Raw genomic sequence first — 67,258 nt, 5'->3', positions numbered from 1 at the left:
TGCAATGTGCAGTGATGAATTAGAGACACCTATCAATTTATGATCATGGATTTGGAGCTTAGTGGGTGAAAGCTAAAATTGAAATTATTTTAAGTCTAGAACCCAATTATTTATTAGACCATTTTGTAGATTGGTGAGAATGCTGATAGGTGATAGAATGATAAAGAAATGGTGGAGAGGAGTGTAGATTTGTTGACAAAGATTATAGGGTTATAGGATGAGTTAGTGGACTTTTTGCGCATGCAGGAGGGAGTTGGAAGAGGTTTATTTGGATACTGCGTCTTGCACTCCTACACACAACTGCATATTTGTCAACAAGTTCTTTAGTCACTTCAAATAAGTGGAATGTAGTAAGTGCACCAGGGCTTTTTCTCTTCTTCTTTCTTCTTCTTCTCCTCCTCCTTCCTTTTCTTCTTTTGTTTTGATAGTGAACTATCATTCCCTGCATTATTTCGACACCCAGCTTGGTCAACAAAGAAGAAAAGAAAATTTCTTAGAATCAGATAAATTCATCTAAGTCTTAATTATGTTATGTTTGGTTCTCGAATTTTTTTTTTTTTTTTTTTTTTTTTTTTGTGTTTGGTTTTTAAAATATGAAAAATTACATATAATTAAAATTAGTAAAGAGATTTACATATTTTAAAATTATTTATTTTTCATGTAAATGAGGAAAAATAAGAGTTACAGTTTTGATATATTTCTTATTTTTTATTTTTAAAATGAGAATTATCTATAAAAATTTCCTTATATTTTGAATATTTTTTTTTGGGAAATTTAAAAATTGAGATAGTAAAATTTTTGGATATCTCAATTTATTTAAATAATTTTAAAAATCATTAAATTTTTAAGAACTTTTGTATCTCATGTAAAAAATAGTAATATTTTTTTATTTTATTTTAAAAATAAATGACAAGAAGTATAATTAGATAGATATTAGGGGTGCAACTTAGGTAGAATCCAGACCCAACTTGTAGGCTTGGACAATCATTTTCAATACTCGGGTTGGACTTGGGTTAGGTTTTTTCAATCTGAACTTAATCTAGGTTGGACTTGGGTCAAGGTTCAGACAACCTGTCTAACTTGAACTTGATTTAATGTTTTTATAATATTTATAATGCATATTATCTTATATTGTAATATTTATTTTCTTTTTATATTTTCTTGAAATGTTGTTCAATATACTACTTAATTTTTCATATAAATACATAGAATTTTTTTTTAATTATTATAGATGAAAGTCAATTCGATTAACCTGAGCTTAACTTGCCTAACTCTAGTCTAACTTGAATAACCCAAATTCAACTCAAACTTAGAGAAATGAAGTTGACTTAAACTTGAGTGGAGTGCCTCAAGTTGGGGTGAGTTTGAGTTAATTATTTCTTAATTTGAGTTGAGTTCAAGTTGGCTACCAATCCGATTAACTTGTCTAAGTTGCAGTTGTGCGTTAAATTAAATAATTTTCAAGTAACATATAAGAATAATTATTTGATTTTTGATATATTTTTTATTTTTCCTTTAATTTTTTTGAAAAAAAACGAACATAGCCTTCATTCCTAAAACCGGAAGTTTGGGAAAAATTAGTCCCTTTCTACTATATATATATATATATATATATATATATATATATATATATATATATATATATATATTGTCAAATAGAATAGAAGTAATAAAGCCACATATGTCCCTTTCCACAATAGGTTTTTTCTGGGTGTCACATTTTGCTTTCTTAACGCTCCATTAAAGAAACATTATTGATAATATTTTTTTTAAAAAAATAAGTTATTTCATTACTTTTTTTTTTGAAAAAAATATATTTTAATATTATTAACATTTTGAAGGTTTTTAAAAACAAGTCTAAAAGCGCTATTGACAATGATGTTTTTAGAATTTCTTACCAAGAAGATGAATTTTCATTACTGTTTTTAATTTTTTTTAAAAAAATTGTGTAGATTAATGTTTTCACAAATAGGTCCAAAAATGTTATTATTATTCGTATCTTCACAATTAAAACTTTCTAAAAATATTCTTCAAAACATTAATGTCAATGCCATCTTTGAGTGTTTTTGGCTTATTTACAAGACTCTAAGCTAGAGATATTCCATCCTTTTTAAGATAGATATCAAAAAACAATTTTCTGAAATAAATCTTAAAAATAATCTTGTTTCATGACTCAAATATGAAAATAATAGTTGAATATTTATTTATAAGATAAAAAAAAACACAAATGAAATTTGTCCCGATCATAATTTTTAAAATTTATTTTTAAGTTAAAAAATAAAAAACGGTTTTTAAAAACAAATTTTAGAAAACATGATCAAGTAAATCCATATTTTTCTTTTATTTTAAAAAATTAATGAAAATAACTCCTATTTGATCTCTAATAATTGTTTCCAAAAAACAACAGATAAACAATATTAAAAAAAAATTTAAATAGTTTTTTGTCTTTAAAAATAGAAAATTGTTTTAAAATCACATGATCAAATATATTCTTACCTTCTCAAAATAAATTCTAAACAAATTATTTTGTACTAAAAATATGTCAAATATGCTTTCAAAGTTAAAAAATAATTACCAAATTTAAATTCCCTTCCCAAACCAAGTCTAAGGGGGCAATATAGTAGGGAGGAACCTAGTTTCCAAGAGCCAAAAATTGAAAGGGGGAGAAAACTAGGGATAGTGGAGGAATTTGAGGTAAATCCTAAAATAAAAAAATAAAGGTGCCTCTCCTTAATGTCATCAAACCAGCCTTTTAAGTGAAGGAATTGGACATAAATCACACATCTCTCTTATGTCGGTAGAACCTCAGGACATCAAAAAATAGTCATATTAGATTTTGTCTTACATGCAAATATGTCAGACCTTGGTGTACTACAATTTATTATTATAATAATAAAAAGTTTAATAGCTAAAGATTTAATACTATTATTCTAATAAAAAATTTAATAATTATGCTTATTCTTATTTCCAAATATATGAAAATATCAAAATTAATTAATTGAATGTTTGAAAGAATTTGTTTGCAATTTGGCTCAAGGTTGTCGCATGAAGATATTTACATTTGAAAATTTTGACATTTTCAATTGTGACAATATTAATAATAATAATATAATTATTCTAGAATGTTATATATATTATAAAGTGATGATAACTTTTTACTTAATTATTTTAATTTTAATTATATTATAGAATTTTTTTAAATATTAATTTTCACATTCCATGTCATTAACTATTATCAAATATGAAAATTTTTATTTATTTAATATTTATTATAAAGATGTATGAATAATTGATGTTAAAACCAAAACCTCAAACTTAAATTTAAAATTATTTTTTAATATTTATTTTTTTAAATAAAATTAAGTATTTGATAAATTTTTTAATTTATTTTCTAATATTAAATAAGTCTCTTTAAAAGAATTTTTAATAAAAAAAAAACCATAGATATAAATAGATTTTGAGCTAGAATCCTTCTCTTGGGGTCAAGAAATTTGTAATTTAAAGCACTTGTGGCTCAAGTTTAAGATGAAATGTTTTGGTAAAAGCTATTATAATAGTACTTTGAAGTTAAAGGTCTTTTAGATATTAAATAGGGGTAAATTTGAGTTGTACTATTATAAATAGGGTATTTAAAGTAAAAAGAAAAAAAGAGAAAAAAAAGAAGTCAATGTCATGGGACGGTGATTAATTATGGATGACAATGAGATAGGTTTGGGACCGAGTATCCCCATCCCAATCCCATCCTAATTATTTATATTCATTTTCATCCTTGTTTAAAAAAAAAAAAAATTAGGGGCAAGGATAGGAATTCCCATATTCGTTCCATTTGAATTTTTTTTATATTTTTAATTTTTAATTTTAATTATAAATAAAAAATATTATAAATATGTATAATTTATTTTTATAAACAGTAATATTCTATTTATGTTTAAAATTTTGGAAATGAAAAAAACAATTCAACTAAAATAATTTTTTATTTCAAATTATATATAATTAAGAAGGGAAAGAACATGATAAAGTCATATCCAAACCCGTCCTGAAGTCATCTAGGGTTTTTAAAAACTTCCAAAACTTACTCCAAACAAGATGATTGATAAAATGTGTGAGGGGAGAGTAGAGTAAAGTGAAACCGGTAGTTTTCTAATTTAAAACAAGTAAAAAAAAAATGAAAGAAAAATTAAAAGAGCAATTATTTATTTATTTATTTTGCCTTTCTGGAAAGGATGAGGGAGCTTTTTATAGTTTATTTTTATTTTTTGGGGTAAAGGGTAATTCTTATCTTAATTAGGACAAAATGATATGAAAACTTGTTATATTAATAGATATTCTAAAAATATGATAATATTGAATAAGCTTGATATCCTTCAAATCCAAAGTATTCAATAATGGAAGAATATTCCTCCATCAAGTTGTACCAAATTTGAATTGGATCCTTTGAACTTTACAACATCACTCTTAACCTACTTAATCTAATTAACATTGTCATATCTATAAGACTTATGAACTCTTTTCTATGAGAAGAAAGAAGTTACCATTTCTCTTTAATTCCACCTCACATCTATCATACATCCAAATACCTTGTACATATATTGGGAGATAGACTCCACATTGGTGTCTAGAGATAGCTTGAGGTTGTGAGTGGAGACAACATAAGATAATGATTATGAGAGAGGGTATGAATACAACCCCACATCATAAGCCAAAGTTAGGAAGCTCCTAATGTCATGTAAGTAAATAATTGTCCTAATTATATGCCATGAAGATCCAAGACATATATCATTATACAATGGTCATACCATAATGGCACCTACAACATATAGCACATTATGAATGGGCATGTAGAAATTTCCAAGATGAAATATCAATAGGGTCAAGGACAAAGTTGGATAAAATTGTTGTCTAATGCTTGCCCAAATGATGTAAAGATATTTTTAATTGAAAAAATTACCTCACGTGACCATGAATTAGACTCACTATCTTTCTCAAAAGTTGGGAAGGAGGGAATAGTTTGATAATAAATAAGTTAAAAAGAGAGATTGGGATAAAAATAAAGGGGGGCAAAGTGGAGGAAAAGGGAGGGGAGAAATGGTGGGGGAGAGGAGTCAACAAATGTACTTGAGAGAATCAATGCTCCCAAATTCCTCACTATTCCACCCACTTGCCTTGTTGGTTGCTTCCTCTGGTTCACTATCACTAGTATTCCTTCTATTATTTTCCCTACCCCTCCCTTGTGTGTTTTCTACTTTCACATTTCTTCCTTTCCCTCCCAAGCATCTTTCTAACACACACCCCTCTCTTTGATTCCTCATTTATTGTTTCACCATAGACCATGGGGACATTGCATCATCCTTAATATATATGGGGATCTTTGATCCTAAGTTCCCATTTTGTAAAAATGATTCCCACTTTTTTAAAACAAGAAAAATAACTTTTTATTTTTAACAAAAGCATCCTCCGTCAGATTTGTTTTCGTGTCGTTCTTAGATTAAACACTTTTTATAAAATAATATAAAGGGTATTTTGGTCAATTTAAGATTATATTTATAATTTCAAACACACGAATATTTTAATATTTATCACAAATATTTCTTAAAAAAATTATTATTATTATTATCCGTGATATTCAAGATTATTAAAAAAATATTTTATTCTTCAAACTTAATTCTCATATTTGTTTGCTTATGAATTCAAATTTCAAACTTGATTAAATATGACGATTTAATGATTTATTTATTTTTTTTCGATTTTAGAAGTGTTTTATGAACATCTTTAAAATGTTGGGAATGTTGGGATATGAAATGGGAATGAAAATTTCATTTGATTGATTGCTCGTTGTTATGTTTGAATTACTTAACTCGTTATTGTGAAATTTTGATTCTTATATTCCAAATTATATTATGATATTTTATTGAACCCAATTGGAAGTTTATAAATGATTTTTAATAAAGTTATGTACAAAATCTTTTAGGAAAAGATTTCAAAATTTGATTTGATTTTTATATATAGAAGTTGAAATTTTCTATTTTTCCATAATATTTTAAAGAAAATCTTCATAAAGTGCTATCACCCCACTAGATAAGTTTTTAGTGATAGCATTTCTAATTTGATGCAAAATAAAAAACATTTGTGACATATATTAGAAGGGGGGAATCCAAGACCTTATATTCAACATGTCTACCATCACTTGAGAAAAGGAAAATTACTAATAAATAGATTTCTAAGGGGGAGTCATAGAAGAGGAAATTTTTTTCTTTTAACTCAATGACTTAGTTTTAGAAAATACAGCAAAGGTGATGGGACATTACTCCAAAAAAAGGGGTCTCTTCTAACATGCCATTAAAAGTAGCTGCTGCTTTCTAAATTGTGATTTTGCCCTATAAACCCCCCATTGTCTTAAATGAATAATGGTTGGACATGGGCTTCAACCTTCTCAAGCTTCATTGCCTTTATTTAGAAAAATTTCATCTCACAAAAAAAAAAAAAAAAAAATGGAATCCTCCTGATTCTCACTCCCTACCCCTAAAGAAATAATTTTAATTTTATAATTTTTTTAATTATAAAATAAAAATGCATTCATGTTTAAAAGTTTTCATTTCTACAGATTCAAACAAATTATGAATTTGGACTCATACTCAATTGATGGCAGAAATTTTGGAACCTATTTTTTGAATTAGACACTTTATAATATTTATATATATGAAATGTTAATTAGTGTAATCAGCTATATATTCATATACCTCACAAATTTTGCCATAGGCTTTTTCCTTTGGGGGGTATAATTCTTAGGAAAATTGTGGTGAGTTAGAATGGCCATCTCTATGATATCTTTCAATTCTCCTTGCTGGAGGGCCTTAATTATGATTTTTTTTTTTCAATAATATATGAAATAATTTACTCATTAATTTTCATACCATTTAATTTCAGAAATTATCACAAATTTGAATTACTTAAGAATTTTCATACCATTAATTAGCTCTCAATTCTCCTAGTTCCACATCCTTAATTTTTATTATTTTTCAATATTTTTTTTTGAATTAATAATTTATGAACAACTTAATAAAATATAGCACAAATTATTATTATTATTTGATTGGATTTGGGTATTTAATTGTAATATCTCTTTGATTGTTTTGTGATGTGGGTGTTAATGGTGAGAGCTAATGGAGAGCATCCAAAATCTTGAGAAGATAAAGGGGTATTACAGAAATAGAGGAAAGAGAAGGGCAGTGGCAAATTAAAGCCAAGCTCCCTATCTGTATTCAATAAATTCTCTGCAATTTTCCTTCATTTTCTGTGTGGGTGAAAGAAACCAAGAAACTGCCAGAAAACACACCTCTCTACACACATGTCTCTGCGTGTGTGTGTGTATATATAAGTGAAGTGTCAAGACCTATAGAGGGAGAATAGTAAAACAGTGTAAGGAGTCACACAGAGACCCCCATTAACTTGAAACAGCAGCCACTGTGAAGCTTTTGCTTTTTAATGCTCTCTTTCTCTCTCTCTCCACAACCCCCCAAAAAAGTCTCTCTTTCACTTTCTCTCTCCTCTCTCTTTATCTTTTCTGAAACTCGTGCTCTTTCTCTCTCTATCAACACTATGGTGTGGAGATGAAATGGCTGTGATGAGGATGGGTCACAGTAAGAGCATTGCCAATAATACGGGTACAGCCAGTGGCAGCGGAATGAACCCAATTTTTCACGATTTTCTGGGTATGAGCTGTGCTTCTGATTCGCCTGTTGTTTTTGCTCCCAAGACTGTGGGGCATGGGGGCGATGCCAGGCGCTCGGAAGCGTCGCCGTCGGCCTCTGCTTCCGCCGGAGCTTCTTCCGGCGGTGGCCGTGGACCCATCTCCACCACCTCTGATCTGGGTTCGGGTGAGTTCTCTTCAAATCCCCTCATTTTGGTTCGCAATTTATTGTTGCTGGTAGTTGAAATAAAGCTAGTGTTTTTTCTAGCTTTTGAGAAGAAAATGCGTTTTTTTTGGGCTTTCAAAAGACCGAAAGTTGCTTTGAAAACGCTTGACAAACGAAGACTATTGAGTCTAGTTTAATGGGTTCTTTTGATTTTCACTTGGTGATGTAGAAACTCTCTCTCGAGACCTACTTGTGATGTAGTAATCTTTCTTCTTTTTCTCCATAGATTAATGGGTAGTTTCGATATCTGAGAATGTAGAAACTCTCTCTCTCCGTGTCTCTCTTAGTGGGGTGGGTATCTTGGTTATGGAGTAGTTTCAGTGAGGTCATTAATGGGTTTGGTAGCTTTGTGGCTCTCTGTCTCTCTGTTTGTCTGTCTGTCTGTCTTTCTCTCTCACCCCATCAAGTTTATTTATTTTTTCTTTTCACATATGTATGTTAAACTTGCAATCACTTTTCTATTCTATGTTTTCAGGTTTCTTTTATTTCCACCCTAGTTTTGTTTTTGAGTATTTCTCTGATGGGCTTTTCAAATCCATTCCATGCTTTTATTCACCTGATGCTGCTGCTTCCTAGGGAGCTAAACATACTCAGAACTTGCTTTATTCACTTGATGCTGCTGCTTATATTTTGGGCATTTATTTCTGATAACACTAATCCTTTGTTGCCTATCTCATCTGGTACTTAAATAGTCGGGCATGACCAACTCTGAAGCTTGCTGGTTGTAATTGTATTCGCATTGTTGAAACTGCCAGTCTTTGAGAGTGCTTTTGTTTTCTGGTGGATCCTAATTGGGGTTGTTTATTTACATGGGTATGTCAAATTTCTGATAGAATTTTGCAAATGCGTTTAGGTAGTGTCATTGCTTGATTTTGCTGCCTCATGGAACTGACAAAGTTGGATATGGATATATTTATACTGTGGACCTTATTATTGTTTTTCCTTTTTAAGGAATTAACAAAGTTGAATGTATACATATTATGGGTTTTATGATTTCCTTTTAAATCTTCTTGCTATGGACCAAGAAATTTGACTCATCATATCTTTTTCCTCTCTAACCCCCTCTGTGTTTTGATTGTGATATGTGTATTTTCTTTTGGGTTTTGGTCTGTCAATAGATTGAGATGAATACTGTTAAAAGCTTAATTTGTTAGTGTGTTCCTGGAACTGCCTAATTTCAATTGTCTCTCTTATTAAAATTGAAGTTTGATTCTGTTCTCATAAATTTTGGTAGAAAGACAGGCTGGAGATCATTTTGATGGAGTTCCATTTTATGGGCCAAAGAGTGATATTTCTGGGCCTGAGATAAGCAACCGGCTTGCGGGTAGTAAGCGAAGTAATTCTGATTCTTTTATGGGGTCATCAAGAGATGGGGTCCCTCAAATCGGACCAGAATCTCTTGAGAGCTCACACTTGATGAAGGTGTGCATTAACATTATTGTTCATGGTTTTCCTATAATTCAATTCTTGATTGGCAGAAGGAAACCCATATATGGTGATAGACTAATGGTTATTCATATTTTCTGACAGTGCTATTCATGTTTAAATTCAGATGGGTGTTAGTCATTCATATTCTCATATTTCTAGTCATGCTTCAAATTCAGATACTTCGGAATGGAACTGGAGGAGATCGACCTAGGAGGTCCAGTGATGAGGAGCTATTCTTGGGTCTGCAGTCACTGAGGCCAACTTCTGCCTCCCTCATATTACAGCCACCCACTGGTAGTAGAACTGATGTCAATCTTTCCAAATGGGATCGATCTGTTACCATGAATGTGAACCCCACAGTGCAGTACCCTCTGCGTGCAGGTCAATTTGCTCCTTTCTTGCATCAAGTACCTCCAAACAGATTTAAGGATGCTAATTCTGGCAATGCTGGTCCTTCAAATTTATCCCAACCAGCTGCTGATGAAGGTTCTAGAACTGGAATTAAAGGATCTGGAATCCTGAGTTCCATTACTGCCAATGCCAGTGGCAGTGTCTCTGAGAGAAACCCATCTGGGTTGCTGCCAAGTGGCAACAGACCAAAGTCTAGGACTCATATTTTGGAGCCAGAGTCTTCTACTGCTCCAAGGTGAATGCCATAATTCGGTTTGTTTTCTTCTGTGTTTTTCCGTTCCAATTGTTATGCTATGGAAAGAAAGAACATTGATGCCTTACATTGTAATCTGTGTTGGTGGCAGTCGACTTGGATCGACATCTTCTAGTCGGCAGATGACTATATTTTATGGTGGTCAAGCTCATGTTTTTGATGATGTCCACCCAAACAAGGTTTGCTTTCTGGCTCTTTGTGACTGATAGATGGCATCTCTGTGTATCATTGCTTCCTGCTGCATATTTAACACAATTGAACTGGTGTATGTATGTGAATAACATAAAGGAGGGAATTGAATGATTTATACCAATTTGTTCGATTCACTTGCTTAATATCTTAAGTTCCAGTTATATGTGGAACTGCAGAAGCAATTCATTTTAGACTGGTACCCAGATTTCTAGGCTTACTTGTACCCTTATTTGGCTCTAATGTAATCCTAATGCTGACTTCTACATTTGATTATATCCATTAGGAGGAATGCAGTACTTTTTTTGAGAATATATCCTACATTTGGATTCCTGTTGTAAGAGTAACATTTATCATTATGTTAGATAACCGTCATGTTCCCAATCTTACAAGGTTTCAGTGTTGGACAATTAACAAAATCAAAGAGTGTCTATATGTGAATTTACTAATCTCAAAAGATCTTTGAATCCCAAATACTTGGGAGTTGAGATCAGCCAAATGATCTCTTTTTTGCCAATAGGACTATTGAAATTCTTTCTACTAAACCCTGGAAGCCTATTTGTTAGATTACTAAGTGGCTATCTACATAACTATTGGTCATTTTTGTTTTAGTAATGACATCATGAAAGAGTGTCTATAGCTCATTTCATGCCTCATATCTGTAGGTTCATGCAATTGGATGAGTACCCTTAACATTACCTCCTTTTTTGCCAATGATTTTATTTAATATAAGTCAAAGTTATAAGCCATTAAGAAAGAGCATTGCAAGACTGTTACATGAGATGATGGTCTTAGCTAGTCATTCTTGTTTCTTGTGTGGGAGATCAACAATGGAAGGGGTGTGTGTGTTTAATTTTTAATTTTATTAAAATAAATTAAGTAGTTAGTGACAAGTTTTTGGGAGAAGAATATTCTACATATGGTATTTCATTGAACTAAAAAGGCATTTGATAGGTTCCTTGGTGAGATGATATCCTTTGTTTTAGAAGAAAAAACGAATTAGCTAAATAGATTTAGTTGATTGGCCCTATTTTAGGAAGTGTACAGTGGAAGAGTAGCTCAAGACTAGTAGTAGAAAGAAGTGATTTCCAGTCATGATATCCTTATATCAGAAGTTAGCATTAAGACACCATCTCTTTGCACTGTTCATGGGTGGATTTACAAACCATAGTCAATGAGACTGCTGTAGGGACTAGTTAAGGACATTTAAGTATAGCAATACTAGGAATGAAGATCAAGGAATACTGAAAGTCGAAAGCCAATAAAAACTGGTTGCTTAGTTATGTCAAATCGCTCATCCACAAGGAAGAGTGGAGGGGTGTTATGGATGTCGTGGGCCTTTTGGCCACATATATGAGAGAAAGGAACAGTTAAAGTGACCCGCGCATATTGCCAAAATTTGCTGGTGGTCAATATTATTGCATGGTCCTTGGACTTCATGTGTAAAGGCAGTTTCAATTGACTTACTGAAAGAGTAAGCAAGCATTTTAATTAATTTCTAATATCCCCACCCTCAACGAGAGCCCAACCAATCAATGAAACCAACTAACGTCGAATGACCATCTTTTATGAACAATTTTGTCTCCAACCAATCAATTAACTTCTAATGTTGTTTGCTAGTTGTCAAGTGCCAGCAACACCATCCAACACCCTGACAAGGCTATTATGGATGGTGTTAGATCCACCATGTCAGTCGATGACAATGATTCCGAAAAGTTGTCAAAAACATTTTAAAACTCTTAACCTCTTTCCCTTTGCCATCCTTACTTTTGTTGAGCCATGACAGATATGATAAGTTCCCAATAAGTTACCTGATCTCCATCTAACTATCTTTATAATGGTCTCAGCATCATCCCATCTAGGTAATCTAGTTGTCACTCATGCCTGGGTGCTCTCTTTGAATGAGGCTTGATGTTGCACCATTCTGCAAGGTAAAAGTTTTTATTAGAGCTTATAAACAGTGCTTTAAATAATTCACTTCATCATCATTAACAATTGTACAAGTGATGGTATTCCCACCACTGTATATCATATGGTATCTTTCTGGGATTCACAACTGCTATTTGTTGATAGCATGCCAATGAAGGTAGATAGTATCATGCTGCGTGATAACTAGACAACAAAAGGGATGATAGAATTCAAAACACTGTCAATCTGTCATACCTTAATATTTTCAAAAATCTATAATGATTGTGGTTGCATATGATGGCGATGACATGCTTAAATGCTTACCTTAGTATTTGCCATGTTTTGCATTCAAGGGGAAAGTTTGAGATTATCACATCTTGTTCAATTCATTGGACCAGTCCTATATACATTGTAAAATTTTGCTCATCTCTAGTTCAAGATTTTCAAAAAAAAAAAAAAAAAAAAGAAAGAAAAAAAAAAAAGAGAGCTTGGCCTCCTAGCAGAGTGGTTTTGAGTTCTACTGTCTTATAAGTTTTTGGTTTTGAAGGTTCCTCTCTTTCTTCAAAGTGATATTTGAGATATCTATATGAATTAATATATGTGTATCTTCTCTGATCAATTCTGTAGCAATTTCACAGAAGTATGTTTTAGCTTTGAAGAACTAATAAACAAGACACATGATGTATATAGTGATGGATTTTAATTATTCATTCTACATAAAGAAAGTATATTCTACTCTGATTTGTCTTTGTCTATGGAGAGAGAAATTGTGTGGATATTTTATACATGCTTCTTTGATTTTACGTAGTTAGTGAAACTGATTACAAATAAATCATAGATGGCATATCATAACCACTGTTGGCCTTGTGGGGTCTTGACTTTTAGGTTCTTTGTACAACTGATTACACATACATTATATATGGCTCACCATAAGCGCTGTTTGCATCATGGGCTGTTTCAGGCTTACACATACATTATATATGTTTCACCGCAACCACTGTTTGCCTCATGGGTTGTTTCAGGCAGATGTAATAATGGCCTTAGCCGGATCAAACGGAGGATCCTGGTCCACGACTTACTCTCCAAAATCTACTGTGAAACCAGTTGGTGAAAGCACACCCAATGGAGAGAATGAAACTGGTATGGCTGGCAACTCCATGTTCCCGAGGGAATTTCGAGGAAGGTTGTCTCTCACTGGCAATCCTAGCCAAGGGTATGGCTCTGGTGACCGAATCTTGACGCTGACAGGTAATGCCCTAAGCTTATCATCAAGTATGTAGCTTGATCATTCCCATTTAGTTGCATTCTTCTTGAGTGGGTATTTGACCCAAGTATCAAGATGAGAAATGAAATCATTCAATTTTAGTTTACATTAATGAGTTTATTTTTGTTTCCATGTCACTGGTAATAGATCTTATCTGCTTCCATACATTACCCTTCCCAAATACAATTTTCTTTTTCAGGATTTTAGAATGGCCTTTTTTTTCCCCCTAAATAATCATTTTAGCAAGTATGGTAATGACATAAATTTGTAAAGCATCTATATGCTCAAATGCCATGGATAGCAAATCATTTCATTTTCATGTGTCTACTGAATCCTCCTCTTGAATATTTTACTGATAACAATTGTGGGATATGGTTGATAGGGGCCCCTCAAGGTGTCAATATACCTAAAGATACAAGAAATCCAGTGAAAGCAGCCGAACCCAGTACTGAAGAAAAAAGAAGAGAGGTATGATGTGGAAGAGTCTGGATTAGCCTTATTTAACTCAGTTCTATTGATAGCCTTTTGAGGCAAGAAAAGAGTTTGTTTTCTCTTATTTTTGTTCATTTCCCCGTCTCTGGTATCCTTTAGGCCTCTTTTTCTCTTGGGGTTTTCCTTGTTTTGTTTATATAGACCTGATTAGGCAGTCCGAGGCACAAGCGGAGACAATGCTATGAACTTCACATCTGCTTATGATTAGTATTTGTCATTTTTTTGTCTCTTTAAATTTGAATATTCTTTCTTTTTGTTGAACTTGTGTTTCATTGCAAAATAGAGGCCAATTAAACTGTGACCATCAACTTGTGTGTGAGAAAGACAGCATATCTGAACAATCCAAGCGTTTTCGAGGTGCTCTTGTGATATGGCACTGCTCAAAGGTCACAAGGAGTCATCATCTCAGTGAGATCTCATACTGTGCTTAAGGAATGGAAATCCCATTCTGAAATCTAAATGGTTTCGTTTCAATGGTGGGGGATGACTATAAGCTCTTGTCTGAATGATTGAGCAAATGCATTTCTATGCATACAGTTTGAAACATTATGGAATGAGATTGATTTGTTGATGACTAATCTGAATTGCTTTCCAGTGGGGTATGTTAAGTAAGTAAATGTGTGTGGTATTTAAGGTTGGGTTGAGATGGGCCAGGGTTGCCCTCCTGCCCCCCACCCGAGTCTTAGAATTGATATGGTTGCTTTGTAGTCCAAAATCTACTACATCTTGTCCATGTAGGTTGAATGAATACAAGACATATCACATTTTCATGTTACCACTTTTGAGGTTATATTTTATCCTCGGATCATATATCTCTTATCCTCAACTTATGTCCAATCCTCTTAATCTTTATTATCATCCAACCATATTTCTCTTAATCATTTTTTTTGCTTGTTAAATTAGATGTCTTATGCTTAATAAAACTATCTTATTCCATACCACAGACAAAAATGGAGGTTCTCTTTTTGTCTTTTTTTTTTCTTCTCTATCTAGAACTGAAATATGAACCGATTAGGTCTAGTTGATAACTAACCCGAACTCAATTCAAATTAAAAGCTTGTTTGGCGACGATTCTAAGAAATGTTTCTACCTTTTTTAATATTTAAAAATAACTTTTTTGATAAAAACTTTTAATTGTAAGAAATATTAAAAATGCTTCTTAGAATCATTGTCAAATAGATTTAAAAATAATAAATTTTGATCTCTAATATAAGGTATTCAACTTATTCTCATTTTTCTAAGCTTCGATTAATTAGATTAAACTTAAAGTTTGTTTGATAATATTTTTTTAAAATACTTTAGTTTAAAAAGCATTTTGAAGAAAAATCAAGTGTTTGACAAATCACTTATAAGGTTGAAAAATTATCTATGCTCACTCTTTTAGTAAAAATACTATCAAACCCACTTTTAATCAATTAGGTTATATGATTTAAAATTCATCTATAATTTTTTTTTTTAAAATTTTTATACCAACATTTAAATGGTAAATGAGACGAAGTTTAAAGAAAATAGATAAAAAATAAAAATAAATTCATATATATTAAAAAAAAATTGAAAAAAGAATTATAATATAATTATAATATGATATTTTCATAAAAAATCTAAAAAATTAAAAATAAGTATTATTATATACGATATTATAAATTATAAATATTATAAAAATATTAAATCAGATTTGAGTGGTTTGAGTCGTTGTCTATGTTTAATTTAAATTCAATCAAAATGGAATTTAGATTAAAAAAATTAACTCATAATTAGATTGTTGAGTTCCCCAATAAGTGGAGTTAGGTTTGAGTTGAAACGATCAACTCCTCCAAATCACACCCCTACTTTCTATCAAAGGTATCAATTTCTTTTGCAACACAAATTAAGGATTAAGATTGCAGGTTGAAAATGGTATGGGACCAATCACTTAAAATTTTCCTTACATGGTACAAAATAATCAAAGCTTTCCCATGGTCATGATTATAGCCATAAATTAATGAATAGATCCTCATCAACACAAAATGTGGAATCTAACAAATGATAAAAGTTTCAGAACCCATAATTATTAAAGAAGCCATTAGCCTATGCTTTTGTGTTTCATCATCTTCAATTCTAAGTCCATGCTTCACTTTTTGGCACTCTTTGGCCCTCTTTTCTCTTCTCCTTGCAACAATATACTCAGAAAGATACCACCCAGATTCCAGAAATGTCTTTGCCTTTGACTATTCTTAAGAGCAATTTAGTGATTTACCACAACTTGACCTCAGGATATGGAAAATACGGCCACCCTATTAATGTATTTTTTGGACCCTTGCAAACCTCCAAAAAATTAAAAGTCAAATTGAAACACAGGTAATGAGATTGGCCACAACTTGGGTCTCACCAAAAATTTCCCACTTTCCATGCCCTCCACTCCCTTGCAAGTCCTGATATTGTTTGTACATGTGGAAATGATTTTTAGGGCCACCGGTCAAGAGTTGGTAATTGGTAGGAAGAGGCAGCATAAAATTTTAGTCATCCAGCTAAACTCACCCGTTTCAAGTACTTTATGTGGACCAACCAATGTGTCATTGCCGAGAAGGAAACTATTTGATCAAAACATTATGTGGGGATGATATGAAGTATGAACTGCCTGTATGGTTCAATGTCACACTAGTCATATTCATGTTGGGGCTTAATTAACCAAGAGCTTAATCCATCCCACACAACATATCCATCTCGGGACCCTACTAATGTCGAGGTTTATACAGATGATTAATCATCTTCGATGTTACATACTCATTCCAAGATCATTTTTTTTGATGGGAAATAACATTGTTGCATGCCTAACAACAATTGGAGCCTATCACTCACTCATTATATAAAAAAGTTCCATTGATAAGAGATGTAAATCCATTGGATGAGTCCTTTTCTTTGTGGTGATGGAGATTAGTTATTAACTAACAAAAGCTTGGGAGTATTATAGAGGATTTGAACCTAAGGAAGTCAATTCTAAGTGGAAGTTGATATTGCAATTTACCTTTTAAGTTAAGTATTTTTCTGTCAATTCAAAATTAAATTGATGTTATTGGATGATATATATGTTAATGTCTCAAAGAAATATCACTAAGACTCTATTTGATAACTCTTTTCGAAAACAGTTATGAAAAATAATTTTTGAGGATGATTATTGAAAATCTTTTTCTAATGTTTTATAAAATAAATTTTTGTTTGGAAACCTAAAATACTTTTAAAATGTTTTCTATATTTTAAAAATAACTATTATATGCAGTGTTTTATTTTCATCATTCTTCGTATTTATATAATTATTTAAAAAAAAAAGCCTAAAAAAATAAGTAAAAACAATTGCAAAGAACTAAAAAATATTCTTTGAAAATACTAGGCTTTCTGTTTATATATATATAATTTTTTATTATAGGAAATAAAAAAATTGTTTCTAAAAACACCATGTTTTATGTTTTTGGGTTATTAAATGTGTTTGTTTTTCTGTTTTTTTTTTTAATTCTAGAGAACATAGAAAGTACTATTTTGGAAAATAATTATCAAACTGGACAAAAGTTTCCATTCTTCTTGATCCAGATGTTGCACTTGGAAGTCGAAAGTATGAAACAGCCTATGTCCCAGCAGGTGGATGGAGGTGGCTTCCTTTTTCCATATTTAATTTTTGATCATCACTTGAGGACAAAGCATGTCTATTTGTCCACAAAAGCAGAAAAAAACAAGGCATGAGACATGAGAACTCTTTTATTAATTCTAAGATGCCTCACAACACTTGATTTGTGTGTGTGGTCTTTGTTTCTTCCTCTGTCTCCTTCTCCACTCCAAAAATCACTACCAAACATCGCTTGTTCCAAGTGCCAACCGAAACCACCCCCAACCCCACACCCTTCTTCTTTAACATATCAATAATAAGCCCCTCTATTAATTTCTTCCCAAGCCACAGCATCAATGTTTTTCATTGGCACACAAAATCTTTAGCAAACCCAACCCCTTTTCTTCCTCCCACTATGGCTTCTACTCTTTCCCAAGTCTTTAGGGACAACCCTCTCCCCCTCAACCATATCATCCCCCTGGACTTCACCTCCGTTCATTCTCTACCTGAATCTCACGTGTGGCCTGCTTTTGATGGTTTCCCATTTGGGACCACTTACCCTGGCGAAAAGTTCTCCATACCCATCATCGACCTTATGGACCCCAATGCTGCTCAGCTTGTTGGCCATGCATGTGAGAAATGGGGAGCCTTTCAACTTACTAGCCATGGCCTCCCATCTATACTTACCGATGATGTTGAGTCTCAGACTCGACGGCTCTTCGCTCTCCCTGCTCATGAGAAGATGAAGGCCTTACGCCTCCCCAGTGGAGGCACCGGCTACGGCCAAGCTCGGATATCACCGTTCTATCCCAAGTTCATGTGGCATGAAGGCTTCACGATCATGGGGTCTGCAGTTGATCATGCTAGAAAGCTTTGGCCTGATGACTACAAAGGGTTTTGGTAATTCCATGCACTTCCATGCACGTATCTATGTGTATACAAAGAAATTAACCTAATCCAACTGATCATTCATTTGCAAGCTAACTAGCTCTTAGTCTCTTACCTAGATTAATATTTATGAATATTTGATTAATTAGGAATTAATTACTAAATATTTCATAAAAGTATTCGAGGTCATTGAGCTGAAAATTTGAAGCTCACGCGAGAAAGTTCTAGTTGAATTAAGTACAAATCTTCAATTAATTATAGTTTCATTCTTGTTTTTCCAACAGCGATGTCATGGAAGATTATCAGAAGAAGATGAAGGAACTTGCAGAGAGTCTCTTACATATATTTCTAGAATCATTGGACATCTCCAAGGAAGAGTACCGGTCGACTACAATTCAGCGTGGCCGCGAGGCCTGCAATACTGCACTGCAGCTGAATTCATATCCTCCATGCCCGGACCCTAACCGAGCCATGGGGCTAGCCCCACATACAGACTCATTGCTATTCACTATCGTCCACCAAAGCCACACAAGCGGCCTCCAAATCTTGAGAGATGGAGTTGGGTGGATAACAGTGTTTCCTCTTGAAGGTGCACTTGTAGTCAATGTTGGAGATCTCCTCCATATTCTCTCTAATGGTCGGTACCCCAGTGTTCTTCACCGCGCAGTGGTGAACCAGGCGGAGCATCGGATATCCCTCGCATACTTCTATGGCCCTCCAGCTGATTCCCTGATTTCACCTCTCTGTAATCTTGTGAGTTCCGGCCAGCAAGTAGTGGCTCCTCGTTATAGATCAGTGTCTGTTAAGGAGTACGTTGATTTAAAGGAAAAGCACAAGGAGAAGGCACTCTCTTTGTTAAGATTATGAGTAGAGGAAGAAGAAGAAGAAGATGATGATGATGTAAAAGGAGGGGGTGGAGGTGGAGATTTGAAAAAAAAAAAAAATCAATAAAATCACATGAAATTAATATTTTTCTTTTCTTCCTTGGAGATGCTACTGTGGGACTCGAGTTAAAGAAAAGAAAAGAGGGGGGTTAAAGGAAGGGGAAATGGAGGAAGGATATCTAGCTCAGAACCTGATCAAAACAGTGGTTTAGATTTAGAAAACAGCAGTAATGGACGAAACATATGAAAGATGGGGGGTCCCCAGGGATTCTCCAATCATCCATCTTTCTTTCTGAAAAATTGTCAGCTTATTTCACATGGATGGAATCCATGGTTGCGTACTTGCCTGCAATTACCTCACAATAAGTCCAAACGCAACCCCTCCTCACATCACCGCCAATGCATTTCGTCCTACATTTCAGTCTTCGACATCTCCCTCAGAATAAAGGACCATCATATTTTCACTATAGGAAAAAGTTTCCCCCAAAAAAAACAAAGATATTTCTTACTTCTACTTCCTCTGCTGAATCATGTTGTTGATTCTCACAGATTTGATGCAGAACATGTGATAAATGGAGGTGTTTTCTTCCCTTTTTGGATGTTTGTTATCCAAAAACCCATCTTTTTTTATCATATTTTCTGATAATTATAGGGATGAAACTTTGTCCATGTGCCGTGACCAAGATTCTTTCCTCCCAAACACCCAAACCCACCAAATCCTGTCTTTGTAAAAGAGCTACATTACATGTGCATCGTCCTTCATCAACCACGTTACCCCCCATTGATAAGTATGAACATTGCTTGCTAAGGACATGAATTGATTGAATACTATGTTTGATTATCGGGAAACTTTAAAATCATGAAAAGAAAAAAAGTAAAATTAAATGCCATCAACTTTTCCATCCATAATAAAACAAAATAGACATTTTATAAATTTTTCGATAATTAAACATAGCTGAAATCAAATCCGTTGACAAAAAAAAATTACAATAAAACAAAAATTAGAGAAGATATTTTATCTTAATCTTAGCCCACGAACCAGGAAAAGTATAAGAGGTTTGGTGGCACGGGGAATTTCAACTTTTTTTTCCAACTTTGTCGTATCATCCAAGTCATCATCATCCCTTGACTAACCTGAACCCACAAATGGACTATTTTAATAAATCCAGCTAATTTTGAATTCGTCGAAACAAAGCTAGGCGAGTAGACCATAGGGTGCGAATAAACCAAGATCAAGTGCTAGTAACTCTAAGATTAATATGTATAGATAAGAATTGGGTGTGGGACAGTGTAAGCATATGTTTTTGCAGATTCAAACAAAATGTCAGTGGGCTTTCTTTGTTTGGTTATGATGAAAAGAAAAGAGAAATTGTGAAGGACGGCCATTTGGGCATTCAAGAAGAAGACAAACTAAATCATTTTTAGTCTGTTCCCTATATGTATCAAGCAAAATCTTGCTCCAAATAAGAAGACAAAAGATGAGGTCAAGTCATCGTGTCAAATTATTCTTATACATCTCGAATGCAAGAAAATAACCAAGCCAAAATTCTTCAGACTTGTACTGACAATAGGAATTCATCAATTTTTTCTTTAAGGGAATAGTATCGGGGATTGTGAAGTCTAAATTAGTCTTATATAGATAAGGAATCCGCGACTCTAGATATTATTTATTTATTGAATGCCGAGTTTATTTTTATTATATTTTTATCATCTTATGATTTAGGATTTTACTTTTAGAGAGAGAATGATCAGAATGCAATTGCACTTAAGAGGTGATCAAGAGCTAGACTATTGGACCCTTGAGTATTGGTATGCTCTATAATCGGAAGAATCATATTAATCATTGAACCACATTAAAATATCTTGTTTCTTTATTCATGCCGGTGGTGTGATTAGGTTAACAAATAACACATTCAATGTCCGATTAAAAAGAATTTTAAAGTTTTTCATTCATTATTATGTTTAAATTATAATTAAAAAATATAATAAAAAAAATATTCTTGTATAAATCAAAATCCACTACAAAAAGAATTTTAATTTTTCTATTCTCTATTGGACATGGAACTAGGATTTGTTAAAGAATTAAGCAGAGTCTCAAATCAAAAGTGCATGAAGTTTCCTAGGCAGTTCAGCTAGTCAAGTTGCTGAGTCAGGCCATCAAGTTGTTAGTAGTCCTAACTAATTCGATGTAAGAAATCCCATGTGTTTGGAGCAAGTAGTGTTAATTATTGACCATGAGTTATGACCATAAAGAATAGTAATGAATGAGCTCTGGTTATTGCTTTGAATTTGCCCGACACATCATTTTCTAAGTTCTTTTCTCACTTTTTCCTTTCTCCTAAACGCTACATTTCATTTGGATTGACGTCCGTTTTCATTTCTATTCCCATGCCAACACGTCTGTTTGAAACTTGTGGATTTGAAAATGGTAATCAGTGATCCAGAATTCTACAAAACTTAAATTCCACCATTTGGATCAATTCAGCAGCGAAGATAATTACTATGAAACTTCCTACATCGTTCCAACTTGGACAAATTTTCTGCATATGGATACAAAACTTGGAATAACTGGAAAGTAATGTGCCTTTAATTCAAAACCACAGAATCAAGATAAAAAAGGCAGAGTGGGGATGGTGGTAGACTAATGTAACCGAGTGTTACAACTTACAACTTCAGGACAATAGGTGGACTCACCCGGCGTGCAATTTAAGATTAAAACTGCAAGTGAATGGTGGGTTCAGTTTAAGGTGGTGTTTGGTTTTTTACTTAATTCTAAATAGAACTTTAATACTTAATAGTATTAAATATTAGGTTGTTTGTTTTTATAGTATTTTATTTCTATTAAGCATTAAAAAGTAAAGAAAAATTAATATGTTATTTTTTTATTTAAAAAAAGTTACATATTTTGACTTTTTCTATTTAATAAAAAATTTATAATAAGTCATGAAAAAGTAGAAAAACAAACAACTTAAATTCTGAAAACAAATTGCTTTCAGCAGAAAACCAAAAAAACAAACACCACCTGTGAATGTCAATGGCGCTTCAACACAACTTCACATTCGAGGGAGTGTGTTTCTACATGGAAGTTTGCCTCTGAAGTCTCTCGTTCTTTGTGCATTCCTCCTGGAAAATTGAAGAAACCAATTAGGGAATTTCAGTGACAAGCCAACCAAAAAACCTGCAACAAGCAACAGGATAGAATAACGGTGATGATGACAATGATAAATTGGCCATTGTCATAACTTTCTGCACTGGACCTAATGCAGTATCCATATCAGCCAGAAGACTAGGTATTGGATCATTTCAACAGTCCAAAAACGGGGGTAATAACTTGTATCGTGTGAGAATCAGGTTTAACTTCTCTTAACTCAGTGCCACCACCCTTGCAATCCCCATGGGAAGATGAAGGATGAAGTAAAATATAGGTGTTCTGTTTTTCCTTTTTGCTATTTTATGTTGCTGTTAGCGACACAAATTAGTCGTAACATCATTGTTATGTACTTACCTGGAAAGCTTTCAAAAGAGAATAGCAGCGCCTTTGCTCTGCAATTGCTGCAGAATGCCTCTCCTTGAGAGCATCACATACCTTCTGCTCTGCTTGAAGCCCAAGTTGCACCTTTTCCAGTTTCTGTGAAATGGATGCAGCCATAAACACTCTCAAAAAATTTATACATCATAAACAAACAAAGCAACAAGTTAAAGGAAGACCCAAGAACTCTACAATACTTTGAAATGAAATATAACACATCACAATTCTAGAACTAAAAACTCGGCCTTCTCCCAACTATTTGGGTCCAGCTAAAATTATAATTTTTTTTTTCCTTTTTTTTTGTTTGGTTAAAAGAGAAATAAGAACAATGGAAGGCTTTCCTAGGAATTATACTAATCTGGCTTGCTAATGATAGAGGACAAGGCCTGATTAACGATGATTGGTAAATAGGGTCACCAGGCGACAGTCAAGGCGCTAAACAAGTTGATTGTCCAGCCTTGCAAATTCACTAGCTTTTTGACACCTTCAGTCAAATTTTTGTTAACTTATGTCACAAATGCAAAGAGTTGGAGCCCACCACTTAATGTGTACTAAGAGCTCATTTGGGCCAAAAAGCATGAAATAGGATGATTAGTGATGAGTGCTTCACAAGAAAGTTGAAATCGCATAAGGTTTCTATCATCCAATCAATTGTTTTGTCACTATTTCTGCATTTTACTTTCTATTGTTGCAATCATCTGGGACTTGGGCCCTGAACTTGGGCCCCAACTAACAATACTCTTCTCTGTTGAGAATTTTCTTTTTTCAACATCTCATCCCTGAATTGCCCTTACATGTGCAATGTAGGTAGAACCATGTGGTTACAAATATTTGATCCTCTTAAGTGATACAACAAGAAGCAAGATCAAAATCAACAAATTCACAGGAAATAGAAAATGTTGATAGAAGATAAAGCTTGGGAAAGTTAAAAAATGAGCCAGCACCACACGCAACCATTAGCAAATATTGCAATTGTCAATTTGCAAAATTCTCCTTTATGACAATTGCCAGATTTTCAAGGCCTGAGTGGTTTTTTTCCTTTGCATCTTGAACAGAAAGCAAAAGGATGATTGTATGACATTTTTTAATAATTATGAAAATTTGACAATTACCTGTTGAGCTCCCTTAACAATTCCTTCCATGGAATTAATAAGCTTCAGGCGACCAGCAGTGCTAGTAATAGCATCTTGAAACTATAAAAGTTTACATGTAAAATGAGAAAGATGATGAGAAAGATTAGTAATATCAGCAATAGCAGTCAGAACATGCCCACCTGTGAATTTATTGAGTTTAATAAGGATGTTTCCTTTAACATCAATTCTTTTATCTCTACAAGAGCATTATAAGTAGCATAGAATTTACGAGTTTGTTGAAGCTTTTCCTGTTGCAGAGAGCAGATACACAGTTTGGTCATAGTTACAGGTAATATGAGGTTAATTCATATAAAGAAGCAGGGTTAGCAAAAAGTATGAACAAATAAAGGCCACTAACGGCATAAAGCACTTCCATACCTGGATATGAACATAGAGTTCTGAAAACCGCCGTTCATACCTGCAGAGGGTTAATTGAGAATTTAATTTAGATTTATGAAGCATCTGAAAAAAAAAATTATAGGTTTATGAAGCAAACAGATAAGAGATCCAGTTCCTGGGTTTCTGAATCAAAATGTATTATAACATGAATAAATAGAAGTCTGGAGACCTTTTTAAAGCCAAACATTTGTCTGCCATATGAAATTATGGTGTCTCACATGATAAAGAAAGTAAACAAGCTAAGCACAAGATACAACAATTGTGATATCCCACATCAAATAGGGGAAAAAGTTCTTGGCGCTATACATGCATGAACTTTCTTAATTGTGTAGAGAAGTTTTAATGTTGTGAAGGCCTCTTTGAGTTCAAAACGAACAATATCTACATGATTAAGAGTGGGTTGTTACAAATGGTATCAAAATTGATTCCCAACCCCGATGTAGGAGTTATTGTGATATCCTACATCAGATAAGGGAAAAAGTTTCTAACGTTATATGTATAAACTCTTCTTAATTGTATAGATGTGTTTTAAAGCTGTAAGGGCCCTTTGGGCTCAAAGCAAACAATATCTACATGATTAGGAGTAGATTGTTACAAATGGTATCAGAATCGATCCTTGACCCAAATAAGGAAGTATGTTTGGCCCCTCAATCTTGTAGGACACAACGGGAATGTTGTGTTTGCATAGGGGGAAAGGGAGGTTGATTGTAATATCCCACATTGGATAGGGGAAAAAATTCCTTACACTATATATGTTGAACTCCTCTAAATTGTGTAGGCGTGTTTTAAAATTATAAGGGTTCCTTTAATTTTAGAGTGAACAAGATCTACATGGTTGGGAGCAGATCGTTATAGTAGCGCAAGTCTACCCTAAGATATTGAAAGGTAATTAGGAAGTTCACTCCACCAATAAGGTATATGATCATTGGTATTAATACTGTAGTCTAGTGAAAAGTAAGAACTGAAATTTTTGAATGTGATATTCTATTCTATATTGTTGTTCTTTCATGGAATCTATTTTGACATTGTAAGGCAAAGAAATGAACTGCTCACTCAACCACAAGGGATAAAACAATTAAACCTGACAAATACTTCATTCTCACTAGCAATTTCAACTTTTAGATCAGATTATGTTTATTTGATTGAGAATAAGATACCTTTGCACAATGTAGGGAAGTGTAATGAATCTGGAAAAACAAGGGTCAATATTTAACATATAGAGAGAGTAGCAACAGCATTTGTCAGAGTATACACTTGGAACATTCTACTATAATTACTGAAATTTCTGTTTCACAGAACATGTGGCCGACAAATTCAGCTGCAGTTTGCTAATTCATTTCTAAACATTATATACACTTTTTATATGTGATTTCAAGCAATCAAATCAATGTTCTAAATTCTTCATTTCATTGGTCTAGTGATGAAATTTACCATTTCAGTAATCTGCTGCAGTTTTTGTTTGTTTGTTTTTTTTTTGGTGCCACAAATTCAGTGCTGAATTTTTGTGTACCAAAATTTTAGGATATTTCATTACAAGAGCTCAATTCCTCAAGTAAATCAACTTAATGACTTAATATGATTTAATAAAATTAATTTAAGTCATTAAATAGATTAAAAATGTTTGATAACATAACTTAATATTACAACTTAAAGATAAAAATAACTTAAAGTATCAAGTTAAAATAATTAATTTATTCTTAATCCCAAATCTCTTTTACCCTATTTACTCACATCCAGCAAGAGTTTTTTATTTTTTTTTAAATTTTTATTTTTACATTGATAGCTCCACATCCACGACTCATTTTTTATAGTAAATATCTTGTAATTATTTTATATGTATAGGATACTTTTGATATGAATGTTCAACAAACAAATTTATTACTTAAGATCACCGAAGGTAAATATTATTTAAAATTAATGAGAGCAAATATGCCAATTTGATAATTTAAGAAAAAAAAAATAAGTTCACTTCATCAAACAAAACAATCTTAATATTTAAAAGTAAGAATCAATTAATCAGTTAAATATACAACTTAAAAATAATTTAACTTAAAGTCAACTTGAGTAATTAAATAATAAGTACTAAGTTTCACTAAACACCTTCTTAGTTTACTCTTTTTAAAACTAAAAACCTCTAGTAGTTGCAATATTCTAAATTCCAAGTTTGAGGGGGAGCTTCAGTTTGTTAATAAGTAGAATTAATTCAGTTATAAGTTCATAAAACTCCATTTAAGGTTATGGTATTGCTAACATAGTGGAAAAAATAAAGTCCATGCATGGTAAAAGGTTCAGAAGGAAAGTGGGAAGGATGGCTAAGAAAAGTGACATACTGGATGAGTTCCGTTTGTGATGGTACATCATCGAGCTGCCGCTTTAGCAATAGTATTGCCCTTAGTCTACCCGCAAGTTCCTACAGCAAGAATACTCAATATCTTCATTTATAAATAATGGCAAAGAAATTAGGCACATCTTTTACTTCAAGATGCAGAAAAACACTTAACTTGTAGTCTTGGAGGAAGGATATGATGTGCTAAGATATCAAGATGCTGTTCAGTTCAAATTGACATGCCCTTAAAAAACTTTTTACTTGATAAGCAAACAACCTTTCAGTCAAAAGGATACAGAAAGACGGGGGAAAGTATTAGGAGAATCTGCAAGTATTTTACAGTAATTGAAATCATTCAACACCCATTAAGCAGATATATTTCATCTAAATTATAAGTATAGCTATATCAAAAACTGCCCAATAGTGTTCTTTTTTTATCTCACCACCTAAAGATGTGCAAATGTAAAGGCCAGACATTCTTACACTGTAATACTGAACTGAAAGTGTGATAACCAAACAAAATATGCAATCCTAATGCTATAGAAGAGCACCTGATTCGATATTCTATATAAGAGTATTACAAGGGTAGCAATAAAATTATAAAATTGTACCCTCTTTGCTGCATTCAGTTCCTCCAGGCAGTTGTGTAAAAACTTATCAAACCCATTAGAGATACTTTCACTACCATTTCCACTTGCAACTTTTTCCTCCAAATCAACAACCTCAGCTTTCAATTTGGAATGTTTTGCTTCGTGACAGGACTGGATATCAGATTCTTGCCTTTCCTGAGACTGAACAAAAAGTAATAAGCTTGAAACCCCCAGATTTAATGTATACTGAAAAACCAAACAAACAAATAAAAGACACAAGTAGAATCTCATGCTTTAGCTGAACATATGGCATTCGGATTCAAAGATCAGATTGACAGACAAGACTAAAATCATATGACAATAACATTAGTCAAAATACTAGGATAACAATAGTCCACAAAAAAAATTACAAGCTGCAAATATGACCTCAAATAAGAAAATGATGCACCTTCAATAATTTCAAAAGCGATAACAACCTCTGCACACTTGAATTAGCACCCTCCTTACTGATTCTCTCTTGTAGCTCTTGCATTTCATTCAGAACCTCGACTTTTCTTTCATTCTGGAGGGTAGTGCAGGCAAAAACAGGAGAAAAGTTTAAAAGTGGTAATGGAAGCAAAAGCAACTAAATGGATCCAACTACCACAAAAATAGGGAATTCTAGAAGGGAGGAGGATGGGTGCTATCTTTCCTCCAAAAAATATGATTTCAACCAAGAAATTAAATTCAAAAAATAATGAAGAATTAAAAATAGAAAGCAGCCATATGAATCTATAGGATACTGAATCCACAATAAATTTCACTAACCTGTTCATCTAGATTGGCATTCAATAGCTTTACCAAATTTTCTAGATTATTCAACTCCTCCTCAAGCTGATGAAGTGTATGCTCCTTCTCTTTAATGGAATGTTCATTGCAAGCAACCTATGCTTTCCAACATTAATACTAGCATCTTGTTAAAGAAACAACACAAAGAGCAGTAATACAATAACGTCACAACTAGGTTTTGGTTTGATTTTGACCTCAACCCAAAATAGAATCAACTAAGGTCTGTTCTTAACCCAAAATCAAACGTATGCATATTTCAGATATGCAGGATAACAAAGATGGACCAAAGCCAATCATTTCTTACTTTCTTGCCATGTGTGCAAACCAAAGTGTACATAAAACCAAGGAAAACGAACCCAATGTCATTGAGGATAGTCAGTTCTCAAGTTACAACAAACTCCAAAGCAAAATGCCAGAACCATCCACAATCATAGAAAAGGACCAAAGCCAATCAGTTCTTACTTTCTTGCCCTAGATGTGAACCAAAATGTACATAAAACCAAGGTTAAAAACCCAATGTCATCCAGGATAGTTGGTTCTCAAGTTACAACAAAGTGCTGGAACTGTTCACAATTGCAGATGATGATCAAAGCCTATCAATTAAGTTTTTACTTTCTTGCCCTAGGTGTGAACCAAAATGTACATAAAACAAGGCAAAAAGCCCAATGACATTCAGGATAGTTGGTTCTTAAGTTACACTAAACTCCATGACCACCTGAACCATCTGCATGAATTAAGACAGTGCAAAAGTGTTCATTGAAATATCTTTCAACAAAATAATATTAACCTAATAAATGCTACTAAAACTGACACAGGAGTCTATGATCGTTCAGAGCCCTGAGCAAAGAGGCTTTCAAATCCTCACATTAATTTTCTAAGTTTTGAGTGAGAGAGGAACCACATTTGAGGTATTATTGGGACAAACTGGTATTAATATGGCTAGATAAGTACCATTAGAAAACTCTATAACTTAAGATTCTAAATCATTTTAGGAAGCTTAATTTGGCGTTTCCCAGTGAATTTTATTACAGAATTTCTAGAAGTTGTTCTGCTTGACTGTGGATGCTCAAAACTCAAAAGTCAGAATCCCTCTCTTTTCCCGATTCCTTTAATTTCCTTGATGAATTTTCAATCCTTCTATGAGTCTTATCTGATGTCATTTACTTTTTCATCAAATAAGGCCTTGAGATAGCATTTATTTTGGTTTTTAAAATACGAGTTAGGTGATTTGGGAATCTATGCTTGGGAGGTTGTTCCGTCTGAGAACATATGAGCCCTTGTCTTTTGAGGAGTTCTTTTGGCTGTAAAAGATAAAGATTTCTTTCTTTAAACTCTATATCTCTTTGGGGATTCTGTTGAGTGGTAAGCTCCAAGTAAGGATGGTGAGTTTTCAGTATTCCCTTCCTGTTCCTCCTGGGTTTCTTTGTCTCTGTTTTCATTGTTTCAGTATTATAAAAATGCAAAAATAAAATACACAATCGATTGCAAGGGGAAATAAGGAAAAATAAAACTCTCACAAAGGATTGAAGAATGGTTGGATGTATTATATATGCAATGGTGTTTGATCTTAATATTAAACTCATTAATGAATTTGCTCTTTTCTTTTTTCCTTTCTTTTCAAATCAAAGAGAACTGTAGGTAATTACATCAAATTAGCTGGATACTAGTGATTGCATTTCCTATGTGATTCCGTAATCCATCATCTTAAAAATCACAATTTAGATACTCATTTCCTGTTCCAACCTTTTCGTAGATTGCCCAACCATCATCAGAATTGGAAAATCTGAAATATATATATATTTTTTTCCTATTCTAACATGAGGTCTTCCAAATGGAAGTTTATATTGATTGTTCATTGAGACAGGGACTTCAGCTCCTAAGAGTGATCTGATAGGCCTCCTATATGTTATGTGTATTCCAGAAAAGGGAAGAGACGTGTACTGCAAAATGGCAGTTAGTTGTAACAGTCCTTGAATAGGCTGTGTAACAGTCTTGGTACAGGCTGGAATAGCTTAACTAGGAAAATATGGAATTGGTTAGGATAGCTGGCTGTTCTGGGAGTTTGGTGGGAGAGTGATAGCCTCTAGGCATAGCTATCTTGTATCAGTCTGGTTTCCTTCATTAGATACCTATCATGATCCTAATCCAATGGATAATTGAGGTCATTATGAAATCCCAGAACAATATGGCTATGTTTGGTTTCTGGAAAACTTGTGGGAAAATGTAAGGGAAAAAACAAGAGAGAGGAAAGGTTGAAGGAAAGGCATAGTTAAGGAAAATAAAAATAAAAAATTTAAAGTCAATAAATTATTTTTATGTTACTTCAAACTCATTTTACTCATTTTATATCTTTTACACAAAGATTAAATAATTAAAAAAATAGAAGTTTCTAACTAAGTTTAATTATATTTGATTTTCTTTCATATTGTCCACTGTAAAATCAAATATAAGAAAATCATTTTCCTTGGTTTTTTTTTTCCTTAGTACTCTCCAGAAACCAAACATAACCTGTAGTTACAAAAATATTACATATAGCAGTGAGAAACACCAAACAAAGCACAAACTAACAGTGTAGTTATGGCAGTACTGAATGTTTTTCATCTCTAACAAAAGCCAATTACCTCATCCTCCCTAGCTTCTTGCATTGTGCCAACAGGCCACTATCTGGAAATTTACACCGAACAATCTTAGAGCTTCTTCAGGCCAACTTCAGTGCACCTCCAACAGAAATTGAATCCAACTAACATCAGTTCAATATGACAAGGAGATTACCTCTAAAGTGACAACCAATTCATGGCAATATAAGAAGAAACCTACTTATAAAATCTATATAAATAACAAATATTGAACTCGAATTACCAGCCCAAAACAGCATTAACAATAAATTCCTGATTTTGGAATTGTTTGGCACCGGGTAATTCATAATTTGGAAAGCAATACATGAACATTGTTGGAGGAAAAGGCGTTTTGCTTTAATTTATTCGCTCAAGGCGTGTGTTCTTCCCAGTTCCACACGATCCTTTGAAATTCAATTTCTTTCTCGAGAAAATGCAAAAAAAAATATTATTCAGATCACAAATTCAAACATTAAATACCACTCACCATTTGTTAGCAAATTGAAGGTATCTCTACAGATATTGAGAGCAAAAAACAAAGCAAATTTCAGTTCAGAGAGAGGGTCATTACGTGCACTTTGTCTTCGGATCACTAGTTCCTCCAAAACGACGTCAGATTGAGGTCCGATGGCTTTTCCGGGCTAGTTTACAGGAGAACTACAAATCGGACCTGCGGAAGAGAACGAAACCGGCCGATTCAGAACGATCGAGAACCCGGCAATAGAACCCGAAGGTCGGACTTCGACTCGGTTGTATAGTCTAGCGGAGCCGGTTTTCGCCCGATTAATATCAGAATGGGCCTCAATGCCGTTGAATTGGAAATGTCTGGGCTGGCCCGACTTCAATTCATGGCCCAAATTTTCTCAATACATGAATCTCATTAATTAAATTATTAAATAAATTTATTATTTACCAAAACATTAAATAAAAATTTTTATGTGATATAATTTTAATTCAAAATCTTAAAAAATGTACATATTAAACATGGGGGTTGGGAGGGTGGAGTCCAATTACAAAGATAGGTTCAACCAATAGAATAATCATATGTCATCTTGGGCCTAATTGAGTGATTTTCTTTTTCCTTATATTTATTTATTTATTGGCAAAAGGGATAAATCAAGTTAAATAGTCATTTAGATTGATTTTGGTGAAAGTTAAAAGCATTTCTTTCTCATTGTTAAAAATATAAAGAATTACTTAATGCATGTTTTACTCAAAGTAAAGTGTTTCTTTTAAAATTTTAAAAGTGTTTTCAAAAAATATTTTTTAAATTAAAAACACTTCCTAAAATTACTATTAAACGAATTCTTACACAATTACTTAATAATTGGTGTTTTAAGAGTCACTTTTTGAATATTTGTAAGAGTATCTTTGAATTCTAGAAAATATTTTTAATACTTTAATGATAAATTTTTTTAAGTGTTAAAAACTTTAAAAACATTTCCTAAAATCATTATCAAATGGAATCTAAAAAGCTATCAAAGTTATAATAAGCGATTTTAACGAAAAAGCAACAAATAAAAATCCAATAAAAGTCATTTTATCAATTTCACTAATGTTACATCACTGATATGAGGAGAGAACAAAATATGTTTGGAATTATTTTTTAGAATAGAAAATAAGATATTTTCATAAAAAATCTTTTAGTTGTTTTCTATTATTTTTACTTTGAGTATTTTAAAAAATAATTATACAAACACATAGAATGATTAAAAATAATGCACTTGATATAAAATTTATTTTTAAAACATTTTTAAAAATATTAAAAATAGATTAAAAATATTTTTAGTTTTCAAATATATTTTTATTCTACAAAAATTAGAGAACAATTTTCAAAAACTATTCTAAAAAACCAATTTTAAGAATTGATTTAGAAAACATTTACCAAACAAGCTCTCAGTATCAATTCACTTTACAATTCAATTTATTTTAATTAATATTTAAAATATTTAAAGTTACAAATTCACCACTAGTAATAAACATTAAAAAAAATACAAATTAATTACACAAAAAATCAAATCAAGTAGGAAATTAGCGAAATGAAGCAAATTTTTTAAATCCCACAAACCTTTTGGACGCGTTTTAAAGCGGTGAGGATGCATTTGACTGACAATATCAATACGAGTGACAATATCTGTAGAGATCATATTAACAATATACCATTTTCTTAATTTCTCAGCATACTATGTAGATAGATGGACAGATAGATATTTGAAGTACATAGATATGTAGCTTGCTTTCTATTCTCCTTGAGTGACTAAAGGAGAGATTGGCCTCATATTTGTCTTCACCAATTTTTGCAGACAGATTCTATCTGATCAAACTCCTAACACACCTTCTTAAAAATCAAGATCGAACACCAGCATAAACCTCAAGGGCATCATCGCATATATTGGAAGTGAAGAAGGACATGTAATCAGAATAAGTGAAGGGCCGGTAGCGAAGAGGATGATCATTGTCGACCAGTTCTTCAGGCACTTCAATGGTTACCGTGTCCCCCGGCAACACAAACATCCCACAAGAGTAGCGATCTTTGTCGCCGTTCATCACCACCCTATGCCTCACTGCATGAAGCCTCCCATTCGTCCATGCCTACACTACCCCAAGTAATATTCCAGTAATCAGCACATGACCCCATTGATTTCTATTATGAATTCATGAGTTAGGAAAGAGAGCTCACCTTCAACAAGTCACCTATGATGACTATGAAGGAATCCTTGCAGAAATTTAGTCGAATCCAGTTGCCTTCTTTGGAGAGAACCTCCAGGCCTTGCACTTCATTTTGACATAAGATGGTGAGGATGTTCTTATCTGTGTGTGTAACCAGGCCAATGGCCGAGTCATTGCTCGGAGGGACTGTGTACTTCATCAACCGGAAAACGCTGGCACTGTTCTCTTTCTGGGAATTGTAGTACTTCTCCATGCCAAGGCTCTCCAGGATCAGTTTCAGGACGATGAAGTTCAGTTCCAGCATCTTTGTGGCCATGGAAATGAGGGCTCCACTAGAAGAATATGTAAGAAGAAGATTTAGTAATTAAGTTTTCATGCGGGAAAACATTTTCCCGAGAATCTTTCTCATTTCTCAGTCCATTAGGCTATGAATATATATACACATAGTTACTGCTGATGAAAATATTTTCTGGTCATCAAGAGAAAGAATAGAAATTAATGAAACAGTTGCACTCAAAAACAAAATGATTTCATCCCTTTCTGCAGCTGATTCTGCACGGGCATGTGAATTTTGGGGTGGAACAGTCACTTTAAGGCTGTCACTGTATTAAATTCAATCAGTTTCAAGATAAGCCCTATTAATTGCGGCATTGACAGGTAGTGGAGGTGTTTGGTTGCAGTCATAATCACAAACATCTCCATACGGTTTTTGAAATTTGGGACTCATTTCACTGTTGGGGCTGAGCAGTAGTAGTAGGCCAGATAATGAGAATTATGGATGTTACAACTTACAATACTCCCATTGGCCCTGGATTTAATACTCAAAATTGACAGTGACTCTTGGGTGTTTATCGGGTTTGCAGAAAATAATATTCCTGAACTAATGATGATCATCCCAGGCCTTTACCAAACTCCAGGGACAATTATTAAATCATTATGAAATATACCCACACACAAATTCACACAAGAAACTTCAATAATGTTTTTACTTCATTGTCATTTAGGTAGTTTAAAAGTGGATCTTTCTGTGAAATTTCTTGTGGGATTAGTCAGAAAACTTTGATGTATCAACACATGTGATCCTCAGAACCCTAGCTGCATATGAGGAAATTGTAGATGCACCCAAAAGCAGTAGCATAGAAAAGAAAAGTTACCATCCAAACACACCCTAATAAAAAAATGCAGAAACTACAGAATGAATGCAGTGATGCATGAGTAGTCAGGAGAGCTTCTAAAATCTGAAAAAGAAGAAGAAAAGCCATGGAAGTTGAAGTTTAGCAGGGATTCACCAGAAGGCCGGATTCCCCTCGGGCCACAGGAGGTTGGTGAAGGCCTGAGCAGCCTGGGGTTGGGGGGCGTCATCGATGCCAAAGCTCTCAAGGAGAGGCACAATTGGGCACTTGCCCTGGTAGCTGTGGTAAGGCTTAGTGCTGGAGTGCTTCTTCTTGGTCTCTTCAGGCAGATCAAACAATGTTTTCATGACCATGAACATCTCTTGACGTAGCTTTGCAGGGATGGCATCACAGACTAGGCCAAAGCAGCCGTATGTCTCACATGCCTCCCTCACTTTGCTCCTCAAGCCCTTCCATTCCTCACTCTCTTGCTCTAAATCTAAATCATCTCCTGGAAATTCAAGGAATGGAATTTCCTGAATATGATCAGCTTCACCCATCCTTTTCTCTCTAGCTTTCTCCTTCTCTCTCTCTCTGTCTGACACACCCACATTTACACAGAGAGAAGTGGCTCTATATATATAGGTGGAGGGGTACCCTACAAAAAGTATCCAAAAACCCTTTTGGGGTTTTACCATTTACATTATGGCTACTGATTTGGTGGGCACCATTAATTGAGAGAGAAGATTAAAATTTTCCACTCAATCCAAGCTTAAATGATATATAAACAATCATAATTAGAGAATCAAAATTTGACTATCTAGGTCCCTGTGCATTGAATGGATGAGTATATTTACCTTAGTGGGTGCCCCCCATGCCCCCATTTTGATGCCACCTAAGTATGTTGGTGTCACATGGTGAGTGAATGTGATAAATATGGGGGTGCATTGAATTCCATTATAATAATAATATAGAATAACTCTCCAAAACTTGCAATTATGGTCGGCATTTATGTATGTGGGATGGAGTAGTTACAAACCCATTTACAATTAATGCTATTTGCTAAAAATGTAAAAGAAACAATATTCTCTGGAAGATTTCTGAATTGAAACGTACCAAAACAATTATGAGTTCCATTGTTTTCTTAGGTATATGCTTGCAGGGACTTTCAAGTAAAGGCCAGCCACGGACCATGATTCACAATGGGTTGGCACCCTTGGTTTTTGTATGTTACAATGACTCATCATACCTTCATATGTCAATATCAAATTAACAAAGCCCCATCCACACCCATCATTTTAAGGATGTTAGTCAATTATATATCCCAACTTATAAACACAAGCATTCACCCCACTTGATTTCATGAATTCAATGATTTCGTATAAATATAGAAACTTCTATCCTATGCAAGTACTTAGTCTTTGTTGTGATCCGTTGTAATCCACTTTCTTGAGATTCCAATTGAGAATTGACTTCCATATCATCACCTTAAGAGTATGGGTTAATCCCGATAACTTTAAAATGTGTTTACACGTATTAAACAACTTGCTTAATTATAAAAATCATAAATTTTCATATCATCACTTAGCTTTACAGATTCGTTATGATAACTTTAAAATACGTTCACATGTATTTATAAAGAATAAATATTTTTGTAATACATCAAATGAGTTGTCCTTTCGCAGAACAAACAAAATATGATGTGTGAGGGATCTCATGAGTAAGAGAAAAATGGAGAGGAGATGATGAAATTTATGAATAGGGAACATTGGTTGTCCCCTATTCCTCTGGAATGGAAGGAGTACGAGCAGGTGAATAAATGAAATGTGGGCATGGTTTCATGTGGCACTGCACATGATGGATGCTAAAGGCTGTCTAGAAAGAAATAAGATGGGAAAAAGTTTGGTCAAGTAGGGATTGACTCTGAGCTAATTGTGTGCTCAGGAACAGCACAGAGCCAGATCACCCACAACCCCACCTCCCCAAAATTGATGTGTACTTAGTTTGGTAGGTGGGTGGGTTTGAGTGATTAGCGTAAGTCTTCCAAGATTGCAAAAATGGATAACAAATGAATATAAATATGAGGTTCAATGGTTTGGGAATTAATTCCGATGGGGACATCCTCCAAAGTATCCCTCCAAATTGAATTGACAAGTCGGCCATCGATTTATGGTACAATGTAGGGCATATAAATGTGACTTGACGACTCCCCTCTGCCATTCTCATTCACCTAGATTAGCATAGTCGGTCCAACCAAGCCCATTTTATCCCAAGCATTATTTCCAAAATTCATCTCACCATATACCCACATTCAAAATTGGACTATAATATTTCCGCGAGTGTTGACAAGAAAAAAGATACAATGATTTTATTTTTTTGGGTCTTGCTTTCTCTTTAATCCAAAGTCCAAAGTTGAATTTGTCTTTTCATTTTGAATTACATAGTCGTGTCTCATCCAAATTTTGTATGATTACACACCACTTGAATGGTGCCATTTTTTCAGGGTGTTGTCAACACTTGCTGCTCACGATGCCACTTAAGATCTTTTTTGATTCCCAAGTTAAGATTGACTTAATACTTTTTCTTCCCTTTCATCTTTGAGTTAAAATTAAAGTAAAAAAGTTACCTCAAATAAGACTTAATATTTTAATTCACCGCCCCGAGCACTATATCATAGAAAATTGATTTTAATTAACAACTATAATAGTATGATATGTGATTTTATCATTTCTAACTTTATTGAATGATGATGGCACATGATAATCTTAAGTATCATTAGAAAAGATCGATATCCAAAGTTTAAGACAGGATTGATGGAAATTTGTAAGGAGTGTGGTAATAAAATTGTGCGTTGGTCAACTTGATCAATGATTCTGCCGTGGAAGAGAGGGGAAAAACTAGCCCATCCCCTAGCCTACTATTTGATGACTAAGAAGACAATGATAGAGGGTATGGGGTTTGTCAGCCCAAGGCATTGCTGCAGACTTATACTAAGAAGGTGAAAGTAGAAGGTTATGGGTCTGTTTGGTTGTCAAGAAAGTCAGAGGAAAACATTCCACAGTTTTAATTCCCTTTTTCACTGTCTTTCTTGACCGTGATGCCTAGGGTATGGTATTCCTCAGGTGGTCCAACAAACACTGCTCTACTTTTCCAGGTATTTTGCAAGCAGACCCGAGAAAAGTCTTTGATTGGTTGCCATTCCTTCTCCAGATAGGCACCAACAAAATAAAGGGTCCACATAGGATCAAATACCATAGGTTGACCCCTTTTTTTTCCAGCTTTCCAAATCAATAATAATCCTTGGAAAACAAGTCAAACTTTTGTGAGGCCAGGATCATCTTGTTCATCTAGTAGGGTTTGTATCAAGGCTCCTGGGGGAAGGTAATCCTGGAAAAGTTACCATCAATCAAATGCATCACATGCCTTTCTAGAGACCCCATGCATATTCAAGGGTGAAAATGTGTCTAGTGTCTGAACATGAAATTTGATGATTACCTCTTTTAGTACATTAGCATTTTCCTTAAGCAAAATAAGCACTTTTGGACACCATTTTTCTTCGGAGTCTAGCAAATTTTCAAACCCACACCTGCAAATAACCACCATTTGAAAATTAGGGCAGGGTCACTATCTACATTGCCCCAAACATGTAGTTTTGATAATGGGTTTTTAATTAGTATTTGACCCTTTTCTTTTTTTTCTGGTAGGCAGAGAGTAGAAGAAACACCCACTAAAAGCCAGTGGCACAGCTAGCCACACCCACTCAAATCCAGAGAGAGATCTAGGCTGGGGTCATGAAGCAGGGAGAAGAGTGGGATTGAATTCAGATTCATAGCCCCATGGTGAGGAAATTCGGTTCCACAAGAGAATGCAGGGTGTGGAGTGTGAGAAATGTGGCACACTCCCCCATCTCATTCAGTGGGTCCAACACTCATTGATTAGGGACCCATTAAGATTCATATCCATTTTTCACGAGGATTAGAGGTCATGGATGATTTGATTCTGCCCAATCTCATAATGAACCCTTGAATATCTCTTTCTAAACAATTATAAGACCTTATCAAACGCCCTTGATATGACAAAACAAGAGAGGGAGAGGCCAAAGTCCAAATATGTTAGGTGGGGGATTATGTGTTCTCACTGAAAAATGCTTCATATTCTGTGGGGCTTTTCTAAGATTGTTTCATCCTTAGCTATAACTCTATAACATGTCAATATTTGGTTTATTTCTTGGTTACTATTACCTTTCAATTCTTTCTCAAATCTCAAAAAAGATCAAATGGATGTTAAGATTCAAATTTAGGTACCATAATTTTGACATGACACAATAATGTAATTCAAAACTCTATGAATTTTTGTGGATTTGATTAGGGATAATCGTGTTTGTAAATGTGTCTAACTATGTAACTCATTTACTTAATCCGATCCCATTTACTTAATCATGTCAACTCACTTATGTCTCATTTAAACCATATAAATTTATTAATTAATTATATATACATATTTTATGTATTTTAATTTTATTATAAATGTTAAGAATACTTTATAAATAAAATAATAAACAAGTGTAAAGTTAAAAAAAAAATTATAAATAATTGAATTAATTAAAATTTTAAAAATTAAACTTGAAAGTCAAAAGAAGTTTAATAGGTTAAAATCGTTTTATCAAGTTAAAATTATATTAAGAGGTTTAATGAGCTAGAACCATATTAATGGATTATCTATGTCAATTCATACACAACTTCACCTATCTCATTTATTAATTAAGATGCATTAACGGTTTATCTATATCAATTCATACATCATCTAACTTATGTCATTTATTAATTGAGATGTATTAACAGGTAATCTATGTCAACTTATCTCATTTATTAATTAAAACGTATTAATGGGTTATTTGTTTCAATACCATTATTAAATGAATCTTATTTATATTAAATAAATTTTCATTATTTCTCAACTCAAGAGGCATAGCATTACCATCCCTGTTTAAAACTCCATTTTCTCCTCTTTTCAAACAGTTTCCTAGCATCCAAACATGTGACGCTTTGATTCCTAAGTGATGATTGCAAAAATAATCAAAGAAAGTATCATACAAATGAGTTCTGCTCACCAACACCAGGAAGGCAATCAAAATTAAGTAAAAATAATTTCCTTCTTTTTTTCCTCCCCTCAAATCAGAGCAGGTTATTTTACTCAATCAGAGAAGATGGAGACCCCAATAGAAGTACAGGCGATATTAGATACATGGATACCAACTCCCAAGCAAAAAAAACAAATGGTCACCTCACACAAGGACACTCCTGAAGAGGATGCATGTATCATTTTATTTTCTGCTTCTGCCCATACTCATGGTGTGAGGATTCAACCCAGGTGTTATCATCAATGACCCAGGTAGAGTGGCCATTTTAGGAGCTAGCCTCGGGATCTTATCTTGAATGTTTTACTTACTCCTACTGTATTCATATCATGTTTGCTTGAGGAGAGAGGGAAGGGGAAGGGGAAAGGGAAAAGGGGAAAGGGGAAAGAATGTTTTGATTGATTATATAATCTTCCAATGGTCCCCATGATTAATCTTGATAACCCACTTGTGGGTTCCAAACATTGATTCTAGTCTCATATGGTTTAAACTAAAGAAACTGATAATGAGACAGATTGGTGATGATGGTGCCCAGTGACTGTCAATGTTTGAACAGGGAGGATAATGCCAAGATCATACTTTCCATTTTATTGCAACTCCAACTAATCAAGAGGACTTAAAAAAGGGACTCTCATCAGTCAGAACCATCCTTGTAGAGCATCCATGTATTTACATTAGAAATTCCCAGAGATTTTCACAATTCAAGCATAAATCAACAAATTTCAGAATGCAAATGCTGAGTTCTAACTGGTTTCTAATGTTTAGCACAAACTAACATCAACAGAGTATGTTAGTTTCTGATAGCAGAAGACTCCAGTACAGGAGACCTTGTTCTTCCCAATCTTCAGATGTTATACTAATATAATTGTTGGGCAAATCCTATCAAGGGTGGTAGTTTTTGCTCGCAGCCCATGGTCATCAATGAACAAAATGCTGGAGGAAAAACTTAGTCTGTTGCTACCTATAGGCTCAATTCTGATTTCTAACTACCAACAAGAAAACATTTCCTTTCACAACATGACAACCATGTCCCGTCCAATGAACCCATTTCAAACTATGGCAAAAAAAAATTGAAAAAATGATTCTGTACATTTGACAACCAAGTACATTCGACAACCAAGCACATAGTGATTTTGATATACAAACAAAATAGAGATGACTAAATATGAAAATACACCTTGAAGAGAATAAAGATCTAAAACATTATGGGCCCCTTGAAAATACACATAGGATGACAGATCGGAGCTGGTTCAGTCCTACAGCACCCATGACTGGCTCACTCATGAATCTGTGGGCCCTATGTAACCTTTCCCTTTCATTCCTCTTCTTGAAGACATAATGAGATTGAGGGGACAAAGCATTGTTTTGAATTTTGATCATGGTTTCGAGATTGGTCAGGAAATTATGATTCAACAACCAAATATGACAGGCAAAACCCAAGTTTGCTGAGCTAATGTAAAACCATGTTTGGTATCCAGAAGGGAATGGTCTCGAACGAAACAATATAAATTAGAATAAACAAAATAGAAAGACTACCAGGAACTAAAACACATACCCGTTTATAGAGAACAAAAAATTACGATCGTTTCTTAAAACGCAAATTGAAAGTCCAATGTTAGCAAAGAGTAATATGATAGACATAACACAGCAACAATACAAGGTCAATATCCAGGACTACGAGGAGATAAAGTTGAGATCCAAAAAAGCAAAACACAAAACAGACAGAATGATCAACCAAAATATGTGTATACTAAACCAGCATTTGATCAAACACTGAAAAGAAAACTAGTCCCTGAAATGCAGAGGCAGTTTTTACCATGACAAAAACAATTGAATCACTTCCAGAGCTTGACAATCTTGTCATGGCTAGCTGAAGCAACCAAGCCAGACACAGTTGATACAGCCAAGGCAGCTATTAGTCCATCATGAGCTGAAAGAGTCATTGTCTTGTTCTCGCTCATGTTCCAAAGCTCTAGAGACTGTAGCAAATAACAATACTAATATGATTAGAAATCAAGCCAAGACAGCTTTATGGGTTACTAAACATTTAATGGTTTACTTGACTGATCCAACTGATAAAAGAGGAAGCAACCAACACCCTTTAACCCAAACCCATACCCAACATAGACAAAACCCATAGGTTTGGATACTTCAACAAAACATTTGCAATATAATACAAATTTCACATAACCTGAAACATAGAATATGATAAGAAGTAGAGAAGATACAAGAGAAAGTATAAGAAAATTCTTTGAAGTTCAAGGACTTGCATGGCCTCTTCAAGAAAATCTCTACTGTTGGAAATATAAGGAAAATTAGATGGTCTAAATTCACAATGCACTCATTTTTCCATTTAGATCTTTCAAAAGGGATGCAGAAACCTATGGGGTCCTGACAGTTTATTTGCTGGAAAAGATAGAGGGAAATTGTGCTTATGGATATTTGAGTTATTGATGGGTCCTGACAGTTTATTTACTGAATAAATGTACAAGGGAAAAGGTGTAGTGCCAGCGAAAGCTTTGATGCCAACAATGTTAGTTCAAGAACACAAAGATAAAACAATCACACATACGGTACACGAGGTTTTAACGTGGTTCGGCCAACCATGCCTACGTCCACGGATGAGAGAGAATAATTTCACTATACAATAGAGAATATTACAGAGGATAGAACCAGATACAACTATTGGGTTCCCAAAACATCCCATGTTTCCCCACTCCTTGTATCCATACCTTACTACGAGCCCTCTCGCTCCACCAGGTACCTCCCGTTCTTCCTCACATCTCTATCCACCTCGTATAGTCTCTATAGGCCCATCTCCATCTCATAACTTTTTCCCCTCATGACCTAGAATATTTATAGAGATATTTCCAACAACCTTCCTTATTCTATAAGGAAGTCTAATATTACAATAATATATCAACCTAGAAATATTCTATACAATATTCTTTACAAAAAGGAATATTTACTAATTAGGAATTTGGGACAATTCCCAACAAAAGGTAGGTATAGGTGTTTGAGTAAAGATCTAAGGATTCCTGTTTTAGATTTAACAAAATCTCCCTACTTATGGCAGTATGACCCATGCAGGTTTAATGCCATCTTTATTAGAATCTTAAATTAACTGAATACTTTTGCACATAAAGCAATACCATAGAGAAAAATATAGCTCTGACTAATGCTCAAGTAAACAATAAACAAGTATAAGAATTTAAGCAATAAAGGACAAATGACTTGCCTGGTAACAACCGATGACCAGCAATGACGAATATGTTGGGTGAAAAACACAGGAGTGGAACTTCTTGTCATTACAACTCAACTCATGAACGCACTCCCCTTCGTTTCCTGACCCAAGCGTCCAAACTCTGATAGAATCCACACTTACTGATGCCAAGAACTCACCAGAAGGATCCCAGCAGACAGAATGAATTGGTTCCGTATGTCCCTAGCATTACAAACCCATGTCAGAATTGCCTATCACATATAAGAGACATCATGTATACCAGGGGGCACCTATTTCTGGTGCTTTCATTAGAATATTTGACTCATTTCTTTATCAGAAAGAAAAAGGAAAAGGGACAACAAGGAGAAGAAAATTTTTTACATGATAATGATCAGAACTCATCAAGGTCCAGAAGATGGATATTTATATCCTAAGAACTTTCAAAAGTCTATCTATCCATGTATCCATCTATCTATACTACAAATGTCATCAACTAAATAGCATTTATAAAGTATAGAAAAAACATTGAATTTCTCAAACCCGCATATATGTTCAATTTTAAAATAACCTGTCTCAGCTTTTGAGATTTGAAAGTTATCTTAATTTTCTACTTCATATTATTTTTGAAATACATCAAAATGAATTCTGAATTGTATTACAGTTTGAATAAGTGACTAAATATACAATAAGGTATCTTTCAAATAGAAAAGGCAATTCTACTAAATTTTCAAATATATTTCCAATTAAAATGGCACAAATACGAGTAGTAAGGAATTTGCAGATTGATAAAATTCAGAGGGTCAAATTTTCTATATCCAATGAGCAATAATCAGATCATTCTAGCAGAAAAAATCCTCAACACAAAGTCCTTTTCAACAATTCATAAATGGGAGAACCCTTTTTACAAATAAAAGCAAATTCTAAATCATTGAATTTGGAATTCTCCACCTTATAAAGGAAACCACCAAACCCATCCATTAGGAGATTTTCAAGGGAAAAAGTGATTGACACATAATTATTGGAACCCACCTTTCAGAATCCATTCTTTCTGTAAATCCAGTATAACATACTTGTGAGCTAATAAATTGTATTTTACATCATTTTCATATTCTTCTGTACTGTGAACTCATAAAAAATGTCCTCCCCCTAAAAGAAAAAACATTTGAAAAAGAAATTAATATATTGAGTAAAACTGTTCATTCATCATTATCTTCAAGAGCACATCGATCAAATCACTCGCATAGCACCTTCCAAATATTCATTATGGATATAATCATACCTAAGCTATAATCTTTCACATGGTCCTTTAATAACACATATGCAGTGTTCTCTTGCAGAATCATCTTATCCCTTCTTTTTCATCATCCATTTCTGAACGTAAATTATATTCTAAATTAATATAATAATTTTTTGTAAGAAAATATTTTTCAAATCTGAGCTTTCCTTTTTTTCCCCTGAGAATTGAGAATTCACTCCAACAGTGAGGCAGTTATTCCAACTGCCCACCCCCCCTCTCCCTCTACCCTACAACACTTTGTTACTTGGGAGGCTCAAACTCAAGCCCTCTAGTCCAATGCCATAGATCACTACTGCTGAGTTACTGCCCAGAGGGGCACTTCTAAAGGAAAGTCAAGTTTAATTTTTAAGAAATTACCAAAGATAGTCAAAAGCACCAGTATCATAGTACCATGTATCATGTGTTGTATTGTATATATATCACAAGAGAAACTTATGTCCCATCAGGGAACCACAAAACAAGAAAACAGAAAAGGGAAGAAAGAGAGAGAGAGAGAGAGAGGAGGGGGAGTGGCTCAAGTGGGATTACGAGAGGGAAGTCCCAAATTTGATTCCACATAAAATAACTCTACAAGATTTAAATTAAATTTAAAAAAAAAAAAAGAAAGAAGAATGACACTTTTTTTATGAAAGTTCTTGAAGTGTCATTTGCTTTCTCCTTTTTTTTTCTCTGAAAAAAGAATGACACTTTCTTTATAGGCATTTTTCCATATTGTCCTTGGTTAAATTGTATAATGACATTGAAAAATATACTAACCTGTAATGAATGCCGACAAGCTTGTGTCTCCACATCCAGTATTGATACAACGTTCTCTGCAGCTGCTGCAAGATATCTTCCATGACGAGGTTGAAATCTAATTTGGACTATACCACCCTAATTGAAATGAAGAAAATTAGAATTCTCCAAGAATGTCCATACCCCTCCAAGGCTTACATAATTTATGAAATGCATAAACCAACATGAACTAGTTTCTACCTTGAATACCCTTGCACAGCAAGCGTTCTTAATAACCCAGTATCGTATCTCACCATCTCCATCACAAGAGCAGATGAGATCATCTGTATTCGGGTGGAAGTCCAACGACATAACAGACGCAGAATGTCCAGTAAAAGTACGTAGCGAGTAACTAGTCTGCAGAGTAAGTCATATATAAAGTTGAGACGACATCAAGTACAATTAGGAGTCATACCAACACATAAGCATATAGACAGACTAAAAGGAAAATTAAAAAGTAAAAGATTTGACGGTACAGCCAATTTACAAGGAATAAAAACAAGCAGCTGTCAGTAATAAGCCAGTAGGCCCAGTACACAAATTACAAATCTCACATCCATATGAATAATGCAAATAAGGACAAAAGGTAGCCCTGGCACATTACACTATAAGCAATAAATGCGTACACGCACAAATCACATTGTATTTAAACATGAAATCCAAATTATATGCAGATCTATTTCTTAGTGAAACAGTACACACACTCATATGTCCACATACCTGTGCACCCATACATACAAGCACACAGGTATGGTACCCTTAACATGTGCCTATTACCATACATATATATATATAATCTATTTATTTTATCATTAAAAACATTGAATTGATAACTGATAGAATTGGGAGGTTTCGCAATCAAGTTGATGTTGTGGCACAAGCTGCACAACTAAGAGGACAATGTAAATTCCCCAATATTTCATTAATGAAGAAATGCCAGTTCATGAAAGCAGAGAAGATGATTTTTCTTTCTTTTTTTTTTTTTTTTCTGGGCAAATGTATGATAGAGGGTGCACCACCCAAGGATGCCAGATGTGTACAATTAGCATGCGTCAATAATTATCCCTAGACCTTGGTAAAGGAGTGGAATATAATCACTTTTTGTAATAGCATTACACGTCCATCACGGCCAATCCCTTGGCTAAGCTATCATAAGTTTTAAAAGTAGGGGAAATAATACATGTTAGAAATCTTATTGTAAATATTTCCCGTATCTTTTCTAAAGGTGATATATCACAGCATCAGCCTGATTCACTAACTATCACCAACCAAAATATATGCTAGGTATTCATTGTTCATCTGTAAATGCATCAAAAAATGAAAGCGCTAATCTGGCAAGTATCATCTTGATCATTTGCATTGTTGCATGATGCAGAATACCACCCCACAGCATTGCAAACATCCCAACATATACTGGAAAGCATGAAAACACTATTTGAGCTACGAGGCAACAACAGAGGAGAAATGCCCCCATCTTCATTTATATGTCAATTGTATGGTGCAATGTACTAAATTTTAACATTTTTTTCCTTTTGTGATTGAAACAAACAATTGATTTGACAGGAATAAATGTAACAGTACAAACTGAAGGATGCATTATTCTTCAAACAATCTCAACCCCAAAACACAAAAAAGATGTAAAAGAAAAACATGTTCCTATTAACACTAGTAATCTTTTCTTTTTTCCCACCACTTAAAGATGAGAGAAAAGGAAAAAAGAAATAGAATAATGAACCACATTAGGCTCCTTGGTAAAAAAAAAAAAAAAAAAATCCAGTGTAGGAAAGTGGTGCTTAATCTCTCTTTCTTCTCACCAAATCACCTCAATCTTTTAAGGCGATCATTTTTTGTGGGCACAAAGAAAACTCCTCCCTCCTAACAGCCCTCCTCTCTTCTTTCTATTCATTGTTGACAAACTAAACTAGGGAACTCCACCACCACCAGCCCCCACCCCACACCAACAGGAAAACAATCACAGTTTAGAAGTCATGGTTTACAAACAAACAGCCAAAAACATGCACAGTTTCAATTTTGTTATCTTCAAGTAACCAACTTTCTAATATAAATATGTAAAATGCATTCTCTCACAAAAACAGTACAATAAATGAGCAATCAAACACCACCAAGTTGACAAACTTGATAGGTCAACATAATCTTAGATGTAACCAGGTCAACTCCAATACTTGTTAGATAGAAACCAATGCTCCAGAAAGAACATTCAGAAGCAAAATATTCTTACAAAAACACTAACATTAGAAAACCAAAGAAAACACACAGAACTACAAAAAGAAGAACTAGTCCACTGACACTGTCAGCATCCCAAACCCTGACGGTTTTGTCCAATGAAGATGTTGCAAGACGCAGCATGCTCGGACTGAAACGGACATCAGTGATTAACATTGAATGTTCTTCAAGTGTAGTTTTTGTCTTTAAAGTGTCTGTATACCACAATACTGCCTGCATTTAAAACCATTAAGAAAAGTAGTTCAGTTATTCTTCTATGATCCTAACTATGCAACATGATGAAGCATTACAGCTCCCCCTTCATCACATGTTTAGTGCTCTTCAACATTCACTTTTAATAATATAGGATACTTTAATCCTCTTGGCACTTACCTTTTTATCATGGCCGCCACTAGCAAGCAGTTTTCCATCTGATGAGAATTGGCAACAGATAACTTTACTTGTGCTCGCTTGAACGGAGCTGACTTCCGTAAATGTAAACTCTGAAATAAAATGCAAACATCAAATTTCAAATTTTATAAGAGAGAGAATTGCACCATCTACAAGCACAAATGTGAAATTTCATCCATTACTAATTCATAATTGTTTCCTAAAAGTATCTTACTTTACGGTTGTGCCTGTCATGGCATTGGGGAACTGGTATTGCAAGAAAAAAACCAAAACAAATATAGATGGAATATTTCATTTTTTATTTTATTTAAAAAATAAAAATAATTAAAAAAGTGCATCTCTAGTAGGTAAATAATGACATAATAATAATAATAATATATTACAGTGGATAAATATTAATGGAAACAAATTATGCAATTTGAACTTTAAAGAAATATTTTATGTACAACTAGATGCTGAGGACTATTTAGAAGGGGTAAGATTTTTTGAGCAATCACACAACATATAAGCAGCTACTGAAAGTTAATGAATTTAAAATACCAAAATCAACCATTTTTTTAGAAAGTGAACTAAAGTGCTTAATATCTTGCAGAGATTATCCATCCCAGATTCTGAGAGTAAAAAGTGGGGCATATCAAACAAAGTTAAAATGCCTATAAACATAGCAGCCAATTGTTGAATTGGGCAACTAAACTTATTAACAGGAAGATAAAAATACAAAGACAAGGTCTAATAGAAGAAGATTAAAGAAGGAAAAAAAAATCCTCAAAGAGATGAGGCCAATAAAAAGAAGAAAAAATAGAATAAAACAATGAAAACTATTAGAACAATAAACTAGGGTAACATCAAGGTCCCACATAGTAAAAAGTCACAGCTCCACTGTCAGCATTAAAATTAACTTCACAATAAGCAACTCAGGAACCCATAGATAAGAAACATCCAACTAATCAGGAATACCTACAGCTTATTCAAAAGGACAGAGAGTCTACAAGCTTTTACACCACAATCTTTACTCCACTAGATGATGTTGGAAATATCACCTTCCACAATAAAAAATACAAACTATAAGCTTGAAAGCTTCCCATTGACTCAAGAAAAATGCTCATGATTCTTCTTTATTAGCATAGTAAAATTCTGAAGGGAACCAATATTGCCAAGGTGACCCGGGTTAGCCAAAGAAAATTGGAGACTTCCATAACAATTGTGTTTTCTTGTTTTCAGAAAACCAAGATGGATGTTATTTTCAGAGAAGATAATGCTTAAAGTGCTTTAGAAATTGTCCATTTGTCCCACATGAGAAGGGCACACAATGAGATATCATCAAACTAAACAATTTTAAATCAAACACAGGTGAGCTCTTTAATCCATTTTAAACAAGGATTTGCTTGGTAAGTGGAGTTGGAGATTTGCAATAAAAAGAAAGTCCTTATAGATTCAAATCACAAAGGAAAGCTATTAGAAAAGGGTGGGAGGTTGTTAAAAGCAGGTATCATTCCAAAGTTGGGAATGGGAAAAGGGTAAAATTTTGAAATGATATTTGGTGTGATGATTTACCCTTGGAATGAGCCTTCCTAACTTTATTCTCTATAGCTTTGGACAAAAATGATTGGGTAGCGGATGTGAGGGAGCAAGGTGGGGAAGGGGTTGGAAACCCAATTTTTCTGGGAAATTCAATGATTGGGAACTCGTGGAAGTTGAGAATTTCTTATGACGGAAACTCCATTCCTTGCCAATTAGAAGGGAAGAGGAAGACAAATTGAGTAGGAATGAAACCAAGCATGGCAATTTCTCGGTTAGGTCTCTATATGCATGTTTAACAATGGGAGATTGGAAGCCTTTCCCAAAGGGTGTAGTGTGGAGTACGTGGGCACCTATGAAGGTAGGTTTCTTTACTAGGGAAGCAACTTAGGGCAGAATTCTAACACTTGATCAGCCCAAAGGAGGGGATGGAATTTGTCAAATAGGTGTTTTTTGTACAAAGGTGAAGAGGAAACAATGGACCATCTGCTACTTCACTGTTCCAAAGCTAGAATGTTGGGGCAATTGATATTCTCTCTTTGGAGAGGTTTGGGTAATGCACTCTTATGTGAAAGAGAACCTTTTGGGGTGGCACGAGTCTTTTGCAGGCAAGAAGCAGAAAAAAAAAAACTAGGAGAGCTGCTCCATTGTACTTGTTTTAGACTCTTGGCAAGTTAAGGAATAGAAGGTTATTTAATGATATTGAGTAATTTGACCAAGCAATCAAATCTGATTTCATGTATACTTCTGTGAATTGAGTTAGTGCATACATAGAGAACCAATCAATGTCTGATAAATCTTATAGATTAGCTAAGCTTCAAGTAAGGAAAGGGTGCCTTTTTGTTGACCTCGTCTCACTTAAATTAGGCGTCTACTTTATACATCGTGTGTAGTTTGGCATGTCTCCTCTTAGGCACTACTAATACTAATTCTCATTTGCCTACAAAAAAGAAATGGTGGACTTTTTAACTACTAACAATAAGATTATTTTGAAAACCCCCGATAAAGAAAACCTATCAAAACTATAAATTTTTTTATATATAGGTAAGATTAGAAAGTATATATATATGTAAAAAAAAAAAAAAAAAGGGAAACACCAAGACAGCATCCTAAAGTATAAAGGAAGTATATGCCGGCCACCCAAAGGCTCACCCAAGTGAAATAGGGAGAAAAACAAAAAACATTACCTATCCTCACTCAAAACCTAGTCAATCAATAAAGTTAACAAGAGAAATAGAGCTCATATGTATAGACACCCTAGACCAAGACCACAAATTACAAACAAAAGAATTTTTCATCCTTTGGACCAAGAACTCCGCATTATCAAATGCTAGTAGATTCCTTTCTTTCCACACCGTCCAAAAGATACATAAAGGGGCTACCTTCTAAGACTTTTTGCGGATTTTACCCATAAAGGAACCATGCCACCCAAGGAGTGTCTCCTTAACCAAATAGAAAATAACCTAAGTCACCCCAAAGAAAGAAAAAAGTAGTTACCTTTGAATCCACATCTTTGCACAGTGAAAAAAAATGTGATCAATAGTTTTTTCTTCAAAGTGGCAAAGAAAACATTTGTTTGCTAAAGAAAATCCCCTTCTTTGGACCTGATCCAAAGTTAAAGTTTTCCCTCATGTTGCCTCCCACGCGAAAAAAGCCATCTTAGGTAGCACACAAGATCTCCAAATGATACTTCTCGGGAACAATAGACAGTCACCGGGCTCCAAAACAAAATGGAGAGATTTAACCGAAAAGTTCTGGATTCTCAAAACCGTCCAAATCACCCTACCTTCCACATCCCTATACACCCTGTTTGCTTGGAGCTTCATCAGAAAGCGCTCCACACTTTCCACTTCTCAATCATTATCTCAATCATTAAAGGGCCTAGAGAACCAAGGAGTCCATTCACCCCTTTTACCTTCCAAGTTCCAAGCATTTGCCACCCAAGCTTCATTAGATATGGCTAAGCAGATAAGGAAAGGAAGGAAACACAAAGTGGCTCATCTCCACATCACTTGTCCTTCCAAAATCTCACTCTCTGATTATTTTCCACTAAGAGAAACAATCTACTACTTAAAAGATCTCACTACTTTCTTATGGCTTTCCAAAGGCCAACACCATACCTATCTCTCACCTCACAAGATTGCCACCCCCCTTCATCTTCACCATACTTCTAACTAATAACTTGCTTCCAAAGTGCCTCTCTTTCATTGGCAAAACGTCAGCTCCACTTGCAAAGTAGGGCTTTGTTCATTGTTTTTTTTTTTTGATAAGTAAGGGCTTTGTTCATTGTTAATAGACATCTCACACCCAAGCCCCCTTTCTTTCTCTTTGAACATACCATTTTCCATCTTAATGAAGTTTCTGCACAGGAGCCCCACCACCTTAAAGAAAATCCCTCTAAATTTTCTCCAACCTTAGTCTAATCTGCTTTGACATGCAAAAGAGAGAAATAAAATAGATGGGCATACTAGAAAGAGTACTTCGAATTAGAGTGAGAAAGCCTCCAAAGGAAGACCTAAGTAAAAAGAGGAAAGACCATTGTAGACCCCTCATTTTGCCCTTGACCCATATAAGTTAACATCCCGGTAATGAAAAATGCAAGACCACACTGCCCACCTTACAACCTAACTCCATGACCAATTCATCTATGTTGCAAACCCACCCCACACGAATTAACTCACTTTTTTCCAAGTTAATTCTCAATCTATAATTGGCCTTGAACCACATAAATAGTCAACTCAAATAAGTCATTTGATCCTGTGATGCCTCACAAAACACAAGAGTATCATCAATAAATAATAAATGAGAGATCTGAATCTCATCCCCTCCCCTACCCCTCACCCATCACCCAAATAGCCACCACTCTACGACCTCTTCAAGAGACAGCTAAAAACTTCTATAGCAATCACAAATAAATAGGGAGAGAAAGGGTCCCCTTATCTCAAGCCCCTAGAGCTTTGAAAAAAACCGATTAGGAATCCATTGACAAGAACAGAGAACTCTGCTTTTGAGATACACTATTCTATCTATTTAATCCATTTCTTCCCAAATCCCATCTTTCTTAACACTGAAAGCAAGAAATTCTAGTTTACATTATCATACACCTTCTCAAGCTTACAAAGAACACCACATTCATTGTTTTACAATCTTAAGTCTACAACCTCATTAGCAATCAAAAATGCATCCAAAATTTGTCTCCCCTTAACAAATGCATTTTGGGATTCAGTGATCACTTTGTCCATTACCTTCTTAAGTTTATTGACTAAAACCTAGCCCCACAGCTAATAGAGGCTGCCCAATAGGCTAATTGGCCTAAAATCTCTCAAGTCTTCAACACCACCTTTCTTCAGAATTAGAACCAGAAAAGTGGCATTCAAGAACTTAACAAATCTGCCTTCCTCATAGAACTCGCTAAAAAATCCCATCATCACCTCTTCCTTCACAAACTCCCAACTAAAAAGCCAAAATGTCGTAGTATACCCATCTGGACCTGGCACTTTCTCCTTGCCTAGATCTAAAAGAGCAGTGAAAACCAATGGATGCTCTAGCCTTGCAGCCTTAGTCTTCTAGACACTAAAAAGACAAACCACCTATAATGGGTCTCCACTCTTCTACCTCGGTCAAGAGGTTCCGAAAAGCCCCAACCGCACCATCTTTTATTTCATTCTCCTCATTAAGCCAACTACCATTCACTTTAAACCTTGGCCATCCAGTTTCTCCTTTTGTGGGCATTTGTCATCTTATGGAAAAAAACTGGTGTTAATGTCACCCTCCTTCAACCACACTTCCCTTGATTTCTACCTCCACGCAATTTCCTCCCTAAGAACCCACTTTTTATAATCCTTCCTTGCCTCATTTCTAGCTTCAACCTCTTCCATGGACAGTGTTGTAACCCTCTCCTTTTGTCCCAAAACGCCACTTGATTGAGCATCGCTCCCTTTCTAGCTTCAATAATGCCAAAAACATCTTTATTCCAGGATTTCAAGACTGCTTTTAGAGCTCTCAGTTTGGCAGTCAAAACAAAACTATGGGACCCATTAAAATTAAGACCCACCCACCAATTTTTCAGCAATTCTTTGAAACCCTCCTACTCCAACCACATATTCTCAAATATGAACGTCCCCTCCTCAGGCCTCCCTCATCTAACAGATTGGGAAAATGATCAGATACTGGTCTGGGTAAAACACACTGCAAGGTCCCGTTGAAAAGGTTATCCCAATCTTTTGACACCAACAACCAATCAAATCTAGACTAGGACTGATTATTCAACCCACCACTCCAGGTGAAGGACCCCTAGCAAAGGGATGTCTCTCAACTCCAACTCCTCTTTGACCTTTGAAAATCTCCTCATGGCTGGGTAAAGGCCTCCTCCCCTACTACGCTTGAAATCACCTGGATTCACCAAGGATCACTCCATCAACCCCTAATTACCCCAAGCTCATCCCAGAAACTCTCCCTGTTCCTCTGCACACCAGGCCATACACCCTCAATAAAAATCCAGAAACCACTATCCTCGCAATTCTTAAAATGGCACGAAATCAAGTACATCCCCGCTTCCAATCCAACTAATTCAAGCACCCTGTTATCCCAGAACACCAGAATACCTCCTGCTGCACCCCTCAATTGAGGGCACTCCACTCTAAACATCTGCCCACCCAAGGCCACGTACAAGCCCACCAGACATCTCATGAATTTTGGTTTCCAGGAAACAAACCACATCCATCCTTTGCGACTAGACCAAGGATTCAACAATCTTCCTTTTGCCACTATCATTCGCCCCTCTCACATTCCATGACAGGATTCTTATCTTCATCCGCATCCCGAAACAGAGGCCCCACCATATTTGCCCAACCCGCTCCTCAACCCTTATATGTCACTGCCCCATTCAAGCTTCTTGAGTTCCCTTCCGAACCTTGAAGACAAGGAATTCGCCCTTCTTTTAGCCCCTTCCTGACCTCTTTGGTCAATTCTCGCTTTCATCCTCCCAAGAAGGTACAGAATCTTCTCTTCAAAATCCTCTGTCAGCATGCCTAAGCACCGGCTAAACTTAGCCAGGCAACTGGAGGACCACCCTTCTGACGGCTCTCCCTCTTCCTCTTGAGGGCAACAAGAAAGGAGTAGAGCAAGAGAGACCCCGTAAGCCCAAAGAAAAGAGAGGACGAGAGTGAAGAACGGGGTACCTGGATGCATCAGCGAAGTCGGTGATCCCCGATCGGCTTGCTGCCATCCCCTCGACGCACGTGGTTCCATCGGCCGGCACCTTCTTTGCCCACAGACCAAGAGGCACAGTCCGGAGGCTTCATAGTCTAAATCCAAACCTAGGCCCAACTCATCACCCTCCCACACCTCGAACACTGCCATCTGGCCCACCACCTTTCTCTGTCCCATCCACAGTCACTTTTGCTGGCCCACCACCAGCACCGCCTGCAACCCCCGTCCTTCCTCCACACTCAATCAACGCATGAATCTCAGCAGTCTGCAGAAGCGGCTACCTCTCCCTCACGCTTACACCAGCGCTTGAACTTACCTCTTCTTCATCCCTAACCTCCCGCCCAAAGCTCCCGCACGATCCATTCATCGGAACCACATGAGAAACCCAGGGCGAGTGGAGCTTCCACTGTTAGATTAATTTTTGTAATTAATCTATAATTTGGGCCACACATGTAAATAATTAAAATGTGTGTGCTATCATTTAATTAAGCCTAAATATAGTGATCTAATTAATAATTGATTAATTGGCTTAAGAGTATAATTGTCATGAGATTATTGTGTAGATACCATTAGACAATTATTATTTCTATGAGGGGCAGAAATATAATTGTGATAAAATTAAAACTGCCCTAGCAGTTTATAAATAGGGTTATGGTCCCCATTCTACGACTACGCATTCCAATTTCTGAAAATCCTCTCAGAGAAAAATTGACACAGAATTTAGTGGCTAGAATTGGAAGACCATCTCAAAGGGTTTTCTTCCTATAAGGTTTCTCCTTCAATGGATTCAGGTATGCTTCCGCTATTATTTTTCTACTCATTGTTTTTAATCAGGAGATTCCAGTATATATGAAATTAGGGTATTCACCCTGTTAAATATTCCAATATATATGAAATTAGGGTATTTACCTTGTTAACTATTCCAGTATATATGAAATTAGGGTATTCATTTTGGTTGATTTTAACAAGACTATTCCAGTATATATGAAATTAGGGTATTCATCTTGGTTGAGTTCTAACAAGTGGTATCAGAGCCTACTCCTTGATTAATTCTTTGAGTTATTATTTTAATATATATATATATATATATATATATATGTCAATGGATTAAGATTTATGAAATATTGAGTTGATAAATTTTTTATTATTATTAGTATTATTATTATTATTATTATTTAATAGCATTTTATGATATTAATATTTAAGTTATTGATCTAGCATTTTAAATAGGCTAATTAAAGCGGAAAATCACCAAAGTGACATCTTCCGTGTAGATTAGTCTGTTCGGGGTGTTAGATATTTGTGTGTATGTGATTCATGCGGGTATTGACTGGCCCAAAGGAAAGTTAATATTTGGTCAAATTGCATACATACTTGTGGTGATAAATATGTGATGATTATAAAGGTAACTTAAATAATAAATCAATCCAAAGATAGATTTATTATTTGACATAACTTATCATCAATGTTTGATCACTACAACAAGAGTACCACTTACAGTTAATATTACTGTCCAAAGACTTGATATTAATGTTGTGCTAGGTATCTTGAAATGTCATAATTTGCTTTTAAATTTAAAGATTATGTGTTTAATTGCTTATTTTATGTGAGCATGATGGTTTATTTGATTCATTTTATTTTGTTCTCAATTCAGCTTTTATATCAACTACTTCTATATCTGTCAACATCAATAATGTCCCTATGTTAAATGGGACTAATTTTAAGGACTGGAAAGAGAATATGATGATTCTCTTAGGCTGCATGGATATAGACTTGGCCTTGAGAATGCCCAAACCTGATGAACTCAATGAGCAAAGTACTCAAGAGGATGAGGTTTATTGGGGTAAGTGGGAACGTTCAAATAGGCTAAGTCTTATGATCATGAAGCGCGGCATTCCAGAAGCTTTCAGGGGTGCGGTAACCGATGAGGTTACTAATGCCAGTGACTTCCTTGCGGAAATTCAGAAACGTTTTGCCAAAAACGATAAGGCTGAAACGAGCACGCTTTTAGCAAGCTTGATTTCAATGAAGTATAAAGGCAAGGGTAATGTTCGGGAGTACATCATGGAGATGTCTCATCTTGCTTCAAAACTTAAGGCTTTGAAACTCGAGTTATCTGATGATTTACTCGTGCATTTGGTTCTCATATCTCTTCCTGCACAATTTAATCAATTCAAGGTCAGTTATAACTGTCAAAAGGATAAATGGACTCTTAATGAGCTCATTTCATTCTGTGTGCAAGAGGAAGAGAGATTGAAGCAAGACAAGACCGAAAGTGCTCATCTGGCTAGCATTTCCAAGGATAAGGGCAAACGAAAGAATAAGGATAATAAGGTTGCTGCTTCTAATGGTCCAGAACAAAAGAAACAGAAAGTTGAGGTAACATGTTTCTTCTGTAATAAGCCTGGACATACTAAGAAGGAATGTACCAAGTATGCTGCTTGGCGTGTTAAGAAAGGTATGTTTCTTACTTTGGTCTGTTCTGAAGTTAATTTAGCTTCAGTATCTAGAAACACATGGTGGTTAGATTCTGGTGCTACTACTCACATTTGTGTTTCTATGCAGGGTTGTCTGAGTTACCGAAAACCAAGTGATGCTGAAAGATGCATCTATGTCGGAGACGGTCAGTCGGTAGAAGTAGAGGCAATAGGGCACTTTAGATTATTATTGAAATCTGGTTATTTTTTGGATTTAATAGATACTTTTATTGTACCGTCTTTCAGACGGAATTTAATTTCAGTTTCTGTTTTGGACAAATCAGGTTATTGTTGTTCATTTGGAAACAATAAATTTACATTATCTATTAATTCAAATGCTGTAGGAACCGGTTTACTTAATGTTTATGATAATCTATATTTGTTGGAAACTGTTCCGTCCTATAATGAAACCTTGCATGTGGAATCACGAGGTACAAAACGTAAATTGAATAAAGATAATTCGGCCTCATTGTGGCACAAACGCCTAGGTCATATCTCTAAATCTAGAGTTGAGCGACTTGTGTCCGATGGGATTTTGGATTCACTTGACTTTTCAGATTTTGATATTTGTGTTGAGTGTATTAAAGGAAAACAGACCAAAACAAAGAAATTAGGTGCCAATAGAGCTACAGACGTCTTAGAATTAATTCATACAGATATCTGTGGACCATACCCTACGGCATCTTGGAATGGTCAACAGTACTTTATAACATTCATAGACGACTATTCAAGATATGACTACCTATTTCTTATACATGAGAAATCACAATCATTGGACGTGTTCAAAACATTTAAAGCAGAAGTTGAGTTACAACTCAACAAAAGAATAAAGAGCGTCAGATCTGACCGTGGTGGTGAATACTATGGTAGATATGACGGATCAGGTGAACAACGTCCAGGACCATTTGCTAAATACCTAGAGGAATGTGGGATCGTCCCTCAATACACCATGCCAGGATCACCTAGCATGAATGGTGTAGCAGAAAGACGAAACCGAACCCTTAAGGACATGGTAAGGAGTATGATTAGTCATTCTACTTTACCCGAAAAACTCTGGGGTGAAGCACTCAAAACGGCAGCTTATATCCTAAATCGGGTGCCAACTAAAGCGGCTGCTAAAACGCCTTATGAGCTTTGGACGGGTCGAAAGCCCAGTTTAAAGCATTTTCATATTTGGGGATGTCCAGCTGAAGCGAGACCTTATAAGCCTCATGAAAAGAAATTGGACTCTAAAACAGTTAGTAGCTACTTTATTGGCTATGCAGAGCGATCAAGGGGTTTTAAATTTTATGATCCTGCTATTAGGTCAATTTTTTAGACGGGAACTGCAACATTTTTTGAGGATGTTGAGTTTGGGGGGAGAAATCAGGCTAGGAATATTGTCTTTGAGGAGGAAGAGGGATCTACTATTGCTTTTGATAATGTACAGGTTTCACTACCTATCATTGATCAAGAAGTAAATTTGGATCCTCAACCAACAGACAATATTGTTCAACCCTTAATTGCAAATGAGGACATTGCTCCTGAAGAACAAACTCAACAACCTCAAGAAAATATGCCATTAAGGAGATCCACTAGAGAGAGGAGAAATGCAATTTCGGACGATTATATCGTATATCTCCAGGAACGTGAGGTAGAAAGTGGAATGATGGAAGATGATCCAATCAACTTCCAACAAGCCATGAAAAGTTCCAACTCTCATAAATGGATTGAAGCCATGAATGAAGAGTACAAATCTATGCAAGACAATAAAGTTTGGGAACTTGTCCCATTACCAGTTGGTACGAAGCCCATTGGTTGTAAATGGATATTTAAAACCAAGCGGGATTCAAATGGTAATGTAGAAAGATATAAAGCACGTCTTGTAGCTAAAGGCTTTACTCAAAAAGAAGGAATTGACTTCAAAGAGACCTTCTCTCCAGTTTCTACGAAGGACTCTTTCAGGATAATCATGGTACTAGTTGCACATTATGATCTTGAGTTACATCAAATGGATGTTAAAACAGCGTTTCTCAATGGTGACATTGATGAAACAATTTATATGGTACAACCAGAAAATTTTGTGTCCGAAGACTCAAAGAATATGGTTTGTAAATTAACTAAATCCATTTATGGGCTCAAGCAAGCTTCTCGTCAGTGGTACTTCAAGTTTCATCAAATTATTGTCTCATATGGTTTTGAGGCAAATCTTATGGATGAATGTGTGTATCACAAATTCAGTGGGAGTAAGTATATTTTCCTGGTTTTATATGTCGATGACATATTGCTAGCCACAAATGATATCAGCATATTGCACGACACCAAGAGATTTTTATCAAAACATTTTGAGATGAAAGATCTTGGTGATGCCTCCTTTGTCTTAGGAATCCAGATACACCGAGATCGTTCTAGGGGTATTTTAGGATTGTCACAAAGGACCTATATTGATAAAGTCCTCCAAAGGTATGGCATGCAAAATAGCAAACCAGGTGATACCCCTGTCGCTAAAGGAGACAAATTCAGTCTTAATCAATGCCCCAAAAATAGTTTAGAAAGTCAAGAAATGCAGAAGATTCCTTACGCTTCAGCTGTGGGGAGTCTAATGTATGCTCAGGTATGTACACGTCCGGATATTGCGTACATTGTTGGCATGTTAGGCAGATATCTAAGTAACCCTGGAATGGATCATTGGAAAGCAGCCAAGAGGGTTATGAGATATTTACAGAGAACAAAAGAGTACATGCTTACATATAGGAGATTGGATCAGTTAGAGTTGATTGGGTATTCCGACTCCGACTTTGCTGGATGCCAAGACAGCAGAAGATCCACATCAGGCTATATTTATCTGTTGGCTGGTGGAGCAATTTCATGGAGGTCTGCCAAACAGACACTCGTAACTTCATCCACCATGGAAGCAGAGTTTGTAGCATGTTATGAGGCATCCAATCAAGGAATATGGCTACGAAATTTTGTCACTGGGCTGCGTGTTTTGGATGGTATTGAAAGACCACTGAAGATATTTTGTGACAATAAATCAGCAGTTTTATATTCCAATAACAACAGGAGTTCTACAAAATCAAAATACATTGATATCAAGTTCCTAGTTGTAAAAGAAAAGGTACAGAGTGGACAGATATCCATAGAGCATATTGGAACAAACTCCATGATAGCGGATCCGCTTACAAAGGGATTACCACCCAAGGTCTTTCATGAGCACACTGCTCATATGGGTGTTGCCTCATTTGAGGATATCCAAATTTAGTGGGAGTTTGTATTATTCATTGTATATTGCTCTATGTTATGTTTAGACTTTATCTATACATTTGGATTGTGTTCTGCAGAAATAAAGTATTTATTTTATTACACTCTGTTAAATTATGCTAAAGATTTGATCTCAATAAAGTTAAGTTGGACCAGTTGGAAATAGGCATGAATAGATCACATTGCATGTAATTTCCATGCTATGCACTCATGATTGATCTATGTCATTTAGTTGTGCAGATATATGTGACCATTGATTGGTCTAGTAACGATTGATGTAACAAAGGCCACCTTGATCCTATGTCAGTATAGTTAATGGACGAGATTGTTCGGATATACCCTAAGGACATGATAGCAAATTTTGAGCTCATAAGGTTAAGCACATTTATTTGATTACATATGCATGTGGCCCAGTGGGAGATTGTTAGATTAATTTTTGTAATTAATCTATAATTTGGGCCACACATGTAAATAATTAAAATGTGTGTGCTATCATTTAATTAAGCCTAAATATAGTGATCTAATTAATAATTGATTAATTGGCTTAAGGGTATAATTGTCATGAGATTATTGTGTAGATACCATTAGACAATTATTATTTCTATGAGGGGCAGAAATATAATTGTGATAAAATTAAAACTGCCCTAGCAGTTTATAAATAGGGTTATGGTCCCCATTCTACGACTACGCATTCCAATTTCTGAAAATCCTCTCAGAGAAAAATTGACACAGAATCTAGTGGCTAGAATTGGAAGACCATCTCAAAGGGTTTTCTTCCTATAAGGTTTCTCCTTCAATGGATTCAGGTATGTTTCCGCTATTATTTTTCTACTCATTGTTTTTAATCAGGAGATTCCAGTATATATGAAATTAGGGTATTCACCCTGTTAAATATTCCAATATATATGAAATTAGGGTATTTACCTTGTTAACTATTCCAGTATATATGAAATTAGGGTATTCATTTTGGTTGATTTTAACAAGATTATTCCAGTATATATGAAATTAGGGTATTCATCTTGGTTGAGTTCTAACATCCACCACTACCGAACGGCAAAACAAGAAAAGCCTACCACCACCTGTAGCGATTCAGGTAAGTCCTTCCCTTCGGATTTCACCAAGATTCGGGCCTACTGGTTTTCAAACACCAGATAATAAAAAAAATATCAAAAACTAGGATGCCATCATCACAAAATGGATATGAGACACCAAAATATTCTTCCAACAGAAAGAGCTTCAATTCATGCTTCGAGCCTCTATAATGATTCAGCTTCAAAAGTTCACAACCAAGGTGAATAGGAAAGAGGAGCTACGTTGATATTCAAATGCCTCCTGAGACATTATCCATCAATCAGGAGAAGAGAGTCAGAAATATTTTTAGTCAGCCAATTTTGGAAGCCTACTAATCATGGGAGCTAAATAGCAGTATGTAGAAACATCGAAATGTGTAAGCAGCAATTAAGACCGTCAATGTTTTCTTTTTACATACAGAGGTTGTTACTTGTTGCAGAGTGAAAAATGTTAGTTAGGAGGAACTCCTCAACGATGGAGAGACTATCTTGACAGTTCTGCTGATACGTACAGAAATGCAGAGGGAATGACTGAGGGAGCTAGAAGCTCTTTTTTCAGTCACATTTGGAAAAAGACCCAGGTCTCTTATAAGGCCTGTTAGATTTTCCTAAACGGTCCAGAAATCTGGCCACCACCTCACCTTTACTTCTGTATCATCATGAGATAAAAAAGACTCGACATTATCATCAAGGGAACCGTCTCCCACAAAACGATCCATATCAGCCTGCAATTCAAGATTTTTATCATCCCACTGCCAAAAAGGAATACCATTGAGAATTCATGCGAGTAAATAAAAAATCCCTTCTGTAAATACAAGAAGGTAAAGACTTTGCTCACCAACTGATACGACGGTTATGTAAGAGTTCCAGTACCATCAGTGCCCAACATCATCAATGGTTTTGAAGAGCAACCACTGTGTGCTGAGCTTGGGAGGGTCCTGCTGCGCTTGCAGTCCTGAGCTTATTGGTTGGACCAGAAGATGTAACAGGCTGCTTTCACTTTCTCCCAGTCTGGTCTTTTGAAGCCTTAAAATGCATCAAGGCCAGGGAATTATATTAGGACCCAATCAAAACTGTAATCCTAAGAAGCCTATCAAAAAACAATAATGTAATCCTACGAAGTTTATATTCCAGACCAGCTCTGACATGTCTGAAATACCACCTCCCTCATTCTACCCCACCCCACTCCCTGACCGAGAAGGGAAAGAGAGAAAAAGGTTTAACGTCGGCACTTCTCTCCTTGATATGTTCTTTTTATCACCTGAGCAGTTAAAACTATGCTTTCAATCCAGTGTAGAAATTGATTGGTGCTCAAGTGGAAGGGCCAAACCGCCATGCAAACTACAGGCAATGCAAGTGAGCCCGGTGATGAAAAGGGCAGATGGGATCGGTTAGGAGTAAAATTTATTAAACACAGGGAACTGCTACTTCTAAATCATTGCATCATTCACAAAACTGTCACAGTTTGAAGAGTGGGCTTGAATTCAGATTCATAGCCCCGTGCTGAGGAAATTCGGTTCCACAAGAGAATGCAGGGTGTGGAGTGTGAGATCCAGTGGGTCCAACACTCATTCATTAGGTGCCCATTAAGATTCATATCCATTTTTCTCGAGGATTAGAGGTCATGGATGATTTGATGAACCCTTGAATATGTTGAGATATTAGGAATGTTTCGTTATATCATTTAGTGTTGAAATATTAGGAATATTTAGATATTAAGAAAATTGAGATATTATGAATATTGAGATATTAGAAATATTGAGATATTAGGAATATCGAGATATTAGGAAAGTTGAGATATTAGGATATTAGTTGTTATTTGCTTGTATCATTTTTTTCCATTTTTAGAATGGTGATTATCCTCTATATATACTCTGTATATGAACGAATGAAAGAATGATGGAAAAAAAACTATCATTTATCAATTTGAAGAGAATATTTCTTTCTAAACAATTATAAGACCTCATCAAACGCCCTTGATATGATAAAACAGGAGAGGGAGAGGCCAAAGTCCAAATTATGTTGGGTGGGGGATTATGTTTTCTCATTGAAAAATGCTTCATTTTGGTTTATTTCATGGTTAAGGTCACCTTTGTATTCTTTCTCAAATCTCAAAGAGCGAATTAATGTTAAGGTTAAAATTTAGGGACGATAATTTTAACATGATATAGTAATACAATTCAAAACTATATAAATTTTAGTGAGTTTATGTTAAGGGTAATATTGTTTATAATTGTGTCAAATTATATAACTCGTTTACTTAATCGTGACCCCTCTATAACTTCAATAAATTTATTTCATCATGTCAACTCATTTATGACTATATATATATATATAAAATTAAAAAAATTAAAAATTCTCATATAGTAAAAAAAAAAATTAAATAACTAATCTAGTAAAATTTTATTGATTTTATTATAAATAAAATAATCAATATTTTGAAAACTAGACTGGATGGATCAATCCAACAACCGATCGATAACCCTTTCGATTCAATTTGATCTTATGAACTACTTAGCCATTGAACCGACCACGAACTGCCTGAATTGCACCAATGAATCGGACAATAATTGGCAAATCAAACTGTTCAATGCTTCTTTTATCCATTCAAACAAACCCTCAGAGAAAACCAAACGATTTAATGACCCCTCCTTTTATTCATTAAAATAAACCCAACCCTCTCCAATTCCTTAAAAGATTTAAACCTCAACCTCAAACTCATTAAATGAGCTAACACACCACTCGACTACATCCAACTTGTTATTTTTTATAAAGAAATATAATGTTTAATAAAAAAAATTATAATATCACATAAAAATAATATAAATTTTTTAAAATTAAATAAAATTAGTTAAAATTGAATAATTAAATTGTTTTTCATTTTTAATATGTTCACATTTAAATATTATACATATTTTATTTATTAAAATTTAAAATATTAATACATTTATACTCATACATAAGATAAAAAATAAATATTATTGATTTTTTTAATTTATTTATATATATTTTAAAATATATATAATTATTTTTAATTTTAATAATATATAAATTATATATTTATGACATTATCAATTTAATCATAATTCAACCACCGAACCGACAACTTTTGTGATTCAATAACTGGTCAAGTTCTAAAAACATTGAAAATGATAACCAGTGTAAAGTTAAAAAATTTATTTATAAGCAATTGAATTAATTAAAATTTTAAAAGTTGAACTTCAAAGTTAAAAGAAACAAAGCATTTTAAATAAGTTAAATGGACTATAAACATATTAACAAATTTAAGAAGTTAAAATCGTACCAAGACATTTAACAAGTTGAAACCATATTTACAGATTATCAATATCAATTTATACACCATCTAACTTATCTCATTTATTAATTAAGACATATTAATGAGTTATTTGTATCAATTCATACACAATCTAATTTATCTCGTTTATTAATTGAAACGTATATCAAATCATTCTAACACAATTATAAAATGGATCTTTATTTATATTGAATAAATTTCATTATTTCTCAACTGCACAACATTTTTTAAGTGATGATTGCAACCAAAAAAAAAAAAAAAAAATCGAAGAAAGTATTATAAAAATGAATTCTGCTTATTTTAATAATTTTGTACCTCATTCAGTCACCAACACCATGACAATAGGTAATCAAAATGAATTAAAAATAATTTCTTCATTTTTTTTTCCTCCCCTCAAATCAAAGCAGGATATTTTACTCAATCAGAGAAGATGGAGACCCCAACAAAAAGTATAGAAGATATTGGGTACATGGATTCCAACTCCCAAGCAAAGAAAAACAAATGGTCACCTCACACAAGGACATTCCTGAAGAGGATGCATGTATCATTTCATTTTCTGCTTCAGCCCAGGTGTTATCATCAATGACCCAGGTAGAGTGGATTTTAGGAGCTAGCCTTTGCATTATCTTGAATGTTTTACCTACTCCTACTGTAATCATATGATGTTTGCTTGAGAAGAGAGGAAACGGGAAGGGGAAAGAATGCTTTGATTGATTATATCATCTACCAATGGTCCCCATGATTAATCTTGATAACCCACCTGCGGGTTCCGAACATTGATTCTAGTCTCATGGTTTAAACTAAAGAAACTGATAATGAGACAGATTGGTGATGATGATACCCAGTGACTGTCCATGTTTGAACAGGGAGGACAATGCCAAGATCTTACTTTCCATTTTATTTCAACTCCAACTAATCAAGAGGACTGAAAAAGGGACTCTCATCAGTCACAACCATCCTTTCAGAACATCCATGTTTTTACGTTAGAAATTCCGAGGGTTTTTCACAATTCAAGCATAAAACAACAATGTTCAGAATGCAAATGCAGATCGCGGGTAAAAATTCTAACCAGTTTCTAATGTTAAGCAGTGTGTTAGTTTCTGATAGCAGAAGACTCCAGTGCAGGAGACCTTGTTTTACCCAATCTGCAGAAGTGGTACAGATATAATTGTTGGGCAAATCCTATCAAGGGTGGTACTTTTTGCTCGCAGCCCATGGCCATCAATGAAATAAATGCTGGAGGAAAACTTAGTCTGTTGCCTATAGGCTCAATTCTGGTTTCTAACTACCAACAAGAAAACATTTCCTTGCACAACATGACAACCATGTCCTGTCCAATGAACCCATTTGAAACTATGGCAAAAATAAATTGAAAAAATGATTCTGTACATTTGACAGCCAAGTACATTCGACAACCGAGCACATAGTGATTTTGATACACAAACAAAATAGAGCTGACAAAATATGAAAATACATCTTGAAGAGAATAAAGATCTAAAACATAATGGGCCCTTTGAAGATACACATAGGATGACAGATCGGAGCTGATTCAGTCCAACAGCACCCATGACTGGCTCATGAATCAGTCGGGCCCATGTAACCTTTCCCTTTCATTCCTCTTCTTGAAGAGAATGAGATTGAGGGGACAAAGAATCGTTTCGAATTTTGATCATGGTTTCGAGATTGGTCAGGAAATTACGATTCGATGATCAAATTCATATTTGGCTAAAACCTTAGAATGAACCAAGATAAAGTTCAGGCAAAACCCAAGTTTGCTGAGCCAATGTAAAACCATGTTTGGTATCCAGAAGGGCATGGTCTCAAATGAAACAATATAAATTAGAATAAACAAAATAGAAAGACTATCAGGAACTAAAACACATACCTTTTTATAGAGTACAAATCATTACACAATCGTTTCTAAAAACGTAACTAGAAAGTCCAATGTTAGCAAAGAGTAAAAAGATAGACATAACACAGCAACAATACAAGGTCAATATCCAGGACTACAAGGAGATGAAGTTGAGATCCAAAAAGGCAAAACACAAAACGGACAGAATGATCAACCAAAATAGATTTGTATACTAGACCAGCTTTTGATCAAACACTGAAAAGAAATCTAGTCCTGAATTGCAGAGGCAGTTTTTACCATGACAAAAACAGTTGAATCACTTCCAGAGCTTGACAATCTTGTCATGGCTAGCTGAAGCAACCAAGCCAGACACAGTTGATACAGCCAAGGCAGCTATTAGTCCATCATGAGCTGAAAGAGTCATTGTCTTGTTCTCGCTCATGTTCCAAAGCTCTAGAGACTGTAGCAAATAACAATACTAAAATGATTAGAAATTAAATTCTTTGAAGTTCAAGGACTTGCATGGCCTCTTCAAGAAAATCTCTACTGTTGGAAATATAAGGAAAATTAAATGGTCTAAATTCACAATGCCCTCATTTTCCCACTTAGATCTTTCAAAAGGGATGCAGAAACCTATGGGGGGTCCTGACAGTTTATTTGCTGGAAAAGATAGAGGGAAATTGTGCTTATAGATATTTGAGTAGTTGATGGGTCCTGACAGTTTATTTACTAAATAAATGTACAAGGGAAAAAGTAGGCATAGGTGTTTGAGTAAAGATCTAAGGATTCCTGTTTTAGATTTGACAAAATCTCCCTACATATGGCAGTATGACCCATGCAGGTTTAATGCCATCTTTATTAGAATCTTAAATTAACTGAATACTTTTGCACATAAAGCAATACCATAGAGAAAAATATAGTGCTGACTAATGCTCAAGTAAACAATAAACAAGTATAAAGGAATTTAAGCAAAAGGACAAATGACTTGCCTGGTAACAACCGATGACCAGCAATGATGAATATGTTGGGTGAAAAACACAGGAGTGGAACTTGTTGCCATTACAACTCAACTCATGAACACACTCCCCTTCGTTTCCTGA

At 34.7% G+C, this 67,258-nt stretch overlaps 7 protein-coding genes across 20 annotated transcripts in view; 3 read left to right on the top strand and 4 right to left on the bottom strand.

Moving 5' to 3' along the window:
- Positions 1–6,553: 6,553 nt before the first annotated feature.
- Positions 6,554–14,166, top strand: LOC100262779 (protein TIFY 8). Of its 2 annotated transcripts, XM_010650313.3 has the most exons (7): positions 7,151–7,874; positions 9,148–9,335; positions 9,518–9,635; positions 9,723–9,987; positions 10,097–10,184; positions 13,125–13,350; positions 13,749–14,166. In XM_010650313.3, exons 1-7 carry the CDS (start codon positions 7,613–7,615, stop codon positions 13,838–13,840), a joined length of 1,239 nt encoding a protein of 412 aa, XP_010648615.1. In that variant the 5' UTR covers positions 7,151–7,612; the 3' UTR covers positions 13,841–14,166. The 2 variants fall into 2 exon arrangements, with proteins under 2 accessions (XP_002282416.2, XP_010648615.1); XM_002282380.5 differs by having other exon boundaries at positions 6,554–7,874; positions 9,518–9,987.
- A 3,467-nt stretch (positions 14,167–17,633) lies between these two features.
- Positions 17,634–19,302, top strand: LOC100267924 (gibberellin 3-beta-dioxygenase 1). The gene is made up of 2 exons (XM_002282375.4): positions 17,634–18,335; positions 18,608–19,302. Exons 1-2 carry the CDS (start codon positions 17,851–17,853, stop codon positions 19,188–19,190), a joined length of 1,068 nt encoding a protein of 355 aa, XP_002282411.1. The 5' UTR covers positions 17,634–17,850; the 3' UTR covers positions 19,191–19,302.
- On the bottom strand, positions 18,570–31,439 carry LOC100262733 (paramyosin-related protein-like). 7 transcript variants are annotated; one of them, XR_009465478.1, is made up of 12 exons: positions 31,199–31,439; positions 30,634–30,719; positions 27,992–28,108; positions 27,633–27,746; positions 27,206–27,385; positions 26,599–26,678; positions 24,248–24,287; positions 24,010–24,117; positions 23,849–23,929; positions 22,713–22,835; positions 22,230–22,330; positions 18,570–20,341 (listed from the first exon to the last, which is right to left on the bottom strand). XR_009465478.1 is itself a non-coding variant. In XM_002284898.5 (11 exons), the coding sequence occupies exons 2-11, from the start codon at positions 30,655–30,657 to the stop codon at positions 22,283–22,285; spliced, it is 915 nt and encodes a 304-aa protein (XP_002284934.1). In that variant the 5' UTR covers positions 30,658–30,719; positions 31,199–31,439; the 3' UTR covers positions 22,064–22,282. The 7 variants fall into 7 exon arrangements, 6 of the variants coding, with proteins under 6 accessions (XP_002284934.1, XP_059592202.1, XP_010648614.1 ...); XM_002284898.5 differs by lacking the exon at positions 18,570–20,341 and having other exon boundaries at positions 22,064–22,330; XM_059736219.1 differs by lacking the exon at positions 18,570–20,341 and having other exon boundaries at positions 22,064–22,330; positions 30,634–30,730; positions 31,115–31,384.
- Positions 31,440–32,775: 1,336 nt separating this feature from the next.
- Positions 32,776–35,170, bottom strand: LOC100267884 (probable 2-oxoglutarate-dependent dioxygenase AOP1). Its single transcript, XM_002284895.5, has 3 exons — positions 34,587–35,170; positions 33,308–33,629; positions 32,776–33,219 (listed from the first exon to the last, which is right to left on the bottom strand). The coding sequence occupies exons 1-3, from the start codon at positions 35,105–35,107 to the stop codon at positions 32,974–32,976; spliced, it is 1,089 nt and encodes a 362-aa protein (XP_002284931.2). The 5' UTR covers positions 35,108–35,170; the 3' UTR covers positions 32,776–32,973.
- Positions 35,171–41,161: 5,991 nt separating this feature from the next.
- On the bottom strand, positions 41,162–54,632 carry LOC100245608 (transcriptional corepressor LEUNIG). Its single transcript, XM_002284889.4, has 7 exons — positions 54,173–54,632; positions 47,457–47,566; positions 47,148–47,297; positions 45,042–45,197; positions 44,823–44,939; positions 42,785–42,991; positions 41,162–41,525 (listed from the first exon to the last, which is right to left on the bottom strand). The coding sequence occupies exons 1-7, from the start codon at positions 54,378–54,380 to the stop codon at positions 41,382–41,384; spliced, it is 1,092 nt and encodes a 363-aa protein (XP_002284925.2). The 5' UTR covers positions 54,381–54,632; the 3' UTR covers positions 41,162–41,381.
- A 93-nt stretch (positions 54,633–54,725) lies between these two features.
- LOC132253621 (uncharacterized) lies at positions 54,726–56,937 on the top strand. Its single transcript, XM_059736218.1, has 2 exons — positions 54,726–56,661; positions 56,769–56,937. The coding sequence occupies exons 1-2, from the start codon at positions 55,905–55,907 to the stop codon at positions 56,795–56,797; spliced, it is 786 nt and encodes a 261-aa protein (XP_059592201.1). The 5' UTR covers positions 54,726–55,904; the 3' UTR covers positions 56,798–56,937.
- A 9,237-nt stretch (positions 56,938–66,174) lies between these two features.
- Positions 66,175–67,258, bottom strand: part of LOC100266189 (transcriptional corepressor LEUNIG) — a 17,403-nt gene continuing 16,319 nt past the window's right edge. For all 7 annotated transcript variants that reach the window (XM_010650307.3, XM_010650309.3, XM_059736215.1 and 4 more), the window contains 2 exons: positions 67,148–67,258; positions 66,175–66,618 (listed from right to left, as the gene is read on the bottom strand). The exon at positions 67,148–67,258 is cut by the window's right edge and continues 96 nt beyond it. In XM_010650307.3, coding sequence (XP_010648609.1) covers positions 66,475–66,618; positions 67,148–67,258 — 255 coding nt within the window. In that variant the 3' untranslated portion in view covers positions 66,175–66,474. The remainder of the gene's footprint in view (positions 66,619–67,147) is intronic.

The sequence above is a fragment of the Vitis vinifera genome, chromosome 4 (assembly GCF_030704535.1).
Source record: "Vitis vinifera cultivar Pinot Noir 40024 chromosome 4, ASM3070453v1".
Lineage (NCBI taxonomy): Eukaryota > Viridiplantae > Streptophyta > Magnoliopsida > Vitales > Vitaceae > Vitis > Vitis vinifera.
This window is presented reverse-complemented; position numbering and strand designations above follow the sequence as displayed.

Coding starts and splice junctions, on each gene's coding strand:
- LOC132253621 (XM_059736218.1), top strand. CDS start 55,905: ATGTTAAATGGGACTAATTTTAAGGACTGGAAAGAGAATATGATGATT. Junction 56,662..56,768: donor TGCTTGGCGTGTTAAGAAAG/GTATGTTTCTTA, acceptor GTTTCTATGCAG/GGTTGTCTGAGTTACCGAAA.
- LOC100267924 (XM_002282375.4), top strand. CDS start 17,851: ATGGCTTCTACTCTTTCCCAAGTCTTTAGGGACAACCCTCTCCCCCTC. Junction 18,336..18,607: donor GATGACTACAAAGGGTTTTG/GTAATTCCATGC, acceptor TTTTTCCAACAG/CGATGTCATGGAAGATTATC.
- LOC100267884 (XM_002284895.5), bottom strand. CDS start 35,107: ATGGTAAAACCCCAAAAGGGTTTTTGGATACTTTTTGTAGGGTACCCC. Junction 33,630..34,586: donor GAGGGGAATCCGGCCTTCTG/GTGAATCCCTGC, acceptor ATATTCTTCTAG/TGGAGCCCTCATTTCCATGG. Junction 33,220..33,307: donor TCATAGGTGACTTGTTGAAG/GTGAGCTCTCTT, acceptor GGGGTAGTGTAG/GCATGGACGAATGGGAGGCT.
- LOC100262779 (XM_002282380.5), top strand. CDS start 7,613: ATGGCTGTGATGAGGATGGGTCACAGTAAGAGCATTGCCAATAATACG. Junction 7,875..9,147: donor CACCTCTGATCTGGGTTCGG/GTGAGTTCTCTT, acceptor AAATTTTGGTAG/AAAGACAGGCTGGAGATCAT. Junction 9,336..9,517: donor AGAGCTCACACTTGATGAAG/GTGTGCATTAAC, acceptor CTTCAAATTCAG/ATACTTCGGAATGGAACTGG.
- LOC100245608 (XM_002284889.4), bottom strand. CDS start 54,380: ATGGGACAGAGAAAGGTGGTGGGCCAGATGGCAGTGTTCGAGGTGTGG. Junction 47,298..47,456: donor GTGGCGGCCATGATAAAAAG/GTAAGTGCCAAG, acceptor TTTTAAATGCAG/GCAGTATTGTGGTATACAGA. Junction 44,940..45,041: donor GCTGTGCAAGGGTATTCAAG/GTAGAAACTAGT, acceptor CATTTCAATTAG/GGTGGTATAGTCCAAATTAG.
- LOC100262733 (XM_002284898.5), bottom strand. CDS start 30,657: ATGCAAGAAGCTAGGGAGGATGAG. Junction 26,679..27,205: donor AACTGAATGCAGCAAAGAGG/GTACAATTTTAT, acceptor TTCTTGCTGTAG/GAACTTGCGGGTAGACTAAG. Junction 24,118..24,247: donor AACTCTATGTTCATATCCAG/GTATGGAAGTGC, acceptor TCTCTGCAACAG/GAAAAGCTTCAACAAACTCG.